Consider the following 61,707-nt stretch of genomic DNA (forward strand, 5'->3'; position numbering starts at 1 on the left):
AGGTCTCGTGTTTTGTGTTTTGGATTCGGATTTTCGTTATTTTTGGGGTTCGGATTTGTCTCGCAAAACACTTGACGAAAGGTCTCGGTTCGGATTTAAGGTTTTGGATTCGGATTTTTTTTGAAAAAAACATAAAAAGTTTAAAAATCAAGTTTTTGGGCTTATTTTCACACCTAGGCTATTATTAACCTCAATAACATTCAATAACAAGCATTTCCACTAATTTACAGTGTATTCTGAACACCTCACAATATAGTTATTAGTCCAAAACGTTGCAACAAGGTATCTTTCTGGACTGCGTAGAGGAGTGGGTCACCACAATATATATTAAAAACCCTGAACTTTTATGATTCGCACCAATAAATGTACCTGGACTGCGTAGAGGAGTGGGTCACCACAATATATATTAAAAACCCTGAACTTTTATGAATCGCACCAATAAATGTACCTGGACTGCGTAGAGGAGTGGGTCACCACAATATATATTAAAAACCCTGAACTTTTATGAATCGCACCAATAAATGTACCTGGACTGCGTAGAGGAGTGGGTCACCACAATATATATTAAAAACCCTGAACTTTTATGAATCGCACCAATAAATGTACCTGGACTGCGTAGAGGAGTGGGTCACCACAATATATATTAAAAACCCTGAACTTTTATGAATCGCACCAATAAATGTACCTGGACTGCGTAGAGGAGTGGGTCACCACAATATATATTAAAAACCCTGAACTTTTATGAATCGCACCAATAAATGTACCTGGACTGCGTAGAGGAGTGGGTCACCACAATATATTAAAAACCCTGAACTTTTATGAATCGCACCAATAAATGTACCTGGACTGCGTAGAGGAGTGGGTCACCACAATATATATTAAAAACCCTGAACTTTTATGAATCGCACCAATAAATGTACCTGGACTGCGTAGAGGAGTGGGTCACCACAATATATATTAAAAACCCTGAACTTTTATGAATCGCACCAATAAATGTACCTGGACTGCGTAGAGGAGTGGGTCACCACAATATATATAATAAGAAAACCATCAACTTGTTTGATTCGCACCAATAAATGTACCTGGACTGCGTAGAGGAGTGGGTCACCACAATATATATTAAAAACCCTGAACTTTTATGAATCGCACCAATAAATGTACCTGGACTGCGTAGAGGAGTGGGTCACCACAATATATATAATAAGAAAACCATCAACTTGTTTGATTCGCACCAATAAATGTACCTGGACTGCGTAGAGGAGTGGGTCACCACAATATATTAAAAACCCTGAACTTTTATGAATCACACCAATAAATGTACCTGGACTGCGTAGAGGAGTGGGTCACCACAATATATATTAAAAACCCTGAACTTTTATGATTCGCACCAATAAATGTACCTGGACTGCGTAGAGGAGTAGGTCACCACAATATATATTAAAAACCCTGAACTTTTATGAATCGCACCAATAAATGTACCTGGACTGCGTAGAGGAGTGGGTCACCACAATATATATTAAAAACCCTGAACTTTTATGAATCGCACCAATAAATGTACCTGGACTGCGTAGAGGAGTGGGTCACCACAATATATATAATAAGAAAACCATCAACTTGTTTGATTCGCACCAATAAATGTACCTGGACTGCGTAGAGGAGTGGGTCACCACAATATATATTAAAAACCCTGAACTTTTATGATTCGCACCAATAAATGTACCTGGACTGCGTAGAGGAGTGGGTCACCACAATATATATTAAAAACCCTGAACTTTTATGATTCGCACCAATAAATGTATCTGGACTGCGTAGAGGAGTGGGCACTGGGCACCACAATAAAATATATAAAAAACCTTCAACAGGTCTGCATTACACTACACATACGGCTGCTCCTCCATCCTCTCCATCATATACATGTTGGAGTTTTAGCGTGTGACAACCTCTTGTTTTTGATAATGTCAGTGCATTTTGAATATTTTTCAATTTGCCCCACACCACTGAATGTACTTTATCTATGATACGCATCTATCTATCTTGACTGCGTAGTGTGGTGGCCCCGGTACACAATTTGGTACCGAGGCCACAATATAATTAAAAAACCCTCCACGTGTCAGAATTCCACCAAAAAAGGGTATGGACTGCGTAGTGTGGTGGCCCCGGTACACAATTTGGTACCGAGGCCACAATATAATTAAAAAATTGGGCATCAACTGTCACCGTTGTTTAATATCTGATACACCTAAATATGGACTGCACAGTGGAGTGGCCCCGGTAGTAAATTTGGTGCCGGGGCCACAATACCTCCTCCAACTTCCAAGTGTAGTGTTTATAAAGACAGACAGCGTCGAAGTGTTATTAGTTGACTTTCTTAACCCTAAAATTGTCCCTGTTGCAAATATTCGTGCAATGGACAGTTACTTTTTTATTGAAAGACTCAAGCTTTCAAGTGTAGTGTTTATAAAATATAAACAACAATACAGTAGTTTTAGAGCACGTCAATACCTCTTGTTTTAAATTATGACAGGGCATTTTACTTTTGGTTTAATTTCTTGAATTTTTTTAAATTTGGTTTTACTTTTTGAACATGGCAAACGACTGTTGATTGGTCATATAATGCAAAAAAAAAAGGTCCAAGATGGAATTGTCCTTGGGCCCTCACACCCACCCTTATGTTGTTGAAATAGGACATGCACACTTTAACAAACCAATCATTTCAGCGACAGGGCCTTCCAAACAACTTTGGCTGAAATGATTGGTTTGTTTGGGCCCCCACACCAAAAAAGCTATTCATCTCTCCCTGTACAGACTAAACAGGCTCTACTGAGGCAAGATGTCGTCCTCATCCTCAACCTCTGATTCCTCTCCCCCTACAGTGTGTACTTCCTCCTCATCACACATTATCAATTCGTCCCCGCTGGACTCCACAACCACAGGTCCCTCTGTAGTATCTGGAGGGCAGTGCTGTACTTCATTGAGGAATTGATTATTCATTTTTATAAACATCATTTTTTCAACGTTGTGAGGAAGCAACCTCCTTCGCCGCTCACTGACCAGGTTCCCCGCTGCACTAAAAACTCTTTCCGAGTACACACTGGAGGGGGGACAACTCAGGTAAAATAGAGCCAGTTTGTACAGGGGCTTCCAAACTGCCTTTTTTTCCTGCCAGTAACAATATGGACTGTCTGACATGTCTACTTGGATGGTGTCAGCAAAGTAATCATCCACAATTTTTTCTATTGTGACAGCATCCAATGCAGCGAGAGTAGACATGTCTGCAATGGTTGGCAGGTCCTTCAGTCCGGACCAGATGTTATCAGCATCCCCGCCAGTGCCTCTTTTGGGAAAACTGAGCTTTTTCCTCGCAGCCATAGATGTGGAAGAAAATGAGGGTGGAGCTGTTGGCATGTCACGGTCCTCTTCAGAGGACAATCTCCTGACCAGCAGGTCTTTGCACCGCTGTAGACTTGTGTCCGCCGGAAACAGAGACACAACATACGCTTTAAACCGAGGATCGAGCACGGTGGCCAGAATGTATTCCTCTGACTTTAAAAGAGTGACCACCCTCGGATCCTGGCAAAGCGTACGAAGGGCTACATCCACAAGAGCTACATGCTTGGTGTAATCGCAATGGCTTACCAGCTCCTCCCTCACTTTCTCCAGCTGCTTCTGCAACAGCCTGATCAGGGGAATGACCTGACTCAAGCTGGCAGTGTCGGAACTGACTTCTCGTGTGGCAAGTTCAAATGGCTGCAGAACCTTGCACAACACGGAAATCAGTCTCCACTGCGCTTGACTGAGGCGCATCCCCACTCCTTTGCCTATGTCGTAGGTGGCTGTGTAGGCCTGAATGGCCTTTTGCTGCTCCTCCATCCTCTGCAGCATATAGAGGGTGGAGTTCCAGCGCGTCACAACCTCTTGTTTGAGGTGATGGCAGGGCAGGTTCATGCTTTTTTGATGTGCCTCTAGTCTGCGGTAGGCACTGGCTGAATGCCGAAAGTGTCCAGCAATTTTGCGCGCCACCGCAAGCATCTCCTGCACACCCCTGTCACTCTTGAGGTAATGCTGCACCACCAAATTAATGGTGTGGGCAAAACATGGGACGTGCTGGAAATTGCCCATATTTAATGCCCGCACAATGTTACTGGCATTGTCTGACACCACAAATCCCCATGAGAGTCTAAGTGGGGTAAGCCACTGGGAGATAATTTCCCTCATTTTCTCTAATATGTTGTCAGCGTTGTGCCTCTTATTAAAGCCTGTAATACACAATGTTGCCTGCCTTTGCATGAGCAGCCATTTTGTAGATGCTGCTACTGATGCAGCTGTTGCTGTTGCTGCGGAAGGGGATGCATCTACCCAGTGGGCTGTCACAGTCATATAGTCCTTCGTTTGCCCAGAACCACTTGTCCACATGTCCGTGGTTAAGTGGACAGTGGGTACAACCGCATTTTTAAGAGCACTGAGGACACTTGATCGTACTTCTCTGTACATTTTTGGTATTGCCTGCCTAGTGAAGTGGAATCTCGAGGGGATTTGGTACCGGGGACACAATACCTCCATCAACCCTCTAAATCCCACTCCACTGATGGCGGACACCGGGCGCACGTCTAACACCAACATTGCAGTTACAGCCGCAGTTATACGCTTTGCAATAGGGTGACTACTATCGTATTTTGTGGTCATGGCAAACGACTGTTGGACGGTCAATTGTTTTGTGAAAGACTTAGCGGTCTTACGACTTCCCCTCTGGGAAGATGACCGACTAACAGCAGCAACAGCAGCAGTGGCAGTAGTAGGCGTACCGCTGCAGGATTCCTCGGATGAATCCCGTATTGAGGAGGACTCAGTCTGGCTGCTGACTTGGGCTGCAGGACTGAATCTGATGGAGATTGTGGAGGAAGTTGACGAGGAGGGTGTTGCTGGTGTGTATCCAACTGGACCACGGGATTTAGGTGTCCCTGTACCGATGAGGGTCCTAGCCCCAGTTCCTGAACTAACCACTGAACTATGAAGGTTATTCAGGTGACGTATAAGGGAGGATGTTCCTAGGTGGGCAAGATCCTTACCCCTGCTTATTTGAGCTTTACATAAGCTACATATGGCCATACATTGGTTGTCTGGATTTGGATAAAAATAACTCCAGACCGAAGAGGTGCATTTTTTGGTCTTCTGACCAGGCATGACGATGGGCTTTTTCATCCCATGGACATCAGCTGTTTCCCCCCCTGGTGCCTCATTTACAATAACCACATCACCATCCTCATCATCAAGTTCCTCACCAGCGCCAGCTACATCATCAATAGCCTCCTCCCGAGCCACCTCTTCCCGTACAGTGATGGGAAGGTCAGGCTTGACAACCACCAACATCCTTGGACTCGCCTTGTGGATTTGTGATAATTTCTCTTTAGAAGGCAGAGTTGTTTGCTGTTTTGTTGCTGACAGCATAACTCTCTTAAATTTTTTGTAGGGGGGGGGAGGAGGAGGAGGGCTAAGATCCGTGGGTGAAGCTGAACCACTAGTCATGAACACGGGCCAGGGCCTAAGCCGTTCCTTGCCACTCCGTGTCGTAAATGGCATATTGGCAACTTTACGTTTCTCCTCAGATGATTTTAAGTTTCTCTTTTTGCTACTTTTTCTTAACTTGGGCTTTTTGGATTTTACATGCCCGGTACTACGAGATTGGGCATCGTGCTTGCCAGACGACGTTGATGGCATTTCATCGTCTATGTCATGACTAGTGGCAGCAGCTTCAGCATTAGGAGGAAGTGGGTCTTGATCTTTCCCTACTTTATCCTCCAAATTTTTGGTCTCCATTATATGTAGCACAAGATACTGCAGAATGTGTGAACTTGGTAATATTGCAGTACCAATGGACTTATACTGCTGGATTGGTTTTGCAAATTTGGTTATAATTATTATATATTTTTTTTTTTTTAAATTTTTTATTTTTTTTTACTTTTTTTTTATTTTTTAAAAACTTGGGAATAATGGGGAAATAACTATGCCCTTAGAAGCACAGAGCACAGGACACAGCACCACTGGACTGAACAGGACACGGCACAGGACCCAGCAGCACTACGGAACTCAGCAGGACAGAGCACAGGACACAGCACCACTGGACTGATACTGCAGAATGTGTGAACTTTGTAATATTGCAGTACCACTGGACTTTTACTGCTGAATGTGTGAACTTGGTAATATTGCAGTACCAATGGGCTTATACTGCAGGATTGGTTGTGCAAATTTTGTGGTAATTAAAAAAAATTAAAGTAGTTTTTGGTATTTTTTAAAAAAACTTTTTTTTATTTTTTTAAACACAGGGGAATATTGGGGAAACACAGCACCACTGGACTGATACTGCAGAACACAGCACAGCACAGCACAGCACAGCACAGCACAGCACAGAACTAAACAGCACAGCACAGCACAGCACAGCACAGCACAGAACTAAACAGCACAGCACGAGATCTACCAGGACAGAGGACCACCTAACACACCCTCCCTCTACCCTGATCAATGCCCGAGTGAAGATGGCGGCGACTAGCGGGGAATTTATAGGATCCGAGTATCGCGAGATCCGACAACGGGATTATGAGTCAGAGCCTCAGTTTCACATTTGAATTTGGCGCCAATACCCGGATCTGTCTCGGATCCGACTCGGATCCGCAACGTTCGGGTGGGCTCGGATTTCATAAATCCGAGTGCGCTCATCCCTAGTAGAAAAGAAACTTTTCTTGTAGATACAGGGGCGGCCCGATCTGTGATAACCTCTCCTGTCAATCTACAGGTGACCAGTAAAACAATTCCAGCCATTAGGGTAACGGGAAAAGTGTTGCATTATCCACTAACTAAACCAGCTGAGGTTACTATCGGGCCCCTGCATACCAAGCATTCGTTTCTCTTGGCTGCGGCGGCTCCTACTAACTTGCTAGGGAGAGACTTGTTATGTAAAATGGGATGTGTCATATACTGTACTTCTGATGGTGTGTTCTTAGATATACCGAAGAAGGTCGCACATGAGGTACAGGATATATTGGACACCCCTCAAAGGTTAATGTTACACTCTCCTGTTATAGAACAAAGTCCATCTCAAGTAAAGGGGATGTTGCTGGAAATACCAGGTTCACTATGGACCAGAGATGGACAGGACACTGGACTGATGGCAAACGTAGCCCCTGTCATGATCAATCTAAAAAGTGGTAGGATAGCTCCAAAAATCCCACAGTATCCATTAAAACCGGAGGTTAAACTAGGGGTATATCCTGTTATTGAGAGGCTGTTACAACAAGGGATTTTAATTCGTACATCCAGCACAGGCAATAGTCCCATTTTCCCTGTGAAGAAGAATGGGGGGAGGGGCTATAGATTAGTCCAGGACTTAAGGGGAATTAATAAAGTTGTTGAGAGCCAATTCCCCGTAGTGCCAAATCCAGCTGTCATCCTCATGCAGATTCCACCGTCTGCCAGTCACTTTACTGTCATAGATCTATGTTCTGCTTTCTTCTCAGTCCCTCTTCACCCTGACTGCCAATACCTTTTTGCATTCCTCTACAGGGGAGTGCAATACACATGGACCAGACTACCCCAGGGGTTCATTGACAGCCACAGTATTTTCTCCCAAGCCTTACATGACTGTTTGCAATCCTTTCAACCCCACAATGGGTCTGTTCTAATTCAATATGTGGACGATTTGTTGTTGTGCTCTGATTCTTTTATGTCATGTTTACATGATACTAAATTGTTGTTGCTTCATCTTTCACAAACAGGGCACAAGGTGGCAAAGGATAAATTACAGCCATGTCAGACTAAGGTCAAATACTTAGGACACTGCCTCACTAAGGGGCTAAGACACCTGACAACTGACAGGATTGAGGCCATACAACACATGACTCTGCCGCAGAGCCAGAAGCAGATTCGTACTTTCTTGGGGATGTGTGGATACTGTAGATCCTGGATCCCAGGTTTTTCTATTCTGGCATTACCATTGCAGGAGCTAGTCTCCTCCTCAAAACCAGAACGTGTCGTACACACAGAAGAGTCAGAGCAAGCGTTCTTTAATCTTAAAGATAGTCTGACTAGAGCACCTGCATTGGGAATACCTGAATATGAAAAGCCTTTTGAGCTATTTTGTACAGAAGCTGATGGCTGTGCAGCAGGTGTCCTCACACAGAAACATGGTGACGCTAGCAGACCGGTAGCATACTACAGTGCACAATTAGACAATGTGGCAAGATCACTCCCAACATGTCTCAGAAGTGTAGCAGCAACGGCTCTTCTGGTAAGTAAGAGCGAGGACGTAGTGTTAGGACATAATTCGTATAAAAATAGTCAGGTTCTGGGCGCTTGTAAAGGAAAGATATATCAATTTAATATGGATAGGTCCACAATACGCTCCGGCCGGAACGAGACAGCTTAGATGTGTTAAACAATTAACATGCATCAATTGACACTGCCGAAAACAATGATAATGGTAAAAAACACTATAAACTCAGTGTGATTGAAAATATGGTTAGAGTGCACTTGCAAGCTACTAAAATATGAAATGACAATTGGTATGAACCGCAAAAAGGGAATGTAAGGAAATATAATGTCCAGAGTTGTAAAATAAAAATGTTGGTGATGATGAAAAATGCAAGCAAAAATGAAATTGGTAGCCGTTACTCACATGAAGCAGGGATGTCTGGCTGTCTATAATGCAGACAGGCACTTAGTAGCGGTCCCAGAGTCTGTGCTGATGAGGTTAAATATAACGTTGATTTCAATGATAAAAAGCACCCAGCAGAATGCCAATTATTAAAACAAGAATGAGGAAGAAAGTTCTTCTAGTTCCTAAAGGGAAATCCTCTCCTTGTTGAAAGAAAAAATGATCCCGCTCAAATAGCGTGTGCACGCTGCGGGATATCTTCGTGTTGAGATTAAATGTATGGATATCAAAATGCCTCCAATAATGGACAGGTACCCAGCAGAATATAGGTGGTGATGATCCAAATGTAGTCCTCCTCAACAAGGAGAGGATTTCCCTTTAGGAACTAGAAGAACTTTCTTCCTCATTCTTGTTTTAATAATTGGCATTCTGCTGGGTGCTTTTTATCATTGAAATCAACGTTATATTTAACCTCATCAGCACAGACTCTGGGACCGCTACTAAGTGCCTGTCTGCATTATAGACAGCCAGACATCCCTGCTTCATGTGAGTAACGGCTACCAATTTCATTTTTGCTTGCATTTTTCATCATCACCAACATTTTTATTTTACAACTCTGGACATTATATTTCCTTACATTCCCTTTTTGCGGTTCATACCAATTGTCATTTCATATTTTAGTAGCTTGCAAGTGCACTCTAACCATATTTTCAATCACACTGAGTTTATAGTGTTTTTTACCATTATCATTGTTTTCGGCAGTGTCAATTGATGCATGTTAATTGTTTAACACATCTAAGCTGTCTCGTTCCGGCCGGAGCGTATTGTGGACCTATCCATATTAAATTGATATATCTTTCCTTTACAAGCGCCCAGAACCTGACTATTTTTATACGTATCTAACATTGTTGGGAGTTTAGGGGTCCCCCACACACTCTCAGGTTCGCATTTGGCTGCTTCATATATTTGGAGGAAGCGCAGCCTATCCCTCTTTTTCAACCATTAGGACATAATTCAACTATCTATACACCCCATTCTGTATCAGCTCTGTTAAATTCAGCCCAAACCAGACATGTTTCTTCAGCTAGATTCACAAAGTGGGAACTAGCCCTGATGGCACCCTCAAACATCACCATCAAACGTTGTAGCACCTTAAATCCAGCTACATACCTTCCGTATGTGTCTCTAGAGACACAAAGGGTGGGAGGTGAGGAGACCCTGGTTGATGATGAGTTAGGCAAGAATACTGACATGCATGACTGTATGGAACACCTGAATCAGACCTTTACTGCAAGGCCCGACATACGTGACACCCCCTTAGAAAATGTAGATTTTACATTTTATACAGACAGAAGTTGTCATAGACAGACAGAGACTGGAGAGCTATGTACTGGTTATGCTGTTGTAGGCGATCAGTATGTGGTAGAAGCTGAACCCCTTGGCCCACCTCACTCAGCCCAGGTTGCGGAACTAGTAGCACTAAGGAGAGCATGTGAATTGGCAGAGGGCAAATCAGCCAATATATATACTGACTCTAGGTACGCCTTTGGGGTAGTGCACGATTTTGGGGCCCTTTGGCGTCTTAGAAACTTTACGACAGCAGCAGGTACGCCAGTGGCACACTCACAACTAGAGATGGGCGGGTCCGGTTCTCCGAGAACCGAACCCACCCGAACTTTGGGTATCCGAGTACCGAGCTGAGCAGCTCGGTACTCTCCCGCCAATTCCGAATCCAAATCGAGGCCGAACGTCATTGTGACGTCGTCGGATCTCGGGACTCGGTTCTCGCGATACTTCAACTTTATAAATACACGCCTCCACAGCAATCCATCGCCATTTGACAGAGGGAGAGAGCAGGGTGTAGTCATAGGCTAATTAGAGCAGGGACAGAGAAAGAATACAATATTGTTCTTGCAATTGCTCTAACCAAAATCGCTAGTGCAGAGAGGAGGATAGAGGTTTATTATTTTTTCTTCATATTTGGCACTCCCCAGCGCTTTTGGGTTGTCCCCCATAATTGTGCATTAATATTTCTGGCTGTCAAAAGTCATATCTGTCAGCAGTATCTACTCAATAAATGTTAGCACTCCTCAGTGTTTTTGGGGTGTCCTCTCTAATTGTGCATTAATATTTCTGGCTGTCAAAAGTCATATCTGTCAGCAGTATCTACTCAATAAATTTTAGCACTCCTCTGTGTTTTTGGGGTGTCCTCCCTAATTGTGCATTAATATTTCTGGCTGTCAAAAGTCATATCTGTCAGCAGTATCTACTCAATAATTTTAAGCACTCCTCAGTGTTTTTGGGGTGTCCTCTCTAATTGTGCATTAATATTTCTGGCTGTCAAAAGTCATATCTGTCAGCAGTATCTACTCAATAAATTTTAGCACTCCTCTGTGTTTTTGGGGTGTCCTCCCTAATTGTGCATTAATATTTCTGGCTGTCAAAAGTCATATCTGTCAGCAGTATCTACTCAATAATTTTAAGCACTCCTCAGTGTTTTTGGGGTGTCCTCTCTAATTGTGCATTAATATTTCTGGCTGTCAAAAGTCATATCTGTCAGCAGTATCTACTCAATAAATTTTAGCACTCCTCTGTGTTTTTGGGGTGTCCTCCCTAATTGTGCATTAATATTTCTGGCTGTCAAAAGTCATATCTGTCAGCAGTATCTACTCAATAATTTTAAGCACTCCTCAGTGTTTTTGGGGTGTCCTCTCTAATTGTGCATTAATATTTCTGGCTGTCAAAAGTCATATCTGTCAGCAGTATCTACTCAATAAATTTTAGCACTCCTCTGTGTTTTTGGGGTGTCCTCCCTAATTGTGCATTAATATTTCTGGCTGTCAAAAGTCATATCTGTCAGCAGTATCTACTCAATAATTTTAAGCACTCCTCAGTGTTTTTGGGGTGTCCTCTCTAATTGTGCATTAATATTTCTGGCTGTCAAAAGTCATATCTGTCAGCAGTATCTACTCAATAAATTTTAGCACTCCTCTGTGTTTTTGGGGTGTCCTCCCTAATTGTGCATTAATATTTCTGGCTGTCAAAAGTCATATCTGTCAGCAGTATCTACTCAATAATTTTAAGCACTCCTCAGTGTTTTTGGGGTGTCCTCTCTAATTGTGCATTAATATTTCTGGCTGTCAAAAGTCATATCTGTCAGCAGTATCTACTCAATAAATTTTAGCACTCCTCTGTGTTTTTGGGGTGTCCTCCCTAATTGTGCATTAATATTTCTGGCTGTCAAAAGTCATATCTGTCAGCAGTATCTACTCAATAAATGTTAGCACTCCTCAGTGTTTTTGGGGTGTCCTCTCTAATTGTGCATTAATATTTCTGGCTGTCAAAAGTCATATCTGTCAGCAGTATCTACGCAATGGATTCAAAGCAGTCCACATATGATCTAAATGAGCAACCAGGTTCTGTCACCAGTCCTGATGTTAGTGTTCCCAGTACGTCATCTGGCCAAGGCGATGTCAAACAACAGAGTGTTTTCAAATTAGTGCAAAAAACAAAAACCAAAAAAAAATTTACTGTATTGAAGCGAAAACGAAGTGTAACTGAGCAAAAGTTAAGTGACGATAAAAAAAAAATTGCAAGCATGCCATTCTACACACGCAGTGGCAAAGAGAGAATGAGGCCTTCACCTTTGGCTATTAGTGGCAGATCCCAAAAAGTTACCCAGCCTACAATTGGTGCACAACTACTGTTACGCGTCAAAGCCGAGCTGCAAGATAACAGTGAGGCATTACAGGAGAATATTTGCTCTGATTCACAAATGACAACAATCCCTGTGGAGAGTCCATCCAACAGTGGGATGTCTAATCGTGAGCATTCTGCTGATGTGTGCCTTAATAGCCCGAGTGTAGCCGGTTATACCCAAATTGAGGATGCCACTTTGGAATTAGAAGAGGATGAGGGGGAGATTTGTGTAGGCGACGAGGGCGCTAATGATGATGTTGATGATTATGATGCAGACAGATACCAAATTGCCTTTCTCAATTTCTATTTATATTCTAGATTATATAACGGCTGAATAGTTTTCTATTTTACTCCTAGTGGAGAGAGAATCTGATGCAGACAGATACCAAACTGTCTTTCTCCATGTCAATTAATATTGTACAGTCTATAATGGCTGAATTTTTTAGTATTTTATACAAGTGGAGGGGGGCCTAGAGAGACAGAAACCAAACTGGCTTTCTCCATGTCAATTAATATTGTACAGTCTATAATGGCTGAATTTTTTAGTATTTTATACAAGTGGAGGGGGGCCTAGAGAGACAGAAACCAAACTGTCTTTCTCCATGTCAATTAATATTGTACAGTCTATAATGGCTGAATTTTTTAGTATTTTATACAAGTGGAGGGGGGCCTAGAGAGACAGAAACCAAACTGGCTTTCTCCATGTCAATTAATATTGTACAGTCTATAATGGCTGAATTTTTTAGTATTTTATACAAGTGGAGGGGGGCCTAGAGAGACAGAAACCAAACTGGCTTTCTCCATGTCAATTAATATTGTACAGTCTATAATGGCTGAATTTTTTAGTATTTTATACAAGTGGAGGGGGGCCTAGAGAGACAGAAACCAAACTGTCTTTCTCCATGTCAATTAATATTGTACAGTCTATAATGGCTGAATTTTTTAGTATTTTATACAAGTGGAGGGGGGCCTAGAGAGACAGAAACCAAACTGGCTTTCTCCATGTCAATTAATATTGTACAGTCTATAATGGCTGAATTTTTTAGTATTTTATACAAGTGGAGGGGGGCCTAGAGAGACAGAAACCAAACTGGCTTTCTCCATGTCAATTAATATTGTACAGTCTATAATGGCTGAATTTTTTAGTATTTTATACAAGTGGAGGGGGGCCTAGAGAGACAGAAACCAAACTGGCTTTCTCCATGTCAATTAATATTGTACAGTCTATAATGGCTGAATTTTTTAGTATTTTATACAAGTGGAGGGGGGCCTAGAGAGACAGAAACCAAACTGGCTTTCTCCATGTCAATTAATATTGTACAGTCTATAATGGCTGAATTTTTTAGTATTTTATACAAGTGGAGGGGGGCCTAGAGAGACAGAAACCAAACTGGCTTTCTCCATGTCAATTAATATTGTACAGTCTATAATGGCTGAATTTTTGGGTATTTTATACAAGTGGAGGGGGGCCTTGAGAGACAGAAACCAAACTGGCTTTCTCCATGTCAATTAATATTGTACAGTCTATAATGGCTGAATTTTTTGGTATTTTATACAAGTGGAGGGGGGCCTTGAGAGACAGAAACCAAACTGGCTTTTTCCATTTCTTTACATATTTAACTATAAGTGTAGGGTGTAATATACATTCAAAGACGATGGCTGCATTGCCAATATGCATAGATGGAGAGGAAGACAATCTGTTTTGTGTGTAGAATAGGCCTACCAACGAAGAATTAAACTGTTTTTTGGGATGATTTATTACCTCAACAATTAGATTACTTGTCTCTAAAACAGTTGGAGCACTAAATTGGGTTAATTTAGGCCCAAAAACATGGATTTTCCCAAAAAATAGCAAAACAAAACCAAACAAAACCAAAACCAAAACCAAAACACGCAATGGAGGTTTTGCAAAACCAAAACCAAAACCAAAACACGACGGTAATCCAGATCCAAAACCGAATCCAAAACCAAAACACGGGGGTCAGTGACCATCTCTACTCACAACACATAAAAGGACTTCTGACAGCGATACAATTACCCAGAACGGTAGCCGTCATAAAGTGCAAAGCCCATACCTTTGAAGAAGACCCAGTGTCATTGGGCAACAATAGGGCAGACGAAGCTGCTAAATGGGCAGCAGGGCAACCTATGACTGTATCGACCGAGACTATGATGGTTTTTCAGACATTAGACATGCAGAAATTAATTGAAATGCAAGATTTGTGTTCCCTGCAGGAAAAGGCGGTCTGGAAGGCGTAGGGATGTGGTCAAGAGTCCTCAGGACTCTGGAGGGATGGACAAGGTAAGCCTGTAGCTCGCCGAACATACTATCCAAGCCTGGCTGATGCAGCACACGGCCTGACTCACCTGGGTAAAGAAGGTATGTGCAAACTGGTGAGAGCATACTGGTGTGCTCCTGGATTTTCCTCTCAGGCTGGTAAGAAGGCAATGTCATATCTTACTTGTTTGAGGAAAAATATCGGGAAAACTATTCCAACTGAGCCATCCCACATCCCTCCTACAGACGGACCTTTTCAGGTAATACAAATTGACTATATCCAATTACCACCGTGCAGGAATTTAAAGTATGTGTTAGTTTGTATTGATGTGTTTTCCGGTTGGGTAGAAGCATATCCGGCAGCCACTAATACTGCTGTGTTCACTGCAAAGAAAATTGTACAAGACTTTGTGTGTAAGTTCGGTATCCCTAGAATCATTGAAAGTGATAGGGGTACCCACTTTACTGGTGATATCTTCCAAAACATGTGTAAACTCATGGGAATCGGTAGCAGACTTCACACCCCTTACCGACCACAAGCCAGTGGTAAGGTGGAGAGAGTAAACGGTACTATAAAGAACAAGCTTGGTAAGATAATGGCTGAAACTGGGTTGGCATGGCCTGAGGCTTTGCCATTGGTCCTCCATAGCATTCGAACCACTCCTAGACCTCCTCTTAATCTGTCCCCCTTTGAGATACTGTTCGGACGACAGCCTCATTTGATCGTGAGTCCACAAGACGACCTGAAGTGTAATAATGAAGTGACTGTACAATATCTTATAAGAATGAGTAGACAGCTAAAGCAACAACAACAAAAACTAAAAATGCTGTCACCTGGTATGCCAGAAACAAACTGTCATGATGTTGAACCTGGAGACTATGTTATGATCTGCAATTTCTTACGTTCAGGTTGTTTAACAGACCGTTGGGAAGGCCCGTACCAAGTGCTGCTGACCAGTACTACATCACTGAAGGTTGCAGAGAGAGACACTTGGGTCCATTCCACCCACTGCAGGAGAGTCCATAATCCGGAGAAAGTGCAAGATAAAGCTAAGATTAACGGCATAGATCTGTCACTCGTGAGTCTGTTCCAGGAGACCTAAAGCCTGCAGTCGAGACACCTGAACCAGAGACGTTGCCCCAGAACTATCTTTCCAGCGATGGAGTGGCGGTTTTTGTTTTTCTTTTGTTTCAGGATTTTCCTTGTTTTTATTTTTTTTAGGACATTCTATTTTTGTGAAGGAGGATTGAGGACGGAGGAGAGTTCTGGGAGTGATACGGATGAAATGGAGGCAGAAGAAAAGTTATTAGGATACTCAGAGCAGCCCATTATCAAACTTGGTCCGGGGGTTATGAAAAGGTCTGCTAGCTCAGGAACTCGGAGGCAGTGTGAGGGGCTATTGTCTGATGAGTATTGTATCTGCAAGTTCTGCGACTCCCTAGTTGAAGAGAGATGCATCCAACGATGCCAGTCCCCCAGTACTCTGAATATAGGCGGGCATCCTTTGGAGGATTATCACTCCCTGGTGGGTAAGGTGCTAAACCAAACCGAGTGTTGGGTGTGCTCTCACGTGCCGCAAGGGCAGCATAATATAGGACTAGTGCCATTCCCTCTAAACATCTGAAGTATTCGAATTGAGGGGTGGGAGGCCCATAGACGGTAGGTACAATAACACTATGTCCCCTAGTCTGACGCTTCGACAATACTCCATAGGCAGATCTTTGCTGTGCCTAAATATATCTCATGCAAAGCGCCTAGAGAATTGGGAGGCTGACCTATCAGATCAGACAATGGCTCGCCACACTCATTTTAGAGGGAGACTCACAAGGTCACTACTAGGCAGGAATGTTGATGGAAGTCACAAATTAGGGCGTATAACCAAACATAAGAAGGTATCCATTGGAAAAGTCTCTACAGATAAATGTAAAAATGTCATTAATGCCGACACGTGTCTAGAGCAAATGGAGACACTAGGCATGGGTAGTTTTAGCAAAACTCTGTGTGATATAATTCATGGGCATACTGTTCCTTATGTTCTCCCTGATGTTTGTATTTTGTTTGTGGGAGGAAAGCTTATTCCTGGGTGACTCCGAGTTCCAAGGGCTTGTGTTTCTTAGCTAAACTGGTTCCTGAAATCATGACTATTACTCATGAAGAAATGGTTGGTATTCACAAGACTACATCACCACCATACATACACACACAGTATGAACACCGTGGCAAAAGAAATATGATTCCTGGTGAGGAACCTATAGCTACAAAATTGATTAGTGAAACTGCTGGTTTCCAAGTTATGGTTGCTCTAGACCTCACCAGGACCGCTCGGGGAACATTAAACTTTAAATATATCCAAGACCTAGCTAAATTAATAGATAATATCACCGAGATGTATGATGACACTTTCAGGTATACTGGAAGGGAGCTACAAGCGTACAAGAAAGAGTTGGTGCAACATAGACTGGTACTAAATTATCTCACCTCTATTACTGGTGGGTACTGTGTGACACTGGCCACCCAGTTTGGTGTCAAATGTTGCACGTACATTACTAATAATACGGATGACCCTAAAGAGGTTATAGACCGGAAGATGGATGAAATTTTGCAACTGAAATGGGAATTTCGAGAGAGTCACAATTCTTCGTTATATGAGGTCGGGGAAAAGGTGGCGGGTTGGTTCTCGTGGTTGAACCCTGTGAAATGGTTCTCCGGTCTGGGGGAGTGGGTACAGGAAATGGTTGCTAGTGTAGGTAAGCTCCTTCTCCTTATACTGGGTGTCATCTTAGCGATTGGTTTAGTTGTCAAATGTGTTCCTACTGTGTTGAAGTGTGGAAAACGGTCTCATAGGAGTAACACTGAGAAAGAGACTGAAAGGGTGGTACCAGATACCGAGATCATGGTCTGTGGAGAAGTATTGTATAATCCTGAACTTGAAACGGTGATTGGGTGATAGTTTATTACACTATCAAAGGGTGGAGCTGTTGAAGTCAGCAAATTGGATAAAGTCATTTCAATTAAAGTTGAGCAAACTTGGTCGTCTTTGTCTGAAAAGATGCGTACGATACGCTATGACGTACAAGGGCACGCTACGGCGTGAAAGGGCGCACGCATCCACTACACGTGGCAGCAACAGTAATTGGTCTTTTACCATACAGTCACACAAACACGCATACTAATAAAACATTAATGGTAGTTGCAACACATAGTCAGTTATGTCGAAATATAGTAGTATTTATATGTTATATTAGAGTTACATGCATATTAGTGAAATACACTGAACAGGTTGAAGGAATCATATCATGAGTGGTATCATAATAAACCTCTTTACATATCCTACTGTTTGGTTCACTCTGCGAGGGAATCGCAGAGTGCATGCACAAGTTATGAATGATAGGGAATTATGAACTACTTAAGACTAAGGAATCTTGGCGGGAAGAGCAGAGCATACCCCCTGGAGAGGTGACCCCCTCCTTTAGATTCCTTAGGATGAACTAGCCAATGATTGACAACCCCTTGGACCTTCCTGAGACCTGGACCAATAGATGCAAACTATACCATCTTCATTGTGTTACTGTATTTTTGTGTGTATATAAGCAGCAGCTTCACATTTAGTGTTCAGACATCTTGTCCCCAGACTTCAGGATTGAATGACTGCACACTGGATCCAGAGCGCCTGCGATAAGCAACGGCTGTATTTATTATCACTTCGCTTGAGCATATTATTCTACTATTTGCGAATAAATCTTTGTGCGTTGGAAACACAAATCGAGGTTCGACAATTGTTATTGGTTAGCGACAATACGCACATAACTTTCACTGCCATGGGAGTCGTCAACAGGACTTGATAAGGACCCTTGTATCTGGATTCAAGACTTCTCCTGACATGCTTTCTCATGACCACCCAGTCCCCAGGTTGCAGTCTGTCGGTACCTGTATCAAAATTAGGGTCTGGAATGGAGGAGAACTCTTCACCATGTATTTCAGTTAGTTGTTTCTGTAATAAGGTAACATAGTTCCACAAATCACCACGTACATGCTGTAGTTGCTGTGGAAATTAGCAGCCTGTTCTGTTTGTTGTGCCAAACAGAATCTCATATAGTGCTAAACCTGTGTCTCTTCATAAGTGTAGTTCTAATGTTAAACAGAACTATTGGTAAACATTCTAACCAAGTCTTTTTTGTTTCTTGCATCATTTTCTGTAGTTTTAATTTAATGTCACCATTAAGCCTTTCTATCCGCCCACTTGCTTGTGGCCTATAAGGAGTGTGAAAAGCTTGTGATACTCCCAAGTCCTTCATCACATGCTGCACTATCACATTTAGGAGGTTGTGTATAATGGACCTGAAGTCTCTGAAAGGGATAGAAAGCCTTTGGAAAGTTTCCTCCTGGGGTGTTTACTCTTTGCCCTGGATTGTGTATTCCACATATCTAGCAAGCTGCCACATAGTTTGTGGCCGCAGAGTTGAATCCAGGGGCAATCCAGTTTTTCCATACCCTATTAGTCATGGCTTCTTTGGAATGATGTACTAGTCCATGTGCAATTTGAATCATTACTGGGTATAAAGCTCTTGGTAGGCACCATTTATTTTCCGTTGACCATATTCCTTGCTCATCAAGCTGTGCTCCTTCTCTTTCCCACTTTTTCTTTCCTTCCTTTTATGCTTGTTTCTGAAAGTCTTTAAGGCTTTGTAGGTCCGGAAATTGAAATTTGTCTGCGTCCTCTACCGTCGAGTCTACTAGAAAAGTAATATTCTTTTGTTGGAGGGCTGCCTTTTTTGCTGCCTGATCTGCAAAATTATTTCCTCTTGCTTTTGGAGTTTGTTCTTTAGTGTGAGCTTCAACCTTTATAATTCCCACTCATTTAGGGAGTTCCAATGCTCTAAATAACTAGCTCTTCCAAACAGGTCCAAAGTCATGCACCACTCCCCAGACATAACGTGAATCTGTATATACATTGGCTATTTGTCCCTCTGCGTATATACAAGCTTTGGTTAAAGCCATTAATTCTGCTTCTTGCACAAATGATCCAACAGGTAGTAATCCTGATTCAAGTACCTCTTCCTCAGTAGTGATGGTATAGCCTGTATATAGAACTCCATTCACATAATATTTAGATCCATCTTTATAAAGAGGTAGGGTTGCATCTAAAAGTGGTGTGTCAGTAACATTATACAAAGCTGAAGTTTCTAATTTCATAAGTTCCAAACAGTCATGTGAAAATGTTTGTGTGTATTTCTTCAGCTTCTTCTTCAGACGCTTCACTCAGGTCCTCATATTCCCTGTCTGATGATTCATCTCCTTTGTGACTCCCCTTACTCCCCTCTTTTAAATCATCAATGGGGAGCAGGGTGCTGCATTGAGGACTGTGTATCTGGTAATTGTTACATGTGAGGCGCTGAGCAAGGCTACCTCATATTTAGTTAGTCTAGCTGCAGACAAATGTCTTGTCTTTGCTTGATTGAGAATTTCTGTGACTGCATGTGGAACTTGAATAATAAGTGCATGGTCCAATACCATATCTGCTACCTTTTCTTTCAGTATTGCTGCTGCTACTGCTTGTATACATGATGGAGAGTCTCTTATAACTGGATCGAGTTGTGCCGAATAATAGGCCAGTGGCCTTTTGTTTCATGCTTCTGTGTGAGGACCCCAAGAGCATGTCCTGACTGCTCTTGGCAGACAATGTGAATGGTTTCAGGTAGTCTGGTAGTCCAAGTACTGGTGCAGTAGAGATGGCGTGTTTCAAGGCTTGTACTGCGTTCTCTATTTCAGTTATATTGAGCGGTTCTGTTCCCTGTTGTTTCCTCAAGCATTCATACAATAGTTGCATAAGAATTGAAGCTGAGGGATCCACTCTTTGCAATAATCTATGAGCCCCAAAAAGGCTCTGATTTCTTTGGCTGTTTTTGGTGTCTTCATGTTTCGTATAACTTTAACTCTTTCAGTTGTAAGATGTCTTGCTCCTGCAGAGATACAATGTCCCAAAAATGTTACTTTTTCCTGTACTAGTTGCAACTTGCTTGGTGATACTCTGCAGTCTTGTTCGGCCAGGAAACAAAGTAATGACTGTGTTTCTGCTTTGCATTCTTCTTCAGTTTCCGCAGCTATCATGAGATCATCTACATAGTGAATGAGTTGAGTAGTTGGATTGATAGTCCTCAATCCTTGGAGAATTAGTGCCATTGGCTCTGAAAATTCTGATGGGCTGGTGGCTCCTCCTTGAGGGAGTCTTGTCTAACTGTATTGGTTTCCATCATGGGTGAAGAATAGAAGAAGTTGACTATCTTCTGTAATGGGGACTGAGAAGAAAGCGTTTGCCAAGTCGATTACTGAGAACCATTTTGCATTTGGAGGTATCTGATTAAGCAAAGTGTGGGGGTTCAGCACAATGGGAGTGTTGATCAGTAATCTTTTGATGACCTCTCCTAGGTCATGAACCATCTGATATTGCACCCCTTGTCCGACATCTCGTTTCTTTACTAGGAATAGGGGTGTGCTATTAGGAGAGCGACATTTTCTTAACACCCCTATTTGTAGGTAACTTTGTATTTGTTCTGAGATTGCTTTGGTTTGAGCTGCAGCAAGTGGGTACTGTTTAATTTAGACAGGATGTGTTCCTGGTTTTAGTGTCAGTTTTACAGGACTTACTTTAAGTGTACCCACATCTTGTTTTCCTTTGAACCATAACTTGCCTGGTACTATGTTCAGCCAATCTGGTAGATTAACAGTGTTATCCTTGTAACATGTGCTAATCTGGTCTAGCATGTAGATTGCTGCTGTAAGTTCTTCTTGGACTGGAGATGGGAGTTGACTTGTGAGTTTTACTCCATTTGGGGTGTATTTGATACTGGCTTGTAGCTTTGAAAGTACATCTGCTCCCAACAGATTATAGGGACAAGATGAGGAAGTGAGAAATTGTATTGGTACTTCAATTTTCTCTTCACCTGCTAAAAGTGTGACTGGTTTACTTTCTGTTAGTTTTACTTCTTTTCCTGCTAGGCCTGTAGCAGGTAAATCAATTTCTGTTAATAGTTGTTGAGGTACCTCCTGTTTTTTTAATACAGTGCGGCTTGCTCCAGTATCTATTAGACACTCACCTTCTTGACCATTAGGTAATATGACATTCACTAGGCCTTTAGTTAAGTCATCTTTCAGAGTTTGGTTATTTGTGAGCAGGAGGTACATTGGAGTGCCAAGTTCCTATGCGGGTTGTTGGTCTGTAGCTTGTTGATTTCTTCTTTCCAGCCATTTCTTATGCTTAATGCAATCTCTTTTCATGTGCGCTCTCTGTTTGCAAAAGAAACAAACCCCTTGTTTTATCATTTCTTCCAGAGTCGTGTTTCCTTTATTTGTTACTTAGGTGCACCTCTTGCGTCTGTTCGAACCTTCCAGTCTTGATTTTCTTGGACCACATGAACAGTTTGGGACTTATCTTTGACTTTCCTCTGCTTCTCCTTTTCCCGGTCTTCTATACCTTCCAGGACCTGGAGCATGGATTGCATTTCCATTGTTACTGCTTCTGGTCTTATAAGGAAAAATTATTGACAATATGTTTCAGAAAGGACATTAAGGAATCTGGTCTTAAACAGTCTGCGATGTTGGGCATTATCTCGTGTGAAACCTTCATCTTCATGTGCATGAGTAGCTCTGTCATAATCTGGCAAAGCCAGTGCTGGCGCTGAAGATACTTAAAATTGATTAAACATTTGGTTCCGCTCAGAGGAGAGTGTAAATGGCTTACTATCATCCAGAAGTGCTAATGCACGAGAATGGATAATAGCTCATAAAAATCTTAAGTCTTTTTCCATTTATGTACAAACATTGAATTTCCAACAATGCATTACCATACCCAAGATACAAAGAAGTACTTGCAGTATATGATGATTATAGCACAGTAAATAAGGGCAGGGAATGTGTTTACAACACTGATTGACTCAAAACTGTTAAGAGGATACAAATAAAAACCTTTTGTTATCTACCATAATTTGACATTACATTGCATTACTTTCTTTCAAACCATTTAATATAAAATTTGGGTAAAGAAACAAAAAACAAAACAGACAACCCCAAACACTATTTCATATGCAACTATGTTAGTCCATTTCTCCTTTTCTTTTCAAAAGCATACCTTCTGACCTTCTACGACATACAGAAAAACCATCTAATTCATGCATTTGCTATGCGAATAGCCCATAGTCTAATATCTCTTTCCAAAACACAGTAATCATTACTCAGCAGAGTCTACGTTATTTAAATCCTTCATTAGTTTCTACTTATGTTTGTTGTAGCTGTGGACCAAAATATATTGCAAAGTTCTATTCATTGGGATTTGGATAAATTCAATCCGGATTGCCTAAATGGTCTTTCTCTGTAACTGGAGACCTTCTGTGAAGAAAAAAATTTTGCATAGTGATTAACATTTATTCATTAGAGATTACAGTAACTGTCATTAATTCGCATTTCCCAATCAGTGTGTATTGCATGTAACATGCTTGTCAATTTCAGTACATCATTATCAGGTAACCAGTGAATATTTATATGCAGTGCACAGCTGCTAATAAGACACTTGTTTAAATGTTTCTCTGTGTAACTTAACTGTGACGCTATGCGTTCCATGCCATGAAAATATGATTTCCTCAAAGGGGCAGTCCCTAATCTCACAAACAGGGAATGTCAAAGTGACGAGACCTGGGCGAGTGTTCAAAGCCACTCCTTTCTTCACCTAGCACAGCCCCCTTGAATGACTCTTATATGTTTTCCAGGTTTACAAACATTCAATCTGTAATCTCTAAAGCATGTATTGAGCCATTTTAAAAGTAACACTGCTTCTCTCATAAATCAGAGTACTCTCGTTAGACACCTCACATTGTGTCTGCAAATCACTCAGCATTTTTCAACAGAATCTCCCATCACCAAATATTCACACATATTTTCAGATTCTGTGAATTCCGTGTCGAAAGTACAAATATATTCACTTAAACAAGTCTCACTCACAGATGGCATTTTATCTCCTAACATTTCTTTATGGGCATAACAAACCCTCTTGATTTTTGAGAACATTCATCAGCGCCATTTTCACACAGATTAAAACCGCTTGTAATATCTGCATGTAACACTCCCACCTTTCTCTTTTAACTTAAAGTAAAAGCTATTTTTCTCAACTTCAGAAACAAAATTATTTTGTTCAAATACAGAAACGGCTTGTTGGACCTCAGCCAGCTGAAAGTCACTGTGTTCTTCTGACACTCTCTGTACATTATTTACAGTCTTGTCCGTCCAATGAATCGTGCAGTGACGGACCAAAGATTTTAAAACTTCTTTTGCATCTCTTCAAAAGCTTACAATTAAGCAATGCAGGCATTACATTTACAAATATACAACTTTTTCAACCTTGAAACATGTATCTTTTAAAACAGTCAAGACAGAAAAACTTGGATCTCAATCACACGCAGTAAGACTGAGACAAAACTCATATACAGAGGAAGAAAAATGAACTGATATCTTCCAGACTACTGCTGTGGAACTACAAGTCCCAGCATTAAACTAAATACAAGACAGCCTCAATTTATTATTACTACTTTTGAGTTATTGAAGCATAGTCGAAGAACCTTTTTATCAATGTTACATACATTGTCAGATAACAAAAACAGAGTAGTTCGTATCTAAACACACTGAAATCTTTTACACAGAATAAGGGAGGGGGGCACATTTCACTCTTTCAGCTGCGCAGCATCGAACATACATTTATAGTACACAACCTACTTGATTCATTATATCATTCAGCTTCTCATCCATTTAGCATATACACTTATTGACCTAATCTTCATAGCCAAGCCTTTTTATTCATTCTTTATTATTCAAATAAAATCGAGACCATTTCTCCAAGTCTAATGTCCCTTCTGTTGAGTACTTTATGAATTCTTTTAAGAGCTTTACTACCTTTTCTCTCCTTCATTATATCCATGGGTTTACCTATAATAGGCATCTTAATATTCTGTGCCCCCATTACTGGGTTACTGGTCACAGTACTGTCAGTATCTGGGATAAAATGTCCTGTAAGCGGAATAAGGTAATACTTTACTACCTTCTCTTTCCCTCTTTATATCCATCTGTTTACCTATAATAAGCATCTTACTGTTCTGTGCCCCCCATTACTGGGTTACTGGTCACAGTGCTGTCAGTATCTAAGTGTAAGCAGAATAAGGTAATATAATTTTCCCCTTTGTACAGACTACAAGTGTCTTTAATCCTTTACATCCTAGTCTGCCCTATGAACACCAGATGTGAGTTTTATCGGCTTTTGATTAAAAGGCTGGCAGGATCCAATCCTTCCTCTCAAGTCAGTGTATGGGCACATAGGTTTATAATCTGGTAACATATGATTTCGTGACCAGTATGTAATTATGTTTGACCAATCCTGACCTAAATTCCTCTCTAGTATTTCTTGATTCAAATGATACCCTAACGTACAATATAGTTATTTTTCATTACTCACAAAACCGTAATATGCATTTATAGTTGTAACACCCTTTAGTCTAGCTCCCTTGCAACCTAAATATTTTTTTCAGAACAATGCAGCAGGTACAATTTTTACATACACCTCTCTTATTATCTTCTAGCTCAAATTGTCTACATCCATCATAATCTACAGTATCCATATATTTATAATTTCATTATCCTTTCCTCTGACTGAACATTGGTTTCATGGAATACCCTCAAATCACCTCAACTGACTTTCCTTAGACATACAAAGAAGTACTGAACTCATTAAGAAGGTAGAAATCTACACTTTTTCTTACTCACTCTACGGAATTTAGTTCAGCAGTTCTCTGGACATCAGTGAAGTCTGGCGTCAGGTGTGGAGATATTGGAGCATCCCGGACGAGCCCCCAGAAATTGTTGGGGTATCGGAGTTCACCAATACTTCTATCAATTTCCTGCAATGTCAGTCAGATGTCTCTTGAATTTCAGTCGACTGGTGAACAGAAAAACACACAACACCTGTATGATATAATGCTGAGTAATTCTGATTCTGTTCCAACCAGAGCTTACTTCAGACTCTTTATTTATACAGTAGAATATTAGAGGTATAGTAGTTTAACAACCAATTATAAGACAGTAAATTAGTAGAGGTATAGAAGCTTGACAACCAATCATAAGACAGTAAATTAATAGAGGTACAGAAGCTTAACAACCAATCATTATTGAAAACAACAACAAGCTAATTATGTGTACTCTGCATCTTTCTCATTTATATTTTTATCTTCTCAGGCATTCTGCCATCAGTTTTGTTACTTTACATTGAACGGTACATTCAGTTACGCGCCCTTGGATTGTTCATGTTCTCTGAGAACATCTTGTTGTAACATTGTTGCAAGGCTTAAATCTTTTTCTTTTCTCATTCTGAGTAAAATATCTGCTAATTTCTTTTAAGGTTATAGCATATTATTTTCTAAAGCTTAGCACATGACAGATATTAAATCAATAATCATACAATTTCACCCTTACATACCTTACCTGTACTGCACGCACAGGAATATCCTCAAATGTCTTTTAAAAGTTCAGGAGAATCCCATCAATGCCTTTAGTGTCTATAGGATATGGATGCTCATTTTAGGTCCCCACCTACCTCTCTGGGAACAGATGCAATATCTGCAACAGAGTTTTGAAGAAGCAGAGGATGACGTATGGTGATAAGGACTTACTGGCACTGAAATGTGGCAGGATCAGTGTTATCGAATGAATACTGAAAAATGTCAATTAAAATATATTTTGTCACATTCTAAAAAAAGGGCTGCTCAGTCTGTTAATCAGGGGGAGGTCCATTGATGGGAGAGCCAACCTGATTGACACAATATTGACTTTTAATGGTTAATATTGTATCAATTAAGCAATACAATATACTTATTTCTTTATCTGAATTAGTTTTACTCTAGTCAGCAAGAAAGGGTCATAAGTTGACATGGTCGAAACCAGGGTTGTCCAACCCGCGGCCCTTGGGCCGCATGCGGCCCACGACGCCTGTAAATGTGGCCCAGAAGGAGTTTTGGTTGTGGCAAGGGGACAGCACTGTTAATGGAAAAAAAAATGCTGCAAAAACAAAAAAAAGAAAATACTTACCTTATGGTCACGTCAGCTGGTACTACGGCTCCCTCCCTTGCCTCCTCCTCCGTGAGGTGCTCGCAGTGAATGTCGGGTGTGATGACATCACGCCCAACATCCATTGCGGAGCGCAAAACAGAGGAGTCACCCGCGCGAGAAGAACAATCAGCAGCACAGAATTGGAGAAAAGAAGAGAAGAGGACAGGAGAACAAGCCGATTAAAAGGTAAGTTAAGGGGGATTTTTTTTATTATTTCAAGGGACGCTGACAAGTGAATAAAAGTCACCTGGTCCTGGAGCATCATGGACCTTATCTCCCTGCTACATACTTCTACTTGTAATACTAATGGGGCATTATATATTATTCTCTGTGGCCCATTATAAGTTGTTATCCTTTAACTAACATAGTGGTGTAATTAGCAAAACAGGTGACAATTTGGGGTCACAGTGATGTATATGTCAGGTACCGCAGGCCTGGTCAGGGCACCCTGATATACAATGCCTGGCATAAATGCACTTTATTGATATTGCATCGAAACAATACAAAAAGTGATTATAGTATAATAACTAGAGAGGATTTTTTGAACAGGGCGATTGAAAGGTAAGTATAGGGGATATGAAAAAAAAGTGATTTTATATATATATATATATATATATATATATATATATATATATATATATATATATAATCACTTTTTTTTCTCATATATATATATGTTAACTATGTTTCCTATGGTTTTTTGGATGATCAGCTATCGTTATTGTTAGTGTATCTTATGTGCGGCCCAAACCAACTCGTCGTCTTCCAATGTGGCCCAGGGAAGCTAAAAGGTTGGACACCCCTGGTCTAAACAGATGTATTCTAGTGACTGAAGGACAATCCTATTTTTATTTAAAGAAAGGTCATGAGAACAGGTTAAGTATAATAAGGTGGAGTAAGATTTACATCTCATATGCTCTAGACTGTCAAAGTGTGTTGTTTATTTCAAGATAACCCTGTGTAGTAGAAAACCTTTTCTTCACCATATTAGGAAACAGTAACTAAGTAAAAATAACTGACTGTATAACAGATGTTGTGAAAAGGTATAAAATCTTGCATTTGTCTGTACAAGGGCCCACTTCTCTCTGCTTGAGAGGTGTCCACATCTGATGTGAATGCAGAAAAGACTTCATACTTCAGAAGACTTGAAAAGACTTTTTGTTATATCACCATCCCCGCGGATTATACACAGCTGCCCAAGCTGCTATCTTGGGGGAGACTGGAGAAGATCTGCTGGGTGAGGATGTTGTATCTCTGACTACTCAGAAAGGATTAGGAGAAATCCTCCCATTTGGTGACTTGGATGGAGAAGAGCTACCATGTAAGTGCCATGTAGTAGCATCCAGGGCCGCCTTCAGAAAAAATCGGGTCCAGTACGGGCCCCCGTGCCACCCGGGCCCCCCCATGAGCAACACATACTTACCTGGGGCCCGCCGCTGGTCTCCGCTATTCTGTCTTCAGTCTGGCTGTCACCGCCAGGCACCAGGATCCGATCGCAGGGGTGGAGGAATCATTCCCCCTGCGATCATGTGATCTGTCACAGGCAGAGCACATGATCGCAGGGGGAATGAATCCTCCACCCCTGCGATCGGATCCTGGTGCCTGGCTGTCACGGTGACAGCCAGGCTGAAGACAGAATAGCGGAGACCAGCGGCGGGCCCCAGGTAAGTCTGTGCTAAGCTGTTGTACCGGGCCCCCTGGTGAGCCCGGGCCCGGTACAACAGTACCCCCCGTACCCACCTGATGGCGGCCCTGGTAGCATCTCCTGATAATTGGCCAGTGTTATTGGCACCTGAGACTGTGTCTGAGTTAGAACAGAATTACAGAAAAGACCAGTTATCCACCCCTGTTGTGTCTGAAGATGTTTTATCTAATGAAGTAACGCAGGATACCGCATGTGTGCTCTCCGGTGCAAGTGATGTACAGCTATACCCAATTGTGGCAGAAGAGGATCATAAACTTGCTCAACATATGATCTCAGCAGAAATCATGATTACAGACTGACAGAATTAATTGGAGAGGAAAAAGGAATTGTAATGTCAGGGGCCACTACCATGGGGCCCTGGGAAAACTACACTTATGCCTTTCCCTATGCAGAATTGGCAGATGAGGAGATGTTGACTGAGTGGGTGTCTGAGAGGGCACCAGCACAGCAAGATTCACCAGCCCCACAAGCTTTGAAGCATCGCACTCCAGCTCCAAATCTGGGGACCCAGGACCCCATACCAGACGCCTGCACTGGACCATCCACTCTGGTTTGCTGCCAGGAGGATAAGTCTGGGTCCAATGAGGATTCACACTACCCCGATGCGCCAGAGGAGAGGGAAGTAGTGCAACAGTTGGATGTGGTAGCGAGGAAGAGAGATGCACTCCAACATACATACAGGGGCACCCACAAGTGGTTTGGGTGTGGGACAGAGGATTTCCCAGCAGCAAAGAATTAATGGTGCCCCCACGTTTGCCTGCCACTGGGCAGTTGTCCCTTGAGTCTTTGGGGAGGGGGATCGGATCTTTGCCAGAAACAACCGGACAAGGAAACCATAAGTTTTCCGGCCCCTGGGCAGTTTTCACTCGATTATATGGGGCAGGGGAGCAGGGTCTCCAGAAACAGAGGACAGGCCAAAGGACAGTAGGGCATTTACGGGTGGAGAAGGCACCCAAGGGATGTTGGACTACAACTCTCCTACCACGGATGTGTGCACAGGAGTGGCTCAGTTTTATTGTTGTCTCATCTTATGACACAGGGCAGCATAAAGCCCACTCCAGCTGGGTGGGATAATACGCCCCCACCCATGGGCTCCTGGGGGGAGATTATTTAACTGTGTACTGCTGTCTACCTTACCATCAGACACAGGTGATACCACAGCAGGCCAGAGGCTTTGGACTTGGGGGAGAAAGGTTTACTTGGGGCAAGGGAGCCACTGGGGAACAATGGCTAAAAAGGGGATGAGGAATGTGGTGAAACGAGGTATTAATATCACTCTAACCAGCCTGTCCCTCGTTTCTCACACAATGTGGATTATAGCATGTGCTTTTTATATCCCTTACTTTTGTTCCACAGCTCAACAGACTACAACTACAGTGTCTAATTACATGTGGATAAGGCAACATTGTAGCTTATTCATTGTCCTTAAAGTGAAGACAGGGGAGTTATGGGTAGAGTTCAGGTTGCAAGATACTGGTGAGAGGAACAGCTAATTAGTATCCATTGTTCTCACAAGACTACTCCAGACATTTTGTCTACAATCTGGCAGGGGAGTTTCTGTGAACGTATAGCTCATCTCCACTCCCCTCTCCTACCCCTTAGTCCAAAACTCACCAATTTTTAACAAGGAGAGGCCCAGGGGTTTGCCCAGAGAGGGGAAAGCACTGTGGAAATTTGACCCTAGATATAAGGAGCCACTCCAGGGGGGGGGAGGTGATGTTCATTCTGGGAATTGATATCTGGAAGCTGCAGTGTAGCTGGTGGCTCTACCAGTGAAATACATTGGCAGATCCATAGGTCGTCAAGTCTGGACAACCAGGTCACTGTAATTCCTTAAGCTAGTGGGGTAAGGGACAGATGATGTGGTAAACCTGTCTGGCATTTATGTACTGTGTGTACATAATAATCTAGTGATTTGCTTTTGTTACAATAAATGTATTGTTGTACTTTTCTAACTGCATTTGTCTGAGTGACTAAGAAGAACCCTAGAAGGTACTGGGTAGGCTTCCCTGGCATAGAATCGCACCCCTGGGTGGCCAGCCAGAGTGAAGTGGGTAGCATTGGGCCAGATAAACCCGGTATCTTCACAGAGAGTATGGGAGGAAGCACCTGTGTTTACTGTTACTTGGTGGTTCAGTTGAATCGTATGGAGGAAATTCCAGTACGATACCTAGGAGTATGCACAGTTCAGTGCATGGCGAAAATGGAAGTGACATAGTCTTGACCAGAGTTATGGTCAGGGTCGAGCAGTAGTGCAGTACTCAGGGCAGCTAGGAGTGGTGGTCTGGGTGCCAAAGGATAAATCCAGAGATGTGGTCAGGGGAAGCAAAGGTTTGGTACACTGGAAAGATGGTAGCAGTGAAGGGTTAAGCCAAGAACATATTAACAGGCAGCCAATGGTTTGGTAAACTAAGAAACATGATTCACTGAACAGATAGTATAGGGTTAATCCAAGTGAGGTCCCAACAGAAATACAGGGTCGGTACACAGATTAGAAAGTATCTCAGGGAGGTAGGTAACAAAGAGGGAGCAAGGCTATGTCCTTTACACAACAGCCTAGCAAAGGCCGCAGAGCCCGAAGCTCATTTACAGTGCTGCATGCAGGAGGCCATCCCGGGGACCACAGCCTGCTGGCCAGGGTGGGGAAAGGCTGTGATCCGTATCGGCTGATGAGATGTGTGGTATGCTTGGGCATGGCCATATTGCTGTTGTTGCAAGCTGTGACTGCCGTTTGTTTTCCCCAGTCCCCCTCCTCACACAATGTCTGGTGGTATGGCACCGGAAGAGTTAACACCTGGTGCTGCTGTACAAAAATGTATTTAAAGATGTGGTTTTAACATAAAAATGTATGTATAATAAATATAAATGTTTTAAACACGCCCTGGTGGTCCACTGGAGATCAGAGCTTGTCCAGTTGTGCACGTAGCCGCTGCACTGTATCTTGTGGCTGGTAGCCACAGAACAACAGCTCGGGAGTGACTCCTGAGAGTCCCAGCCAATTAAGCTCCACACTGCTGCTCTGGGGCTAGTGGCCAATATCAAGTCTCCTGCAAGTATTTTGGGCAGGAGATTTAAGGATTAAAGTTCCCAGCACAGACTTAGTGACGCCAAGATGGAAAGGAGCCGGCATAAGCCTCCCTCACCCTGTTCAAGCGTGGACAGCGGAGAGAAACACTCCCCCCTGCCCCTAGAAACAATATTAAAGGGGTGAAACCTCTCCAGGCTTATTCATATGCTACCTGCATGAATTATCCTGGATTGCTTAAAGGTGCAGGAGACTGGATTACCTTCTGTCAGCTAAAACTGCATAAAAAGAGCTGTACTGTGCATGAAAAGTGGTATTCCAGTGTGTACTTCTGGCTTGTACCTATAACTGGTGTGTAACAGTCCTTGTAAAGACCCTTCAAGAGCAATAAACACCATTCTGCTGCCAAAATCTTGCATGTTATCCTGTGAACAACAGATAGATGCTAACACTCTAATCTGTTGCCAGGCTGTCCCGTGTTGCACCCAGGGTCTCTGTGTCAGCGCTCTGCCCACTACCCAGCAGTCCTGATCCATAGTAAGCAGTCAGGAGGTACCAACCCACTGCAAAGAGGTGCTGCAGCAGCTATACCTGCTACCCAGGAGTAAGCGGTTCCAGAGCCTGGTGGTGGCAGCGCTATCCTTGTACATGTAGAGCGCAGGTGGCGCACGCAGTCAGATGTCTGAGCGCACAAGGAGTGGTCAGTAATGGCAGGTTAGTAATAGTAGGAGGAAACCCCAAATAAACCGCAGAGCGCCAACAGACCAGGTGGCAGAATACGTTTATTTTGGGACCATTATGAAAACTGGTGCAATGGAAGGAGGTGGTGTTTCTGTCACAACCAATCAGATTATTTTATACTTCTGTGTAGGGACTCTCCAGGGGCGCACGCATGGGGGGGGTTATGGTTCTCCAGAAACCCCTCCCCTCCGCGAAGATCGGGGGCCCCTACATTGCGGCACTGTACTGTACAGCAGCCGCGGCGCTGTCAAAGAAGGGTCCTCGGCGGTACAGCGCCGCCCCTGTTGTACAGTACAGTGCCGTCGATATGGAGCAGCTCTCTCTCTCTCTCTCTCTCTTTTTTTTTTGTCCTGGGGGCCCCCCTTAAAAATCCTGCGTGCGCCCCTGCTCTCTCCTGCGTGCACTACAAGTTCCAGCATTCCACCGTCTTACAGATGGATGGAGTTGTATTGTGTAAGTGGTCAGTACTGAGAACAGGGATATGGTCAAAGACTAATGATAACTAAGACTAAGGTGCAGACATTTTCCCAGAGACCAATCTTTAATAAGATGGCGCCGGTAGTGCAGACAAGTTCTCTGACTACAAGCTGACGTGTCACTAGAATAATCAGGGCGGGGCTCACACTGCGCATGTGTAGAAAGTGCCGCCGGTATAAACAGAACGCAGCACAGACTCGAATGCGCATGCGCGTTGGCTGAGATGCCCCCTACTTGGCATGCGCAGTATTGGCGCGAGTCTGTACGCATGCGCGGTCCTTGTGTCCGGAACCACATCCTGATGATGGTGTAAATGAGATAAACCGGAATGTGACAGCGGAGGTGACGGCGGCTGTCTAATCTGTGTGACTGTCTAATCTGTGTGACTGTCTAATCTGTGTGACTGTCTAATCTGTGTCTGTCACCGGGACTGTCTCATCTGGGGCTGTCTCACCTGTGTGTCTCTCGTGGGCTGTCTCACCTGTGTGTCTCGCCTGTGTGTCTCTCGTGGGCTGTCTCACCTGTGTGTCTCGCCTGTGTGTCTCTCGTGGGCTGTCTCGCCTGTGTGTCTCACCTGTGTGTCTCACCTGTGTGTCTCGTGGGCTGTCTCGCCTGTGTGTCTCACCTGTGTGTCTCACCTGTGTGTCTCGTGGGCTGTCTCGCCTGTGTGTCTCACCTGTGTGTCTCTCGTGGGCTGTCTCACCTGTGTGTCTCGCCTGTGTGTCTCTCGTGGGCTGTCTCGCCTGTGTGTCTCACCTGTGTGTCTCACCTGTGTGTCTCGTGGGCTGTCTCGCCTGTGTGTCTCACCTGTGTGTCTCACCTGTGTGTCTCGTGGGCTGTCTCGCCTGTGTGTCTCACCTGTGTGTCTCGCCTGTGTGTCTCGCCTGTGTGTCTCGCCTGTGTGTCTCGCCTGTGTGTCTCTCGTGGGCTGTCTCGCCTGTGTGTCTCACCTGTGTGTCTCGTGGGCTGTCTCACCTGTGTGTCTCACCTGTGTGTCTCGTGGGCTGTCTCACCTGTGTGTCTCACCTGTGTGTCTCGTGGGCTGTCTCACCTGTGTGTCTCACCTGTGTGTCTCGTGGGCTGTCTCACCTGTGTGTCTCACCTGTGTGTCTCGTGGGCTGTCTCGCCTGTGTGTCTCACCTGTGTGTCTCGTGGGCTGTCTCACCTGTGTGTCTCACCTGTGTGTCTCACCTGTGTGTCTCGTGGGCTGTCTCACCTGTGTGTCTCACCTGTGTGTCTCGTGGGCTGTCTCGCCTGTGTGTCTCACCTGTGTGTCTCGTGGGCTGTCTCACCTGTGTGTCTCACCTGTGTGTCTCGTGGGCTGTCTCACCTGTGTGTCTCACCTGTGTGTCTCACCTGTGTGTCTCTCGTGGGCTGTCTCACCTGTGTGTCTCACCTGTGTGTCTCGTGGGCTGTCTCGCCTGTGTGTCTCGTGGGCTGTCTCGCCTGTGTGTCTCTCGTGGGCTGTCTCACCTGTGTGTCTCACCTGTGTGTCTCGTGGGCTGTCTCGCCTGTGTGTCTCACCTGTGTGTCTCGTGGGCTGTCTCACCTGTGTGTCTCTCGTGGGCTGTCTCACCTGTGTGTCTCACCTGTGTGTCTCGTGGGCTGTCTCACCTGTGTGTCTCTCGTGGGCTGTCTCACCTGTGTGTCTCACCTGTGTGTCTCGTGGGCTGTCTCGCCTGTGTGTCTCACCTGTGTGTCTCTCGTGGGCTGTCTCGCCTGTGTGTCTCGTGGGCTGTCTCGCCTGTGTGTCTCGCCTGTGTGTCTCACCTGTGTGTCTCACCTGTGTGTCTCGTGGGCTGTCTCGCCTGTGTGTCTCGCCTGTGTGTCTCGCCTGTGTGTCTCACCTGTGTGTCTCGTGGGCTGTCTCGCCTGTGTGTCTCACCTGTGTGTCTCTCGTGGGCAGTCTCACCTGTGTGTCTCGTGGGCTGTCTCGCCTGTGTGTCTCGCCTGTGTGTCTCTCGTGGGCTGTCTCGCCTGTGTGTCTCTCGTGGGCTGTCTCGCCTGTGTCTCTCTTGTGGGCTGTGTCGCCTGTGTGTCTCTCGTGGGCTGTCTCGCCTGTGTGTCTCGCCTGTGTGTCTCGCCTGTGTGTCTCGCCTGTGTGTCTCTCGTGGGCTGTCTCGCCTGTGTGTCTCTCGTGGGCTGTCTCGCCTGTGTGTCTCTCGTGGGCTGTCTCGCCTGTGTGTCTCGCCTGTGTGTCTCGCCTGTGTGTCTCGCCTGTGTGTCTCGCCTGTGTGTCTCGCCTGTGTGTCTCTCGTGGGCTGTCTCGCCTGTGTGTCTCTCGTGGGCTGTCTCGCCTGTGTGTCTCTCGTGGGCTGTCTCGCCTGTGTGTCTCGCCTGTGTGTCTCGCCTGGGCTGTCTCGCCTGGGCTGTCTCGCCTGTGTGTCTCGCCTGTGTGTCTCGCCTGTGTGTCTCGCCTGTGTGTCTCGCCTGTGTGTCTCTCGTGGGCTGTCTCGCCTGTGTGTCTCACCTGTGTGTCTCGTCTGTGTGTCTCGTGGGCTGTCTCACCTGTGTGTCTCGTGGGCTGTCTCACCTGTGTGTCTCTCGTGGGCTGTCTCACCTGTGTGTCTCTCGTGGGCTGTCTCACCTGTGTGTCTCTCGTGGGCTGTCTCACCTGTGTCTCTCGTGGGCTGTCTCTGGTTAGGCTGTGTGATAACTTATCACCATTTACTGTCCAGACAGATCTCTCCTCTCTGTGACCCCTGAACATGGGCAGACGACGTCACCCTGATTTATACTGTGCTCCTTTCCCTCTGTACACTGTCCGCTTTCACCGTGAGGATGGGACGGTTATCATCGGTGGCGGCGGTGGGGCGTCCAAGACTGGCATCAAGAACGCCCTGGTAAGTGTTCTCATTATTGTCTGTGTCCGCGTGACAGGCGGGGGAATGACTGTTGGCATTTCTGTACCCAGCACTTCCTGCGACTGGAGCGTATCTCCGGCCAGCTCAGCGCATCTCTGTTGTACTCACATGACACGGACACCAGGGCTACCATGAACTTGGCCATAGCAGGTGACCTATTGGCTGCAGGTCAGGACGCAACATGCAACATTTTGCGCTACCAGCACCACCCAAAGGAAGAGAGGATTGACGGGGACATCAGCGCTAAAACTGGTAAAATACCTCCTTTTATATTCATATTGATTAACTGTAACTAATCCAACACATTTCATTTGTCATGTACTGTCTGTAACCACACCTACAGCTTTCATGTCTCTCGTGTACTGTCTGTAACCACACCTACAGCTTTCATGTCTCTCGTGTACTGTCTGTAACCACACCTAAGCCTCTCATGTCACTCGTGTACTGTCTGTAACCACACCTACAGCTTTCATGTCACTCGTGTCCTGTCTGTAACCACACCTACAGCTTTCATGTCACTCGTGTACTGTCTGTAACCACACCTAAGCCTCTCATGTCACTCGTGTACTGTCTGTAACCACACCTACACCTTTCATGTCACTCGTGTACTGTCTGTAACCACACCTACAGCTTTCATGTCACTCGTGTACTGTCTGTAACCACACCTACGCCTCTCATGTCACTCGTGTACTGTCTGTATGCACACCTACGCCTCTCATGTCACTCGTGTACTGTCTGTATGCACACCTACGCCTCTCATGTCACTCGTGTACTGTCTGTAACCACACCTACGCCTCTCATGTCACTCGTGTACTGTCTGTAACCACACCTACACCTCTCATGTCACTCGTGTCCTGTCTGTAACCACACCTACGCCTCTCATGTCACTCGTGTACTGTCTGTAACCACACCTACAGCTTTCATGTCACTCGTGTACTGTCTGTAACCACACCTACGCCTCTCATGTCACTCGTGTACTGTCTGTAACCACACCTACACCTCTCATGTCACTCGTGTACTGTCTGTAACCACACCTACACCTCTCATGTCACTCGTGTACTGTCTGTAACCACACCTACACCTCTCATGTCACTCGTGTACTGTCTGTAACCACACCTACACCTCTCATGTCACTCGTGTACTGTCTGTAACCACACCTACACCTCTCATGTCACTCGTGTCCTGTCTGTAACCACACCTACGCCTCTCATGTCACTCGTGTCCTGTCTGTAACCACACCTACGCCTCTCATGTCACTCGTGTCCTGTCTGTAACCACACCTACAGCTTTCATGTCACTCGTGTACTGTCTGTAACCACACCTACAGCTTTCATGTCACTCGTGTACTGTCTGTAACCACACCTACGCCTCTCATGTCACTCGTGTACTGTCTGTAACCACACCTACGCCTCTCATGTCACTCGTGTACTGTCTGTAACCACACCTACAGCTTTCATGTCACTCGTGTCCTGTCTGTAACCACACCTACAGCTTTCATGTCACTCGTGTCCTGTCTGTAACCACACCTACGCCTCTCATGTCACTCGTGTACTGTCTGTAACCACACCTACAGCTTTCATGTCACTTGTGTACTGTCTGTAACCACACCTAAGCCTCTCATGTCACTCGTGTCCTGTCTGTAACCACACCTAAGCCTCTCATGTCACTCGTGTCCTGTCTGTAACCACACCTACAGCTTTCATGTCACTCGTGTACTGTCTGTAACCACACCTACGCCTCTCATGTCACTCGTGTCCTGTCTGTAACCACACCTACAGCTTTCATGTCACTCGTGTCCTGTCTGTAACCACACCTATGCCTCTCATGTCACTCGTGTCCTGTCTGTAACCACACCTACAGCTTTCATGTCACTCGTGTACTGTCTGTAACCACACCTACAGCTCTCATGTCACTCGTGTACTGTCTGTAACCACACCTACAGCTCTCATGTCACTCGTGTACTGTCTGTAACCACACCTACAGCTCTCATGTCACTCGTGTACTGTCTGTAACCACACCTACACCTCTCATGTCACTCGTGTACTGTCTGTAACCACACCTACACCTCTCATGTCACTCGTGTACTGTCTGTAACCACACCTACGCCTCTCATGTCACTCGTGTACTGTCTGTAACCACACCTACGCCTCTCATGTCACTCGTGTCCTGTCTGTAACCACACCTACGCCTCTCATGTCACTCGTGTACTGTCTGTAACCACACCTATGCCTCTCATGTCACTCGTGTCCTGTCTGTAACCACACCTACAGCTTTCATGTCACTCGTGTACTGTCTGTAACCACACCTACAGCTTTCATGTCACTCGTGTACTGTCTGTAACCACACCTACGCCTATCATGTCACTCGTGTACTGTCTGTAACCACACCTACGCCTCTCATGTCACTCGTGTACTGTCTGTAACCACACCTACACCTCTCATGTCACTCGTGTACTGTCTGTAACCACACCTACACCTCTCATGTCACTCGTGTACTGTCTGTAACCACACCTATGCCTCTCATGTCACTCGTGTACTGTCTGTAACCACACCTATGCCTCTCATGTCACTCGTGTACTGTCTGTAACCACACCTATGCCTCTCATGTCACTCGTGTCCTGTCTGTAACCACACCTACAGCTTTCATGTCACTCGTGTACTGTCTGTAACCACACCTACACCTCTCATGTCACTCGTGTACTGTCTGTAACCACACCTATGCCTCTCATGTCACTCGTGTACTGTCTGTAACCACACCTACGCCTCTCATGTCACTCGTGTACTGTCTGTAACCACACCTACGCCTCATGTCACTCGTGTACTGTCTGTAACCACACCTACAGCTTTCATGTCACTCGTGTACTGTCTGTAACCACACCTACGCGCCTCATGTCACTCGTGTACTGTCTGCAGTCACTCGCACGTGTTTATTGTCACGCATGTGTGCTGACTGTAACAAGTTGTGTCGTGTCACACACTTTGTGACTGTAACCGTGCAACTATGTGTTTCAGCTTTCGGGCCCTGTCGTGATTTGGCTAGGCAGTAATAAGCTGATATGTTTTCCATCCTCAGAAAACAATGATCGGGGGTCGCGGAAGAGGAAGCCGTCTAGGAGCACTACTGAGACCACCACGGGAGGCATTAAGGATGAAACGCCAGAGATCAGCCTGCAGACTGTGGAGGTGGTACAGACCGATTATAGTGCTGATACTCTGCAGAAGGCAGTGTGTTTTAGCCAAGACTCTTCCAAGCTGCTCACAGGGGGAGCTGATGGCCATATCCGCGTGTGGGAGGTATGACCCTTCTTGTTGCTGCCACCACCATGGGTATATACTGCCAGGTGCCCTCAGAATGAGTGATTGCCCAGATTAACTACTACATTATCAAAGAGTGTTTGTCAACATGCTATTGAGTATGATATTATAATGGTTCACTACCCTCGTAAAATGACTACATACATACATACATACATACATACATACATACATACATGCATACATACCACATTACTGGTGGGATGTGTGTGTATGTATATATATATATAATTATAATTTCTCTGATGTATGATGCTCACAGCGTATTTAGGTGTTTAACCCTACAGGGTATGGCATGCTGATTAAGTATCTGAACACCACAAAAGTGCGATGGCGTTATCTTGACAGTGATGTTCTCTTGTGAAGGCTGCTAGCCAAAGAATGCAGGTGCTCTTCCTGTGTGTGGATGGAGAGTGAACCCTACTCATGTCAAACGATGTTAAGGGCCCAAAAATTGCTGTAGTCCCTTTTTTGACCCAGTCCATTGTGTATTGTATTTAGGACTAAATCACAATGTTAGATCACTGTAATGAAAGATCTGTCATTCTGTCTGACTATAGAAATGATCTGCCTATTGGTAATGTCCTGTGAGACCCCTATACCTGCTGTATTCCTGTGTCCTACAGATAAGGACTAACACTGTCATCCCTCCCCCGGCTGTACTGTGAGACCCCTATACCTGCTGTATTCCTGTGTCCTACAGATAAGGACTAACACTCTCTTCCATCCCCCGGCCGTCCTGTGAGACCCCTATACCTGCTGTATTCCTGTGTCCTACAGATAAGGACTAACATTCTCATCCATCCCCTGGCCGTCCTGTGAGACCTCTATACCTGCTGTATTCCTGTGTCCTACAGATAAGGACTAACACTCTCATACATCCCCCGGCTGTCCTGTGAGACCCCTATACCTGCTGTATTCCTGTGTCCTACAGATAAGGACTAACACTCTCATCCATCCCCCGGCTGTCCTGTGAGACCCCTATACCTGCTGTATTCCTGTGTCCTACAGATAAGGACTAACACTCTCATCCATCCCCCGGCTGTCCTGTGAGACCCCCTATACCTGCTGTATTGCTGGTTCCTACAGATAAGGACTAACACTCTCTTCCATCCCCCGGCCGTCCTGTGAGACCCCTATACCTGCTGTATGCCTGTGTCCTACAGATAAGGACTAACATTCTCATCCATCCCCTGGCTGTCCTGTGAGACCTCTATACCTGCTGTATTCCTGTGTCCTACAGATAAGGACTAACACTCTCATACATCCCCCGGCTGTCCTGTGAGACCCCTATACCTGCTGTATTCCTGTGTCCTACAGATAAGGACTAACACTCTCATCCATCCCCCGGCTGTCCTGTGAGCCCCCTATAACTGCTGTATGCCTGTGTCCTACAGATAAGGACTAACACTGTCATCCATCCCCCGGCTGTCCTGTGAGCCCCCTATAACTGCTGTATTCCTGTGTCCTACAGATAAGGACTAACACTGTCATCCATCCCCCGGCTGTCCTGTGAGACCCCTATACCTGCTGTATTCCTGTGTCCTACAGATAAGGACTAACACTCTCATCCATCCCCCGGCTGTCCTGTGAGACCCCTATACCTGCTGTATTGCTGGTTCCTACAGATAAGGACTAAGTTCCTTTTTGTGTTACCTATTTTTATATCTTTGGATGTTCTAGGTCCCTGGGATGAAAAAACTGTTTGATTTTAAAGCTCATGAAGGAGAAATAGAAGACATTGCAGTCAGCCCAGCAAATAAGGTAAATGGCGTTGTCCATGATTTGGGGTATATTGTGGTGCATTAAGTGGAGTCTATAACTGTTAAAGATTGCACGTGTTCCGCAGGTGGTGTCAGTGGGACAAGATTTCCGCTGCTGTGTATGGGAGACGGATCAGCTGCTATCTGAGCTTCACTGGAATGAGAATCTGCCGAATATCCCGGATAGAATGTACAGATATCGAGCCTGCAGGTGAGGGGTACACTGTCACGTTCCCATGGCTCAGTGGTTAGCACTTCTGCCTCACAGCACTGGGGTCATGAGTTTGATTCCCAACCATGGCCTTATCTGTGAGGAGTTTGTATGTTCTCCCCGTGTTTGCGTGGGTTTCCTCCCACACTCCAAAAGAAAAACATACTAGTAGGTTAATTGGCTGCCATTAAATTGCCCTTCGTCTCTCTGTCTCTGTGTGTGTATGTTAGGGAATTTAGATTGAAAGCTCCAGGGACTAATGTGAGCGAGTTCTCTGTACAGCGCTGCAGAATTATTGACGTTATATAAATAGATGATGATGGGAGGGAGAGGACGGGGTGTTCTTTTGTACACCCTCGGGTGTGAGGGATTTGCCCAGCGTATACTGTCAGACGCACTCTGGTATCACTGAGATTTCTCTTACAGGTTTGGGAAAGGGACAGATCAGAGAAACAGCCTCCGACTCTACACCGTACAGATCCCTCATAAGAGGGAACGTCGTCCTCCCCCCTGTTACCTAACCAAGTGGGATGGACTGAGCTGTCTGCCTTTACTCACTGAGCCATGTGGTAATGAAGTCATCTCGTGTCTCGCAGTGAGGTGAGATCACTGATGTCATCTGTGTATTTCTCTGACCTGTCCCCCTTACTCGTGTTCTCTCTCCTCTCTCCCTCTCACTTTCTATACCTAATTCCTGCTTTATGATTTGTGCAGTGATTGTGGAACGTTCCTGGGTTTGGGCTCAGTCACTGGGTCTGTGGCCATTTACATCTCGTTTTCCCTTCAGGTTGGTGCTGTCAGTATATGTGTCTGTATGTATATATGTGTCTGTGTGTGTGTGTGTGTGTGTGTGTGTGTGTGTATGTATATATATATATATGTCTGTGTATGTATATATATATATGTGTGTGTGTGTGTATATATGTGTGTGTCTGTGTATGTATATGTGTGTGTATTTATTGTGACAAAGTTGGTTATTTACCACATCTCCTGCATAGTGATGGGTATAATCCCAAGGAGTCTGCAGACAGGGTTACCATTCACACTGCACACAGGCACAGCGGTGCACCATATTGGTGTGAGTGCTGTGAGTAACAGGATGATGAATAGCAGCCAGACAATAGTACCGGAAGCGGACGGGGCCTGCTGATCCTGTATTGCCATTTGCAGGCTGTTGGGCACCTCTTGGGCTCGAATCTACAGTGATTGTATTGGACAGATAAGATATCTTACACTGCTTTCATTCTGAAGCTGGATTATTGGTTTGTCAAATACTATTATTATTACTAGTCTTTATTTATAGGGCGCCACAAGGTTTCTGCAGCACCTTACAGACTACAGACATTGGACCATACAGGGTAAAAACATCCCAAACAATAAACGAAACATACCAGTACTTCAACGCTCCAAGCACAGCTTCCACATTGATGATGGAGCAGAAGAATAGCTAGAGAGATAGGAGGGATGAGGGCCCTGCTCGTGAGAGCTGACATACTAAAGGAGGGGAAACAGACAGGAGGTACAATGGGGAGTCAGAGGGGATCAATCGCAAGAAAGGCGGGACGGGAAAAAAGAGGTGAGGAACTCGGGCATGGAGAACAGGTTAAATGGATGGCTGGTAGGCTATGAAGAAGAAGTGAGTTTTTTTTAAGTGTCCGTGTAAAGGTGCACAAATTAGGGGACAGTCGGATGGACGTTCCAGTGGAGGGGCGTAGCCCGGGAGTAATCTTGGACTCTTGAGTGAGATGAGGTGATCAGAGTGGAGGAGGGTGGCGGTCATTGGCCAATCGCAGAGAGTGGGATGGGGTGTGAGTAGAGCGGAGGTAGGAGATGAAAGGGGCAGTAAGGTGGGAGAGGGCCTTGTAGGTGAGGGTGAGAAGCTTGAAGCGGATTCTGTAGGGAAGAGGAAGCCAGTGTAGGGCAAGGCAGAATGGGAGGCAGAAGAAAAACGGCGGGAGAGGAAGATGAGTCTTGCAGCCGCATTAAGTATAGACCTGAGGTGGGAGAGGGGAAGAACAGTGAGTAGTCAAGATGGGAAATGATGAGTGCGTGGATAATGGTCTTAGTGGGAAGGGCCGGATGCCGGCGATATTGCGGAGTTGGAGGCGACAGGATTGGGGGAGAGATTGAATGTGGAGAGCAAAGGAGAGGGAGGAGTGAAGGTGACACCCAGGCAACGGAGTCGGGGAACAGATGAGCTGATGGTATTGTTAGCAGTGATAGAGCGATCAAGATGAGAAGAAGAATTAGAAGGAAGGAAGACGATTAGCTCAGTTTTGGTGATTGTTAGGTTTGAGAAAACGTGAAGACATCCAAGAGGCGATGGCAGAAAGGTGTCAGATACACGAGAGAGGAGCGAGGGGGAACAGATCAGGAGAAGAGGTAGAGTTAAATGTCATCAGTGTAAAGGTGATACTGGAGACCAAGAGAGGTGATGAGATCACCCAGTTAGGTAGTGTAGAGTGAAAAGAGTATAGATCCAAGAACTGAGCCCTGAGGAGCTGCTACAGAGAGGACAGAGGGGGGGGGGGGGGGGGGTGGGCAGGCTTATGAACCAGAAATGGATACAGAGAAGGAGCGGTTGGTGATATAAGAGGTGAACCAAGCGAGGACAGAGCCAGCGAGGCCAAGAAAAAAGAAAGAAATACTACACCATGAGCCCTCTTTTTCCGTGTTTTTTATTTTTTATTTTTTTTATTTTTATGTTCTCCACAGCAGGTGTGGATTATTGGAAGAAAGGAGCTGCAGATTTGGACAGTGCAATAGGACTTTTTATTAATCTTCCGTGGTCATTTTTAGATTTAGATTTTTTTTTTTTTTTTTTTTTTTTTTTTTTTTGCATCCATTCATTTTTCATGTAATGTGAGCGTAGCTAGGAGATTTAAGATATATTCTGGCGATGCACAACCGAACAACTTCTTGCTTTGTTCTTTTCTCTTATTATCAGAATGGCAAAGTAATTTCTAACACAAAGTTCCACACACTTTCTTGTGACCCTAACGCCATGTTAACTAAGTCCAACTCCCTAGACACCAGCCAACTTGTTCAACATGGGTCACACGTACATAATGAACAACTCGCGCTTAAATGTTTTACACTCCTCCCCCAGCCCTAGCTTGACAGACAAGTGTCACTCCTACCTGCTCTTTATAAAGGAGTTCTCATCGGGTGCTCTGCTTGATCAGTGTCACTGCAGACACACCCTGTCAGCTGTTCAAATTACCTCAAAACATGTCGGTTAAATCCCATTATACTATTATTTTGTCACACATATGTCCTCCACCTGTGTATCTTTAACTTGGCTGCACTACTGTACACATGTCTAACTCTGTCTGCAGTCTGTCAGCTAAATACCTAACTTCTCTCCTAGAGGCTGTGGCACACCACTCCCTGCCAGTATTTACGGCTGTCACTACCAGTATAGATCATTTCAGGGTGTTGCGTAGACTGTCGGGGTGCGTACATAGAGATGGTGTCGGTGCCTGTGTTGCTGATGTTGCGGTGCTGTGAGATACTGCACAGTGCCACTTCAGTTCTCGGTATCTACGCACATTGTGACTTCCTTGTGTTCCCTGAGACTGTGCTGCAGGAAGCTATTAGGAACCATCATTAGTGTGAATAATAAAGCAGCGACATGTAATAATAATATTGTTATTGAAGCAATCTGTAGTGAAACTATAGAAGGTTACATTGGGTGCTGTTGTAGATGATGCAGCTCTGGTTAATTCCTTTTCCTCCTCTCGTGTCCTACAGAAGCTGTACTATGTGGAAGAAGCACACGGCATTGTGGTAACGGACCTCACTTTCTTTCCTGACACAAAGCAAGGACTGACTCTGCAGGGCGACAACGAGATGGCCATGCTGAGTGTAGCTGTGGACAGCCGCTGTAAACTGCATGTGGTGCCCAATAGACGTAGGTGTCCTCTGCTTATAGTGCGTGCGATGGTCTCTCACCAGTGTTCTTAGTCTGCTATATAGAGGGCGTCAGTCTCGCTCCCTCCCCCGCTCTGCACTATAGTGAGATGGTGTCAGTCTCGCTCCCTCCCCCGCTCTGCACTATAGTGAGAGAGCGTCAGTCTCACTCCTTCCCCCGCTCTGCGCTATAGTGAGAGAGCGTCAGTCTCGCTCCCTCCCCCGCTCTGCGCTATAGTGAGAGAGCGTCAGTCTCGCTCCCTCCCCCGCTCTGCACTATAGTGAGAGAGCGTCAGTCTCGCTCCCTCCCCCTCTCTGCGCTATAGTGAGAGGGCGTCAGTCTCGCTCCCTCCCCCGCTCTGCACTATAGTGAGAGAGCGTCAGTCTCGCTCCCTCCCCCTCTCTGCACTATAGTGAGAGAGCGTCAGTCTCGCTCCCTCCCCCTCTCTGCACTATAGTGAGAGAGCGTCAGTCTCGCTCCCTCCCCCGCTCTGCACTATAGTGAGAGAGCGTCAGTCTCGCTCCCTCCCCCTCTCTGCGCTATAGTGAGAGGGCGTCAGTCTCGCTCCCTCCCCCGCTCTGCGCTATAGTGAGAGAGCGTCGGTCTCGCTCCCTCCCCCGCTCTGCGCTATAGTGAGAGGGTGTCGGTCTCGCTCCCTCCCCCGCTCTGCGCTATAGTGAGAGGGCGTCGGTCTCGCTCCCTCCCCCGCTCTGCACTATAGTGAGAGGGCGTCGGTCTCGCTCCCTCCCCCGCTCTGCACTATAGTGAGAGGGCGTCGGTCTCGCTCCCTCCCCCGCTCTGCACTATAGTGAGAGGGCGTCGGTCTCGCTCCCTCCCCCGCTCTGCACTATAGTGAGAGGGCGTCGGTCTCGCTCCCTCCCCCGCTCTGCACTATAGTGAGAGGGCGTCGGTCTCGCTCCCTCCCCCGCTCTGCACTATAGTGAGAGGGCGTCGGTCTCGCTCCCTCCCCCGCTCTGCACTATAGTGAGAGGGCGTCGGTCTCGCTCCCTCCCCCGCTCTGCACTATAGTGAGAGGGTGTCGGTCTCGCTCCCTCCCCCGCTCTGCACTATAGTGAGAGGGTGTCGGTCTCGCTCCCTCCCCCGCTCTGCACTATAGTGAGAGGGCGTCGGTCTCGCTCCCTCCCCCGCTCTGCACTATAGTGAGAGGGCGTCGGTCTCGCTCCCTCCCCCGCTCTGCACTATAGTGAGAGGGCGTCGGTCTCGCTCCCTCCCCCGCTCTGCACTATAGTGAGAGGGTGTCGGTCTCGCTCCCTCCCCCGCTCTGCACTATAGTGAGAGGGCGTCGGTCTCGCTCCCTCCCCCGCTCTGCACTATAGTGAGAGGGCGTCGGTCTCGCTCCCTCCCCCGCTCTGCACTATAGTGAGAGGGTGTCGGTCTCGCTCCCTCCCCCGCTCTGCACTATAGTGAGAGGGTGTCGGTCTCGCTCCCTCCCCCGCTCTGCACTATAGGGAGATGGTATATTTTCTTTTCATAGCCTCAAAAGATCCCCATCGCTGTACAAGACACTTCAAGTAGTATACGCTAAACAAGCAGCAACAATCCTTAACTCATTACATAGTACATGAGCAACAAAACAGAAATGCTGATTAAACAATTCCCTCACAGATAACTTGGTAATGGAGATCAAGTTTTTTACGTGACTGTGAGTGAGAGTGATGGTAATGTCCACCGTGATGTAGGACTGGGCTAGGGAAGTTACAGAGGGTGACGGAGTAGTAATTATAATAATAGAAGGACAACACCAGGAAAGAGGATGTAAGTTCTCATGAGCAGAATTCTAACTGGAAGGGGAGACCTATAGAGTGGCACTGAGTGAGGGAGAGGAGGTAATAGTCAAGGCAAAGGAGCGCTGATAGGCTTGAATTAAGAAGTGCGTTTTAAGAGCATGCTTGAAGCCTTGGAGAGTAGAGGCTAAACTGGTAGGGTGTGGGAGATCAATTCCCAGCTGGGGAGCAGCCAGGACAAAGACTTTGAGGCGGGAGTGGCATGAGGTAATCAGTGTGATAACGGTCATTGGCAGACTGGAGGCTGCGGCAAGGAGTGAGGGTAGAGATGAGTTGTGGGGGTTGGGTAAGGAGTTTACATTTAATTCTGTAGGCCACGTAGAGCCAATGTGGCAGAAAGGGACAATAGAGAGAGAGAGTGGCAAGGTGAGAGTCGGGAAGGCTTGAGTCATGGACTCCATTTTGGATTTCCTTGGAGGTGAAGTGGGTAGCAAAATTGAGAGGGGAGAGGCAAAGATACAATGAGGGTTGGAGGACGGGGAGGAAATGAGATCCTTGAAGTAGGACTGTGTAGAGCATGATAGGGCAGAACTATGAGAGAATGAGCTTGAAGTGAAGGAAGTAAGCGGCACCGTTCCACGCTACAGTAGCAGTTTTGAAGATAGCGGATAAGTTTGGAGAGCCGAAGTTGAGGCGGGGACCAATGACGTTTAATGAAGACAGCCGGGATTACAGAGTAAAGTGCAGTGGTAAAGGTGTTATTATAGAAGGAGACAGCCTGATCGGAGCAAGAAAGGGTTGTGATGGGAGGAGAGGAGTGAGAACTGGTAGGATGTAGTGGGAGAGCGTCAGTCTTCCTCCTCTGCACTATAGGGAGCGTATCAGTCTCCCACCCTCACCTTGCGCTATAGTTGGAGGATGACAGTCTCTCTCCCTCCCCCACTCTGCGCTATAGTGAGATAAGTCTCACGCGCTTAGCGATATAGTGGGAGAGCGTCGGACCGCCTCCCCACTTTCTACAGTGAGATGGTGTTGGGCTATACCCCCTTCCATGCCCCCCACTTTCCCCATAGTGATGCTATAGAACTGTGTCTCTGCCATGTATTCGGGACATGAAGCATGTGTGGGGCACTGAGCTGTAGGACAGGACAACAAGAGACACGCTGAGGATTTCTTCTGCCTAGTAATTTTTTTTTCCATGTTCTCTCTTTAAGGAACGTTCCCAGTGTGGCTGGCCCTTGTGATGTGTGCCACTCTGGTGATCATTGTGGTTACTCTACTTCAGTACACATTTCCAGGCTTCTTCTAGAGACAGAAACACAAGGCTTGTCTGAACACCTCAATCCACCTTTGTGGCTCCTATATGTCACAAGGATGGTCTTCAGCGGATGTCTGAGAGAGCTGTAATCCAGAAGCAACTGTGTCATTTGGTCTGCTCTTTCTATTCCCACCTGTGCTGGTACATTAATTTATCCATATGTAATTAGATTGAGACGTTAGAAGGACCTCCTGGCTCACATCTAGCCTGAGAACTGCCTGTGGACTATCAGCTGAAACCTTGTCAATGAAACTCGGGTGAAAATTTTCAGTGGAGCTTTCCCACCTCTGTTCCTCTTCTGCCGCCTTCCAAGATGTAGAATCATGGCTCTAATTAGAATTTGTCTGTGTCTAGAGCAAGGAGATAATGTTTTATCTCACACAGTAACATTTTGCACACATACTAATATGGAAGGGCTTTGCATATGGACTTTTCTATAACTTGACAGGACTTATTATTTAACAGACTGATGACCTCTGGTCCTGCCAACAGTGGTTTCCAGATAAACAATGAACATACCAGTGGTGATGCCACCATCGGAACAGTACACCCACGTGCATGGCATCGAGAGCAGAAATTAATTTATCTGCTGGATAGACCGTGATGTTCCCTCTCATCCATCTCTACGTTCCTTTCTGAGGGAGACTTCTGCATATTAACCATTCCGACGCTGTAGATCATCACCATCTTCTCACGTCCAGTATTCCCTCTTGAATCGCTGGGGATAATTCAGTGCTGACCTACCTGCTGGTGGGTTTGAGGCCTCACTACTAATTCATAACTATGTCTACTCTAATAAAGTCAGTTTTTATACTTGGCATACTCAAGTCTTTGTTCTCTATATCCAGACTGTCCTTTATTTATTGACTCCTAGCACCATGTTCGTCATACACCATTAGACCATCATAGGTCATCTGAGGGTCGGTAGACAGACACTAATCCAACCTCTCACTAATAAAATTTCTTCTGGTTTTGCAATAGATTTAAAATAATGACTATTATGCCAAATAATAATGAAGACACTTCTATGGAAGAACAATAAACTGATATATTTACTAATAATAACTAATATACATGTTGAGGATTCTGGAAATTATCAGATCCGAAGACCTTCCAGCCTTTTAGATGGAAGAAGGAAATGCCACTCTTGGGTTGGGCATTTAGGGCAGATGTGTACAGAGCTTGTGCGACTGGATCACTTAACTTATGATATAAATTTATTTAAAGGAAATGGCAAAGGGGGCTTATTTATATAATTGCCAAAGTAGTTATTTTTGATATTGTGTGTATTTTGGTATATACCTGATGCAATAAGCATATTGCATCCTGATACTAAAAATAGCTCAGACCTCAGGGGGCTGATTTACCCTGTGAGGCTGTGTCCAAACCTATATAAAAAAAGCACTGTTTGTATTGAAAATTGTTCTTCTTGTTTCATCTGACTTGCTCCCCGGTACCTTCAACCAGGGTGAGCAAATAAACATCACTTGCTTCAAAGACCTGCTTGGAAACTTCTCTATTCCCGCGATCTACAGATTAGACCCAACTCTAATCCGTTGCCAGCTGTTTCTGAGGTTTGGACCCACCGCTCTGCCCGCTACCCAGCAACTCTGGCCAGGGTGATAGGCCAGGGGCGATCCATCCACATCATCCCTGATCCATAGGAAGAGGTCAGGGGTACCAGCCCAGGTACACCAGTAACGGGGTACACTTGCAGCGTCATTTACCCAGAAGAAACCCGGTACTGGATGCCAGTAAAGGAGTCCAGTGGTGGCAGCATTTGTAAGTCCCTCCTACTGTGGTTAGAGGGCGCATTTGTGATAATGAAAGGGAACGGTAGCAATGTAAGCCCAGCCGGTTCCCAGCAACAACAGACAGGGTGGCATATGCGGCCATCCTGTCACAGTTTGTAATGTCATTGCATCCACTTTTGTAGGCAGAACCATATTATGTTTGTGCCTTTTGCATCAAATATCCTGTGTATTCTGTTCTCCTTGACGTGTATTTTGGACTAGAGCAGATGCTCTGCTGGACTCGGTAATATCTACTAGAGCAGATATAATATACATGGTGGGAGGCATTATAGTGAATAGTGAGCAATACATGGTAACATCTGACTTGAGATTCAATAAAATGTTTTGTAAGGGGGCAACAAAAATTTAATTTTAGAAGGACAAAATTAAATCCACTCAGAGGCATTGTAACCTGAAGACAATCGACTCTTAAGTAAGTTTGAGTTAACCTACATGTATATCACCATGAATGTGCCGATGAGCCGACCTTCCAAACCACATGGTACTATGGGTGGGCTGACTGATAGCCATGTGTTATCAGGGGTGGATATGGCTGACCTAGCCGTTTTACTAAGGACGGGATAGCTTGCACAAGCTGTGTTACTATGGGCTGACGGCCCGAGCCACAGGTTACCGTGAACAGTCTGAACGATCTGCCTTGTTGCTTTATAGTGGAGTCCTTGCTGATGTCAGTGCCCATAGGATAAGGAAAGGAGGATAATGGCTTAGCTACTCCCAATCAGAGGTATAAATAGGAGTGAGTAAATGTTACAGGATTATCCAGCGTCCTCTACATGGCCTATTGCAGAGACAGGAGAATAAGCCAACGTGGTGTGCCGCCAGCTTGTCTTCTGCTCTGCTTTGCTTAAAGGGTATTGTGACAGGATAGACCTCCTATGCCACCCTGTCCGTGCTGCTGGAGACCTGTCTGGGCTTGCCTTGCTACTGTCCCCTTTATCCCAAATTGTGCCTCTCCTGTTGCAGTATGAGGAGCTTGCTGCTGCCACCACTAGGCTCCTTGGCCACCATCTCGAACCGGTTTCTTCTGGGTAACTTTCGCTCCTAGTGTACCTTGTTGCTGGGCACCTGGACTGATCCCCCTGACGTCTTCCTTTAGATCAGGGTTGCTGTGGATCATTCCCCCTGGCCTACCCACGAGACAGAGCTGTGGGTAGTAGGTAGAGCGTTGTTACTGGAATGCTGGGTCCCAACCTCAGAACAGCCAGATAACAGATTAGATTGGTCTAATCGGTGGTCACAGGAATTGCTGCAGGAAAGTGGGCGTCAAATCAGGATCTGAGGCAATAATGTTTTATTCGCTCAAGTAGTCCTAACAAGGACAGTTACACGCCAATCTGTGGTACTAGCGATCTTTCCAGAAGTACAGATGGAATAACGATACATTACATGGCCAAAAAGTGCTTTTTATATATATATATATATATATATATATATATATATATATATATATATATATATATATATATATATAGTTTTGGACACAGTCTGGCAAGGGGTGAACCAGCCCCCTTTTCCGCCCAGACACCAAAAAGTCTGAGATTAGCATCAGGATGTGATATTTCTCTAATCTTACATTTAACACAATTTAACTTAAAAAGTCAATCTGAGTTCATAGGGAAGTCTTGACAGCAAGTGTAATTACCCCTCCTGTGCTTTCAGGCTAAGCAGACGTGTTGGTCACTGAAGTGTAAAGGTCTAATTAACATGAGATTACCTGCCTTCAGACAGTTGTATTTCTGTGTAGGAAATGTGTTTCTACAACACAATATAAAAACATCCGTACATGTGCAATGATATACAGTGGTACCTTGCACCCCTAATTATAATAAATATTTACACGATCCAGCCACAGGTATCTTCAGGCAAAGTCTGTTTCCTCTCAGTCCTCCATGGGAGCCATAAATCTGGGTAGATTCCCTTTCCAGCTTATTAAAAAAGACAGGTTAAAAACACAGCTTGTACAGTGTGGCTGGATCACCTAGAAATAACTTACTGTATTCATTTATGTTAATTAGTGGCGCAATGAGCCAATATATATCATTGGAAATGTGCTGATTTTTATATTGGAAATGTATTTATTTCTGAGGCCGTATGCCATGTTGGAGGAAACTTGTTTCTGCAGCTGTCTGAAGAAAGGAAGTCTTATGCAAGTAAAGGCCTTTCATCTGTGCGTGACCAACACATATTTTTAGCCTGAATACACAGAAGGGGGTCGTTGCTTTTCTATCCTGTGTATTGGGTCCTGTTAAATAGATAGGGGACTATTTGAATAATGTAACGCAAGTAATGTGGGAAATATACAGATTGATGTAAATTTTGTAAAGTTTAAATTGTGTTTAGAGAATGTATTACATCTTGATTCTAAACATCGGATATAATATCTCAGACTGGGTTACCCCCTGCCAACATGTCTCAGAAACAGTATATAAAGAGCTGTATTTTAACTGTAACTAGTGGGTAAAGGTCCTTATAAGGACCGCTTGAGCAATCAATATCACTGCTTGAAGAATCTGCCTGATGCCTATTACCTGTTGTGTCCTGTAACCAACAAACAAGAGCTTACACTCTAATCCGTTCCCCGGCTGTCCTGTGTTTATCTCAGCCTCTATGTGTCAGCACTCTGCCCACTACTGAGCAGTCTAGAGTGCGGTCAGGAGGCACCAGCCAGCCCACAGCAAGGAGACTCTGCAGCAGCTCTATCAGCTACCCAGAAGGAAGTGGTTCCAGGTGCCGGTGAAGGAACTATCTAGAAGTACAGATGGAATAAAACTACCTTTACATGGGCAACAGGGCTCTTTTTATACAGTTTTACACACATAATGTTGCAGGAGGTATTCCATCCTTTAACCAATCCAAGCCGATTGATGTAGCCTGCACATGAATCAGAGCGGCGCAGCCTCCTCTCCTCCCTGGTGCCAGAATGTCTAGGGCGCAAGTTTTATCATTATAGCTCTGAGCTCCAGTGCGGTTGTTTAGCATGTTGGGGGTCCCCAGCAGGCCCTTTGTTTCTGAGCCACTGCTACAAGTGCCTCTGGCAGCCACGGAGCTGCAGGTGCCAGCAGGGATACACTCAGGGCCCCCTCGTCATTCAGTTTCCCCGCTGGACCACCAGGGATTGGTTAACACCCCTATATTGAACCGGTCCCTGGGCTTCCTGCAGCAGGACCCCCAGGGAATCTCAGATCCCCACTGGATCACCATGGAATGGTAGGACCATATTTTATTAAATATACATGTTTAGTTTACACACTTACCAATTTACACTCCCAATGCCTAGCATCGGGAGGTAACACTTTGGGCGCCATGCGCCGGTTAACTAAGGGGGCAGCAGTGCCATACATTTATACATTAAACATTTCAAGTACCCATTTGTACAGGACATCAGGGTATTATTACGCTGACAGTCAGTACACAAACTCACAGAACTAGTTGGCGGAGGTCTTCACCTTTAGCAGCCGCCTTTCCCATAGAGCTTTATACGCTCACCGGTACTCGGATGCCCCCAGGACTTATCTCCAGATGTAGTGTGAGTTTGTGAGGATAAACCGTAGCGGCACACCAGGAGGCAGCGAAGATGGCAGCGGATGGTCAGACGAAATCCAAGGTCAGGGGTCACTTGCGAGCAGGGATAGTCGAGAAACACGCCAAGGGTCAGGGTCACGAGCAATATAGCGGGGTCCGAGGCACAGGCAAGATGAGTCAGGGTCACAGGCAATAAGGCAAATCCAAGGTACAGCCAGGGGTCATACACACAAAAAAGAAAGTCCAAAGGTTTTACACCAAAAGCACAACAGCAGGTAGCAAACAGAAATTTGGAAGCTATAACCGGCAGGGAGGCTAAGCCCTAAAATACAGAAATAAACCAATGAGAGCCTAGCTCTCTAATTGCGCTCAGACTGGCCATTGATTATATTAATTAGCCCGCAGGCTTGCTGGACTGCTGTGCACGCGCCCGGCTGCCCCATAGTGCTGGGGCACGGCGCTGAACACAATAGCGTCCGACCGTTGCTACGCCCCAGAAGTGACGTCCCAGTCGTCATAGCGACGGCTGGGGCCCCCATTGAGAGAGTCGCGGCCGCTGGGCACCGCCGTGGCTCGTAACAGGTATAAGCTATTGAATGCGGTGGTGCCTGGTATTACTCTCCCATGCCGCAGTGCACATTTTAAAATACTCATTTAATTTTATTAAATACGTTTAAACGTAATACTTTATGGACGCGCCGCATAGCACTGGCGCTTAGGTCCAGAACTTGGGACCCGGCCACAAGTACTCTAGCAGATGCTGTGGAAAAGAAGTATAGCAAGAGACATAAAAGTTGTGGAGCCTGTCATTATAAGCCTTTAGTAAATGAAGTGGGCAGCACGGTGGCTTAGTGTTTAGCACTTCTGCCTTACAGCACTGGGGTCATGAGTTCAATTCCTGACCATGGCCTTATCTGTGTGGAGTTTGTATGTTCTCCCAGTGTTTGTGTGGGTTTTCTCCGGGTGCTCCGGTTTCCTCCCACACCAAAAACATACTGGTAGTTAAATTGGATGCCAACAAAATTGACCCTAGTCTGTGTATGTTAGGGAATTTAGATTGTAAGCTCCAATGGGGCAGGGACTGATGTGAGTGAGTTCTCTGTACAGCGCTGCGGAAGCAGTGGCGCTATGTATATAAATGGTGATGATGAAAGAGTCATTAGCACAAAGGGCAAAACTCAGCCTCCTGAACGGTATAAGGAGCTTATAGCGTGGATGAGAGAAGATTTTGTGACTTAAGAGCTGTGTCCTATCCAAGTATTAAAGAGAGCAAGGGCCCTGACAACCATATAATTGGAGGACACACGTTTGCAATCGGAATGCGATTTCCCAGTTGTTATCCAGAGTGATTAAAGAGGCACCTACGATCTTTAATCTGGACAATGTGGAAATTCAGCTGGATCAGGAACAGGCATCCACAGCGACTCATAAATCCCCCCCCCCTTTTTTTTTTTAAGACCATAATAAAAATGTAGAGTTTTCCCTGTACATCAGGTGCCGAAGGAGCTGATATATAGGGAATAGACACAGGTGGACAAGTGTCACTCTAAATACACAGTATGTACCCATTCAGTGATGAGGAGGCTCAGAAGTGGAGCATGGTCCCGAAACTGGACGCATCTGGGTCTAGTATTCGCGGGTCCCTCAGAAATCCCATGGATAGGAAAATGGAGAGTTGTTTTAGACACTTCATATATCATCTCAAACTACTTTGAAATCTGTTGTAGCCATCTATGGCCTCCGTGGCTGGGTGCTGAAATTATGGGGAGAGACACTTTATAAAGCTGTCCAAGAAAAAGCTAGCAGACTATACATATTAAAAAGCATTGACGTTCTACAGCAAGGCATATACATTTTACATGAAACATCTTAGGATACCGTTGCTTTTTCAGCAAGGTCAATGTCCTCAGCAGTGATGGTTAGGAGAGCCCTGTGGTTGACCCTTGGTTTGCAGGTGCTCAGTAAAAGAACATCTCTATTAAAGGCCTAAATATTATTTTGTGGCTCGTCAGCACTTCAGAGAGGTTATGAGCCAGGGAGACAATATGGTAGACACATTAGGCCCACAACATCCAGTTGTTTCAGGCTTTTAGGCCCAAAGAAGGAAGGTCTAATCAGAAGACACAGCACTATTGTCCGGATCAGTCCCCATTACTACCAGTGGGGGGCAGAATCATACAGTATGCAGAAATATGGGCTTACTCTATCATAGATGAGTGGGTGTTGGACATTGTAAGAAATGGGTACAAGATTGAGTTTCATCAGTATCCCAAAGGGAACTTCTTTATTCAGTCTAGTGCAGAATTGGTAGCCTTGTATAACCGTCTGCATTCATTAATAAGCACTCATGTAATTTCTCTTATTCTGCAGGTCAAGGACACACAGACTTATATTCCAGACTCTTCCTTGTCAGATATCCATTAGGGGTGTTTCTTTTAGTTATAGATTTGAAGAGTTTCGACAAGTTTGTTCCAAACATTCAAGATGAAGTCTGTGAACCCTATCCTCACAGCCATTGCCAGAGGAGATTTTCTCACATCTATGGACCTTCAGGATGTCTATTTTAATATTCCTGCTGCAGTTCATCATAATTCCTCAGGGTTAGGCCCTGCGCCATAACTTTTAATTCACCTGCCTGCTCTTCAGTTCTAATCACTGATGGTGCTATGAGGAAGCAAATTCAGAATAGCAAGTTCCTGGGGGTCCAGATAGACACTATACAGAGCAAAGTGTCTTTGTCGCAAGAGAGGTGTATCAAGATGAAATCCTTGGCACATCAGCTACAGATTGATCGTCTAGTGTCAATAATAAAGGGGCATCGAATGTTGGAGATGTTTTCTTCATCGTATGGACCATACCTTGGGCAAGATGGCACATGCGGGATCTCCAGTGGAATCACAGAAATACTTCTCTGAATTACACCATCACCGTGCCAAACGGGTATCTCTCAGGTAGTGGCAAAGCACAAATTTAAAGATAAAAGGATTGTCACTTTTGGACCCAGAAGGGATGATATTGACAACAGACACCAGTATCAAAGCCCACCTTCAGGGACAAGTGGTGCAGGGTGTTTGGTCACAAAATGAAAAAAGTCTTTATGTGAAAGTTTTGTAAACGAGTGCAGTGTTGAAGGCTATTCAGCACTTTCATATATAATCTCTGAATATCCTCAGACAACAGTGCTGGCCTTCATAAGGAAAGGTACCAGAAGCCAGACCTTGATGGTGGATGTAGCAAAGGTTATGTCCTGGGCAGAGAGAAACCTGAAGTCACTCTCAGCATTAAATGTACCATGAAAACACAATTGTGTTACCGGATTATTTTAGCTGAGAGCAGACTCACCCAGGTGTTCCTGGTGTTGATAAAATGATTCTGGCTTCCTTAAGTGGAGATCATGGCGACAAGCAGAATGCAAAAGTTTGCATGTTCTTCTCAGCACAAGACTCTAGAGTCAGAGGGAATAGATGCTCTGGCATTCCATGGACCTTTCACCTGGGATATGTCTTCCCTCCATTTGCACTCATCACTCATATCCTAAAAAAGATCCAACAAGAAAGGGCACAAGTGATAGCAATTCTTCAATTTTCTTCTATTTTGGCCTCTCTGTCCATGGTTTCCTGTATCCTGGGCAATGCTCAAGGAACAGCCTTGGCCTCTGTAGTCAGATATACTACACCAACTGCTGGTACTTCGTCCAAATCCAGAGGGGCTAGATGGCATGGAGATTGAGCAGAAGCTGCTCAAGATAAAAAGAAACCTCAGAACCAGTAATCAACAGGCAAGAAAGAAGAATTCTTAAAACATCTACTATCACAAGATTTGGAAGAAATTTATTGCATGGTGTGACTCAATGCAATCTAGCAGCGGCAATTTTTCCACAGATCCTTGACGTCAGGATATTTTCAGTAAAGGTCTTGCTTTATCTACACTCAAGGTGCAAGTGTCTGCTTTGAATGTGTTCTTGGATACCAAGTTGGCTTCAGAAGATTTGCTTACTCGCTTCTTCCAGGCAGTAAAGGGGATCTGTCCCTTCATAAGATCCGTTGTGGCTCCAAGGGACCTTTATTGAATTCTAAACACTCTGATGTCTGACCCTGACAAATGAGATGGATTACACTGAAGGTGGCAATTACGCTTGCTCGCAGAGTTGGAGAATAGCAGCCACTGTGGTGCAATGAGACATTTCAGTACCCATGGAGATAAAGAGGCGCTTACATACAATCCATAATTTCTAGCTAATGTCATGGCTAACGGCTATTATCATAAGCTTGTAGAACTGGTGGCGGGGGTCTTCACCTATAGCAGCCGCCTTTCCCGTACAGCTTGTTTCGCTCACAGGTACTCAGATGCCCCCAGGTCTTATGCTCTGCATAGAACAAGTTTATGGATATAAACGTAGCGTGGGCAAGGGGGTGACTGCAGGACATAAGCGAAGTCAGAGACAGGCCGAAGTCATAGGGCACAAGCAGACAGTGAGGTGAGGTTCAGGCAGAGGTCAGGTCCGGCAGAAAGACAGGATATCTAAGTCACAGGCAGAAGTCAGGGTCACCAGCAATAAATCACTGTCCAATAACAAGCCAAGGGTCATACACTGAAGGGTCTATCCAGGAGTACAGGAACAAAGTACAGGAGCAGGTCAGCAGCCAGGAAACTGAACGCTATAACCAGCAGGGAGGCTAAGCCCTCCCTCCCTTAAATACCTAGACTGTCCAATCAGAATTAAGGAGGCACTGGAGGTTTAATCAGCCACCTGAGGCTGTAAATACATAATTTAATCTGCACCTGCGCCCGACTGCCTCTAATGCCGGGACACAGGGCTGTCAGAACTTACCGGCCGGTGCCACGTTGATGGCCGGGACCTAGAAACCGGAAGTGACGCACTGGCAGTTGCTATGTCACCTGGGACGCAAGCAGGAGAGAAGAGCCGTGGGTCGCTGCGGCTTGTAACCGTACTGCCCTTGAAGAGGGGTTAAGGAACCCCAACATCCTGGTTTGTTGGGAAATTTAAAAATTCTCTAAGGAGCTTTCCGGCGCCTCTGCATTACCCAAGATTGTTCCTCCGGGCCACGACCCTTCCACTGTACCAGGAAATGGATTTACCCTGGACCTTTTTAGCACCAATATTTTTTTCCACCACAAATCTCTGATGATCCTCCAAGTTAACAGGCTGAGATCTTTGTAAGTAGCGGAACCTAGATTTGCATGCAGGGATAGCAGGCTTCAGGAAAGAACAATGGAAAGTTTTCGGAATCCTAAGAGAACGGGGAAGCTTCAACCTGAAGGCGACAAGATTGACCTGATTAATAATAGAAAAAGGTCCAATGAATCTAGGGCCAAGTTTTTTACAGGTTTGTTTGAGCTTGATATTACGTGTGGATAGCCAGACCTTTTGACCCACTTTAAAAGAACAAATTCTTCAGTAACAGTCTGCAAGTCTTTTACACTGGAAAGAGGCCCGTAGAAAAGCAGAGTGGACTTTCTTCCAGTTGATCCTGGGATGAGAAGCCGTGGAATGTATCTCCGAGAGGTCAAACTGGTTGAGAGAGGACAAAGAGTTGGTCCTTGGATGGAAATCGAAATTGCAGAAAAATGGAGAAATGCGAGTGGAGCAATGACACAAGTTATTATATGTGAACTCAGCTCATGGGAGCAAAGATGACCAATTGTCTGGAGATTCTGAGGTATAAAAGCTTAGAAAGTGTTCTAAGATTGATTAACTCTGTCCGTCGGACTGAGGATAATAGGTTGATGAGAGGCTGATGTTATTCCCAAGGAGGGTACAGAAGGACTTCCAGAATTGGGCAACAAATTGGGAGCTGTGGTCTGAGACAATATCTACAGATAAGCCATGTAGATGGAAAACATGCTGTATAAAGAGTACAGCTAGACTCAGCACTGGGAAGCTAGGTTGATGGAATAAAATGGGACATCTTACTGAAATGGTCCACTACTACCCAAATGGTGTTGTTTCCTGAAGAACATGGCAGATCACAATAAAATCCATTGACAACACACTCGCACCCAAGCCTTACAAATAGAACCTTTCCGCACGCATTTTATTCCACCTCCCCTCGCAAAACTAGCGGTACTGCTATCCTAGTCCATCACTCAGTTCCATTAACTGTACATTCTACTATAACAGATGACCAAGGCAGATATACAATACTGATTGGATCTATTTCCCAAACGCCCATAACCATAGCGACTCTATATGCTCCTAATGTGGGACAGGGATCCTTCTTTTCAGATTTCTTCACTAAACTTTTTCAGTCAGCTAAGGGACACGTCATTCTGGGTGGAGACTTCAATGTCACGTTGGATTCCAAGCTAGACTGCTCTCCTCCGTCACCCTCCTCCTTGCGGACCTCTAGAGACTCTCGTCATCTCGGCTCCCTAATAAAGCTGTATGATCTCTATGACTCTAGGCGGGTCTTGAACTCTTCTGCTCGCGCATACACACATTTCTCCGTCCCTCACAACGTCCATACACGCATTGACATGATTTTCACAGATAAATCTTCCACCTCCTCCCTGCGCTCTTCGGATATAATCCCAGTTACCTGGTCAGATCACGCGGCGGTCTCTCTTAATGTTGATATCCTTCCCACAGTCCGCCCCATCGATCCTGGCGCATGCATGACACCCTTGTCACCAAACCAGAAAACTTACAGAAAGTGTCACAGGCAATCGAGGAGTTCAAGAACTTCAACTCCTCCCTGGATATCTCGCACTCTGTTGTATGGGTGGCTCATAAAGCCACTATCCGAGGCCTCTTAATTAGCATGTCATCAGCCCAGAAAAAAGTTCATTTAGCTCGGATTCAAGATTTCGAATCTGAGCTTCTCTCCCTCAACAAGAAGCATCAACGCTACCCAAAACGCAAAACTTATCTCAGAATCCTGGCTGTAAAAGCTCAGTTACAGCAACTTTTGTCCACTAAAGCAGCCAACACCCTGAAATGGCTCCACCAAAGATTCTACGAGAAAGGAAATAAAGCCGACGCCCTCTTGGCTCGTAGTTTACGCACCAAATGGACCCGCAACAGAATTATTCATATTCTAGACGCCTCCTCCTGTAAGCAATTTGATCCACAGAAAATAGCTAACCGGTTCCAGGAATTTTACTCCAAACTGTACGACCTTCAATCTGACGCTCCCCCCCCTAGAGACCTCGGATTTCGTATTAAAACATTCCTAAATACTTGTGGTCTACCAGCGCTAAGCGTATTGCAATCTACCTCACTTAGTCAGGATATATCTGCTGAGGAATTGAAACATACGGTCAAATCTTTGAGAAATACCTCCGCCCCGGGCCCGGATGGCCTCACGGCCCAATATTACAAAAAGTTGCTCCCTGTCCTTTCACCCATGCTCCTAGATCTTTTTAACTCGATCCTCAAGGGCCAAAAGTTTGACAGCGCCACCACCAGAGCCAATATAGTGGTGATCCCGAAGGAGGGTAAGGATCCTAGTCTGTGTGCAAGTTATCACCCAATATCATTACTAAATACTGATTTGAAACTCTTCGCTAAGATATTAGCAAACCGCTTGGCCGGTGTGATCCCCTCCTTGGTCCACCCTGACCAGGTGGGTTTCATTCCCAAACGCCAGGCAGCCGATAACACAAGGAAAGTCATCAACTTAATCCACGCCTCAAATAAGCTTAAAACCCCAGCTCTGGTGCTCGCGCTTGACGCTGAAAAGTCCTTTGACCGGGTCTCATGGCCTGTCATGCGTGAGGTTCTCAAAACATCAAACATTCAAGGTCCCTTCCTCAATGGAATTGCCTCTCTCTACTTCAACCCCTCAGTAACGGTCCTGGCTAAAGGATGTGCTTCTGCGGCTTTCTCAATTCGGAATGGTACCAGACAGGGATGCCCCCTCTCTCCCCTCCTCTTTGCCCTAATGATGGAACCTCTGGCCTCCAGGATTCGCCTCAACCCTAATATATCTGGTATTTCCACAGGTTTAAGAGCGGCAAAACTAGCCCTGTACGCAGATGATGTCCTTCTAACCCTTACAAACCCTCATGTCTCTGTCCCCTCTGTTTTTGCTGAAATTAACGAGTACGGTCTCCATTCAAACTTTAAAATCAACTCCGATAAGACTGAAGCCCTGGCCCTTAATCTCCATCCGAGCACACAAACTCACTTGCAAGACACCTTCAAATTTCACTGGCAACCCCATCACATTAAATACTTAGGTGTCAATCTCACCAAAACATATGATCGTCTATTTTCGGCCAACTTTCCCCCACTAGCATCCGCCCTGAAGCGCGATCTCAAGTCCTGGTCCCCAAGGTATATCTCTTGGATTGGTAGAGTGGCTTCAGTCAAGATGAATATTCTTCTAAGGATCTTTACCTTTTCCAGACTCTCCCTGTACGTGTCCCATCACTCTTTCTGAAAGATCTCCAGGCAAGCATCTCACAATTTATATGGTCCGGCCGTCGTCCTAGAGTTCATCTCAAAGTTCTCTTTCGTCACGCCCGGAATGGTGGTTTGGGGCTACCGTGCCTCCATAAATACTACCTGGC

General features: G+C 45.1%; 1 protein-coding gene across 3 annotated transcripts; it reads left to right on the top strand.

Annotated features, from left to right (window-relative positions):
* The first annotated feature begins 32,943 nt into the window (after window positions 1-32,943).
* PREB (prolactin regulatory element binding) lies at window positions 32,944-48,654 on the top strand. 3 transcript variants are annotated; one of them, XM_075200991.1, is made up of 10 exons: window positions 32,944-33,050; window positions 35,387-35,551; window positions 35,623-35,824; window positions 38,645-38,865; window positions 40,570-40,650; window positions 40,736-40,860; window positions 41,287-41,460; window positions 41,575-41,647; window positions 44,614-44,773; window positions 47,733-48,654. In XM_075200991.1, the coding sequence occupies exons 2-10, from the start codon at window positions 35,417-35,419 to the stop codon at window positions 47,825-47,827; spliced, it is 1,266 nt and encodes a 421-aa protein (XP_075057092.1). In that variant the 5' UTR covers window positions 32,944-33,050; window positions 35,387-35,416; the 3' UTR covers window positions 47,828-48,654. The 3 variants fall into 3 exon arrangements, with proteins under 3 accessions (XP_075057092.1, XP_075057093.1, XP_075057094.1); XM_075200992.1 differs by having other exon boundaries at window positions 32,945-33,050; window positions 35,391-35,551; XM_075200993.1 differs by lacking the exon at window positions 32,944-33,050 and adding an exon at window positions 33,070-33,088.
* Window positions 48,655-61,707: the final 13,053 nt, after the last annotated feature.

This window comes from Mixophyes fleayi, chromosome 3 (genome assembly GCF_038048845.1).
Source record: "Mixophyes fleayi isolate aMixFle1 chromosome 3, aMixFle1.hap1, whole genome shotgun sequence".
NCBI classification, from domain to species: Eukaryota; Metazoa; Chordata; class Amphibia; order Anura; family Limnodynastidae; genus Mixophyes; species Mixophyes fleayi.

What these genes read in the sequence shown, in the direction of transcription:
- PREB (XM_075200991.1), top strand. Translation starts at nt 35,417, where the DNA reads ATGGGCAGACGACGTCACCCTGATTTATACTGTGCTCCTTTCCCTCTG. An exon ending in TACAGATATCGAGCCTGCAG is followed by an intron (nt 40,861 to 41,286) that starts GTGAGGGGTACA and finishes TTTCTCTTACAG; the next exon opens with GTTTGGGAAAGGGACAGATC. An exon ending in ACATCTCGTTTTCCCTTCAG is followed by an intron (nt 41,648 to 44,613) that starts GTTGGTGCTGTC and finishes CGTGTCCTACAG; the next exon opens with AAGCTGTACTATGTGGAAGA.